We start from the raw sequence: 72,089 nt of genomic DNA, 5'->3' as shown, positions 1-72,089 counted from the left end.
GCAAGGCTCAGACCAGGCTTGTCAAGAGGTTCGGAGCAACATCCATAATGTAAGAGGTCCATGATTAAGGAATTTGTTGCTAGCGCACTCGAGCAGATGTAATTTCGATGGATTGCTCATGTGCTGCCTGCGATATGTAAGTTGTAAGAGAATCTCATACCAGAGAGCAGTGTTGTCAGCAGTAGGAACTGTGTAGCAGTAGAAGCAGTAGTTGCTATCAGTCGTGTGTATGAAGTCGGCTGGGCCAGTCGTGGGGAGCGATGGCGGAGCCTGAGCGATATACTATAAGGTAAAAGCAGCCTCGCGCATAGTAGTATTGTAATATCAAGTCCCATGTAAATGTTTAAAACAAAATCTCTAAATTATAATCTTTTTTATAAAAATTTAGTTTTGACAATCATTCAAGTCAATTTAAAGATTTTACTAATTTCTCCAATCCATAGTCATCCTGATTATTGTAAAGACAAAGCAGTTGTTTCTTTTTATACATGACAAATCTATTGGCCAGCATTGCACTGAGCTGCGCCAGAAAAATTTCTTATAGGAGCAGATATATACGCCTTATCCGGCGACCTTATTGAGGTAAGAATTTTCATTTTTTATTCAGAATGTTCTTTCAGGGCCATGACGCAGCGCTGCTGACATCCAAAATTTGCCAGTTAAAATTCACAGTCAATTATTGAAAGGTTATAAGTGAACCACAATTTTTAATTGAGAGATTAATCACATTTTATTGTTGATAGGTTATGCAATTTACTTTTTTGGGAGGTTACGCTAAATGTCAATGTTATAGTTATATTTTTTACTGTTGGGAGGTTTTGGAACTTGTTTTTACTGTTGGGAGGTTACAGAAATTTTTTGTGGGGAGGTTATACTTGGCGACCCTGCCAGGATCGTATTTTCTTTGTGAATTTCTGAGAAGTAATCATATATCTGCTCTTATTTACATTATTGTTAAATGTAGTTTGCATCTGGCGCAACGCATTTACTAATTTGTCACTCTTTCTTTCAATTCTATCCTAGGCGAATACCGTGACATAATTACCCTCATGGAAGCTTGTCGCATGCAAGCATATCGGTGGATTTTCATCGTGCCTTTGACTGGATCAACCATGATTTCCTTGACTCGACCATGCGATGCATGGCGATACCTCAGGATTTTATTACCGTCCTCATGCGCCTCCTTCGCAGCGCTTCTTCGATGGTGAGAGTCACTAGCAGGGAGGTAGGAACAACTCCTATTTGCAGCTCAGTTCGGCAAGGATGTTCCTTGTCGATGGTGCTGTTTGCAGTAGCGCTCGAACCAATTATGCCGACTCTTAGACGGACTCTTATAAACGTTCGACTCCGTGAGAGTTCCTTCACGTATCTTACATTGCCGACTACTTGATGATACTCGACCGTTCGGAGAACGAAGTAAATAAGGTAGTTACCCTTCTTACTACGTACGGAGTAGCTGCGGGAAGCAGGGTCAACATGAATAAAACCAAGATTATGCACATCGGACGAGGGCTGGACGCTCTGTACAGTCCGCTTACGACGGTGGACATCTTGCGATGCTTAAGTGTATTGTTCAGCCGATCGGTACGGCAATCAGCGGCGTCTCCTCCAGCACGTCCGACTGCACATACGCAACAACTCACTCCGAACCCACGACCTGCTCCAAAGGGTTGAATACACTAATGTTCATATGGCCTCGCGACTGCCGCACCTGGCGCAGGTACTGGCAATGCCACATGGTATTGCTGACAGATAAATGGCGGCCTTTGGACATTATGTCAGCCAAGGGATGTTGTTTAAGAATACGAGACTTTAACTCTCCCGCACCATTCTGGCGGACTTAATCTCACGAATGTGCGGAACAAGGCTCTAGCTCTATACCTGCGAGTGACGCTACGAACATGGAACCAACGGCATCACGCCATCACGTCGGCGATCCTGGACGTGCTTCTTCCCCTGTCCTTTGAACCGCCGGTGGCAGTAGGCACAATATCGCCGTCTTTTTCTCTCGTCACGCTATTCTTTGTTGATTTTAGTTATGTTCAGTTACAGATACCGTCTAAAAGAGTCCCCACTACCCGTGAGATATATCAATACTTGAGGCGCCATCATGGCAGTAATGTTGTCGACCTTAAATACCCAACGCGAGACTGGCGACAGATTTGGCAAGCTGTCCATACGCCTCTCCTCACCACGGCAGCGAGATCGTCATGGTATACATTAATCAACCGCAAGACAGTCAACCGCCAACGATTGTGCGACATTCTGCCTTATATCGTATGTGGCATGCAGGACACTGACGAACATTCTCTGCAGTGCGGTGATGCAAAGGATGTTCGGCGACTGACGCAACGCATCATGGCACTCGTTCGACGCACCGACGAATCCACAATCACGACGAACGCTTTATTTTTTTCCTCACGCTGTCTTTTTCACCTCACAGAAAACAGCGGCAATCCGCTGGACTGGAGGACAGGCATCGCACTACTTGCTCTCGCGAACCTTGATATCAGACATTGACTATAGGCATTATGTACTAGAACAACACGAAATCATACGACGCCATTCTAAATATGAAACGCACTTTTCGATCTTTCTAGGCAGCGAATTTCATAACCCCCGCCCCGAAGCGATGGGGAGTCCCAGGTTTACGTAGTTTCGAGGGATAGGATATTACTTTTTCATATATGATTTTTCTCCTGGTGCCTCTCTCTTATCCTGTCAGGAGACGTGAACACCGTGGCTAGGTCTCCAAGAACGACCCCTGCCCACTCTGCCCCCTGATCTACTATACCTGAAAAAAAAATCTATCGCAGGTGCTTCCTAATTTTTTTCTGTTTTTTTCCCATCGTCATTTTACTTCGTTTCTTCAGATTGTTCAACTATTTACCGTAGAATTTAAATACACTACTGTCCATTAAAATTGCTACACCAAGAAGAAATGCAGATGATAAACGGATATTCATTGGACAAATATATTATACTAGAACTGACACGAGATTACATTTTCACGCAGTTTGGGTGCATAGATCCTGATAAATCAGTACCCAGAACAACTACCTCTGGCCGTAATAACGGCCTTGATAAGACCGGGCATTGAGTCAAACAGAGCTTGGATGGCGTGTACAGGTACAGCTGGCCATGCAACACGATACCACAGGTCATCAAGAGTAGTGACTGGCGTACTGTGACGAGACAGTTGCTAGGCCACCATTCACCAGTCGTTTTCCATTGGTGAGAGATCTGGAGAATGTGCTGGCCAGGGCAGCAGTCGAACATTTTCTGTATCCAGAAAGGCCCGTACTGGACCTGCAACATATGGTCGTGCATTATCCTGCTGAAATGCAGGGTTTCGCAGGGATCGAATGAAGGGTAGAGCCACGGGTCGTAGCACATCTGAAATGTAACGTCCACTGTTCAAAGTGCCGTCAATGCGAACAAGAGGTGACCGAGACGTGGAACCAATGGCACCCCACACCATCACGCCGGGTGATATGCCAGTATCGCGGTGACGAATACACGCATCCAATGTGCTTTCACCGCGATGTCGCCAAACACTGATGCGACCATCAAGATGCTGTAAACAGAATCTGGATTCTTCCGGAAAAATGACGTTTTTCCATTCGTGCACCTAAGTTGGTCGGGTGAGTACACCATCGCAGGCGCTCCTGTCTGTGATGTAGCGTCAAGGGTAACCGCAGCCACGGTCTTCGAGCTGACAGTCCGTGCTGCTGCAAACGTCGTCGAACTGTTCGTGCAGATGGTTATTGTCTTGCATACGTCCCCGTCTGTTGACTCAGGGATCGAGACGTGGCTGCACGATCCCTTACAGCCATGCGCATAAGATGCCTGTCATCTAACTGCTAGTGATACGAGGCCGTTGGGATCCAGCACGGCGTTCCATATTACCCTCCTGAACCCATCGATTCCATATTCTCCTAACAGTCATTGGATTTCGACCAACGCGAGCAGCAATGTTGCGACACGGTAAACCGCAATCGCGATAGGCTACAATCCGACCTTTATCAAAGTCGGAAACGTGATGGTACGCATTTCTCCTCCTTACACGAGGCATCACAGTAACGTTTCACCAGGCAACGCCGGTCAACTGCTGTTTGTGTATGAGAAATCGGTTGGAAACTTTCCTCATGTCAGCACGTTGTAGGTGTCGCCAACGGCGCCAACCTTATGTGAATGCTCTGAAAAGCTGATCATTTGCATATCACAGCATCTTCTTCCTGTCGGTTACATTTCGCGTCTGTAGCACTTCGTCTTCGTGGTGTAGCAATTTTAATGGCCAGTAGTGTACATTCAAGGTTTCGAATCTTAAAATACGTACAAAAAGGTTAGAAAATAAAATATTATTCTCATTATCTGAGCATTTCTCTTAGGTTGTTCGCAGATGATGCTCTAATTTACCGTCTAGTAAGGTCATCCGAAGACCAGTATCAGTTGCAAAGCGATTTAGAAAAGATTGCTGTATGGTGTGGCAGGTGGCAGTTGACGCTAAATAACGAAAAGTGTGAGGTGGTCCACATGAGGTCCAAAAGAAATCCGTTGGAATTCGATTACTCGATAAATAGTACAATTCTCAAGGCTGTCAATTCAACTAAGTACCTGGGTGTTAAAATTACGAACAATTTCAGTTGGGAAGACCACGTAGATAATATTGTGGGGAAGGCGAGCCAAAGGTTGCGTTTCATTGGCAGGACACTTAGAAGATGCAACAAGTCCACTAAAGAGACAGCTTACACTACACTCGTTCGTCCTCTGTTAGAATATTGCTGCGCTGTGTGGGAACCTTACCAGGTGGCATTGACGGAGGACATCGAAAGGGTGCAAAAAAGGGCAGCTCGTTTTGAATTATCACGAAATAGGGGAGAGAGTGTGGCATATATGATACGCGAGTTGGGATGGAAGTCATTAAAGCAAAGACGTTTTTCGTCGCGGCGAGATCTATTTACGAAATTTCAGTCACCAACTTTCTCTTCCGAATGCGAAAATATTTTGTTGAGCCCAACCTACATAGGTAGGAATGATCATCAAAATAAAATAAGAGAAATCAGAGCTCGAACAGAAAGGTTTAGGTGTTCGTTTTACCCCCGCGCGCTGTTGGGGAGTGGAATGTTAGAGAGATAGTATGATTGTGGTTCGATGAACCCTCTGCCAAGCACTTAAATGTGAATTGCAGAGTAATCATGTAGATTCTGATGTAGATTATGTATATGACGCTAACAGACGTTACCCTAGCTGACCGCTGGAATCGCAAGCGTCGCATCAGCTATCAGACGGTAATGGGTTTCCCACCAGTGAGTGTCGCGACTGTATGAATTAGATTGTGTTTGTGATTGTGTCAGTTCGCAACGTTTCGTGGAGCTGTGAGTATCGGCGCGCCAAAATCAAACATGGCAACCCAACAAAAAGTAACTGATAATCTCGAAACGTTTGATGAAGATTTCAAAGCAAAATTCACCAGTGCTCTTTCCTACGCTTTTTCAATTTATAAAGAAAAGGGGATGATCACTGACAATCCTCCTATGTCCTTCAGTCCTACAGTAATATCCATAGGTGAAGCAAATGCAGAGGCAGTTATCGACGTTATGAATACGCATTTCATAGAGCACTACGAAGATTTGATACTTTGCACAGAGTCTGATGAAGAAAATATTTATGAAGAGTACGTGGAACATCTCATTTTCTCTCTCTCTCTCTCTCTCTCTCACACACAGACACACACACACACACACACACACACACACACACACACACACACACACACACGCACACACGTTTATCATATGCAGTCTCTTTTTATCTGTCACAGGTGACTTCTTCATGTAGAGATGAGGATTATACTGCTGAAGATTTCTCCACGAGTTCCTCACGTACATCAGCAACATTGGCTGACAAGAAGAAGGCCGTGGAATTTGCTGACGCTCTTCCGAAATGGAAATTTGCAACATTACAGTCTAGATTTCCAATCCTGAAGAAAAGGGATTATCTTAAAATTTGGAGGAAAGAAGTACAGCGTGGTGGAACCAGACTTGAAAAGTTATCCTTAATTGACTCGGAAACATGGGAAAAAATTCAAAATGCACGACGCTGCTATGAACAGGTGACGTTCAGTAATGGGCAATGACCGCTGCATTCCCATATTTGGCGGACAGTTTTCACTTCCGTGCTTCTAATACTTGGGCAAAATCGTTCAAGAAAAAATATTCGATAAGGCAGCGAAAAATCACGAAATTCGTCAGCAAAACTGATGTCGCAACTTTGGACGAAACAGTGGCAGCAGCAAAGAAGTTTCGTATGCAGATGAGACATTTAATGCCACATTTCAACATCGACTATATAACACCGACCAGACCGGATGCCTCTATGAGTCAACGTACAACAGGTCTCTGGATGTCAAAGGTGGGAAGACTGTTTAGGTGAAGAAACTCAATCTATCGAAGACCACCACTCTTACACAGCACAGTACAGTTTAACTGCTTCAGGCAAACTTTTACCCCTTGTGTTTTTATGTATCGCCAAGTCAAACTTCCAATTAAAAGACTGCAAAGTGCCCCCGAATTGCTCCGACAACAGCGAGAAATATCTACAAGAGAAGGTGCAATTAAAATTCATTCGATCGTGCAGCATCAATTCAGTGCTCCTGAGTTCACTCCCACGATGCAGTACGCTTGGTTCGCATCGAAACTGATAGCGGACAAACCGTCGTTTCAAAACTTGAATGAAGTGTCCTTTCCAATGACGCATGTTTCGGCAAAATGTAACTAGTCAAACAATGCCTTCATAAAATGTGCCTGGTGTAAAAGATATATATGTTTCACATGTTTCTATGATAGATATCACCATAAAAATTGAGAACCTTCTACTGTGATAATGAACAAAAAGTAGCGCACGTAATCACAAGAATCTTTGGAAACTTTATTTTCATTAACACTTTTGCCTAATTATATAAATATACAGAAATAAAAACTTTGAGGTTCGCCGATGACATTGTAATTCTGTCAGAGACAGCAAAGGACCTGGAAGAGCAGCTGAACGGAATGGACAGTGTCTTGAAAGGAGGATATAAGATGAACATCAACAGAAGCAAAACGAGGACAATGAAATGTAGTCGGATTAAATAGGGTGATGCTACGGGAATTAGATTAGGAAATGAGACACTTAAGGTAGTAAATGAGTTTTGCTATTTGAGGAGCAAAATAACTGATGATGGTCGAAGTAGAGAGGATATAAAATGTAGGCTGGCAATGGCAAGGAAAGCGTTTCTGAAGAAGAGAAATTTGTTAAAATCGAGTATCGTTTTAAGTGTCAAGAAGTCGTTTCTGAAAGCATTTGCATGGAGTGTAGCCATGTATGGAAGTGAAACATGGACGATAAATAGTTTAGACAAGAAGAGAATAGAAACTTTCGAAATGTGGCGTCACAGAAGAATGCTGAAGATTAGATGTGTAGATCACGTAACTAATGAGGAGGTATTGAATAGAATTGGAGAGGAGAGAAATTTGAGGCACAACCTGACTAGGAGAAGGGATCGGTTGGGGGGAGGCATATTCTGAGGCATCGAGGGATCACCAACTTAGTATTGGAGGGCAGCGTGGAGCGTAAAAATCGTAGAGGGAGGCCGAGAGATGAATACACAAGCAAATTCAGAAGGATGTAGGTTGCAGTAGGTACTGGGAGATGAAGAAGCTTGCACAGGATAGAGTAGCATGGAGAGCTGCACCAAACTAGTCTCAGGACTGAAGACCACAACAACAATAAACTCCTTGAATGTGTATAATTTCTACGGTAAATAGTTGAACAATCGGAAGAAACAAAGTAAAATAAAGATCAGGAAGCACCTGGGATTGATCGCAGGTCGCCTGTTTCGTACGTAACGCGATTTCCCATTACGCTACGCGGTTAACGAGAAACAAAGCGATGAATAAGCTATACATTGCTATCTGAAAAACTTTCGAGCCCAGTCAGGCGAAATATTTAAGGCACGTGATGTGGAAATCCACCTCCTTCTATACACGCGATTTGGGCGAAATCGGCGTTTCCCGATTGGCGGCTTCCCATTGTGAGATGAACTTGCAGCCCGATGCTTAAATAAAGCGAAAAGGATGAACACTGCCGACCTTGCGAAATTCTCGGGGTGGTCATTTATTAAGGCATGAAACTGCTGGGAAGCACAGAGCTGTAGTGTTATCTGTTGGCTGCTAGCTACACATTTTGGAAGTATTGAGGAACAGGTGTATCCCAAATAGTATTCCAGGGTTTACATGTACTTTTATTTCTGATCTGGAATTTTCTTTTCCTTCCTTCATTGTTGCTTCATCACGCAATTTAAACAGTAGTTGCAATCCTGCCTTCCATCTTCCCAATGAGAACTTCCCTTTACCGATCACCACATATGTTATATCTGTGGCCGTGACAGTGCGTTTAACTTTGATAAAAACTGTGCTTCGTTATCAAGTTTAAGAATTTTTGGTGTTGAGTTTTCCACAGTTATTTCTCTGCTTTCCTCGCTGTACATTACTCGTCTCTCTTTGTACTCGACCTCATTCTTCCTCGATTTCCAACAACATTTCCCATCTTATACAGGGTCAAGTTTTTCTTTGGTTTGTATCTTTTCAAACTAGACATTTTTAATGTTCTGTACCTCATTCGGCAAAAGCAGAATGCTAATAAGATCGTTTTATTGATCGTTTTATTGTCCGTCTCTCTGCGCTGTTGTTACGAACCCTTTCTCTCAGGAAAGGGTAAACGTATTAAGTTGATACTTACTTCATATACTAAGGTCTACGGTTCCTTGGCGGTGTAAAACTCACTCATCAAAACCTCGTTGACCCACAATCATGAAATTTGGCAAGAAGCAAGGTTTCACGGGACAAGTAAAGGAAACAATCCTGAAGTTGTTAATTTGTGATTATATCTGTCGGTTTGCCAATTGTTACCCGAGTGTGAGTCTGTCCGTTTATTAAGACCTCTTTTTATAAAGAATTACAATAGCAAATGGGAAATTACACAAACAATTTGAAGTTACAGCTTTAAGTTACAACATTCTCGAAAGTCCTGGATATCCCGCGACCGATATCCGTCCAGTATCGATATCAGGCAGAAATCGTCGAAATTCTCGATTCCCGGGACGGATGAACTATCTACACACACAATTAAGTTTGTATCGAAATTTTCTTCCTTCCATAACTGAAAATTACTTGGACTTAAAGCGACTGTATTGTTTAGAAGACACACACGTGACGGAGGACAAGCTCGGATATGATGGTATACGTATTAGTTGTTAGAATGAACGTCATTCTGCGCTCTCGCAGTTGCTTGTAAATATGAAAGTCTACATAAATAACCACTGGCCATATACAGCCGAATGATATTTATGCAATTGTAGGCTTCCATTATTTTGTTGGTCTGTGAACGTATAGACTGGGTCTAGTATGTACGTAGAGAGAAACATACGAAGGTAGACCTAAAAACAGTCTGTATGCAATTTATATGCTAAAATATGTGTCAAAGTGTTTGAGACCGAGTTATTTAATTAAATGATTTGTCACCTTAGTATATGAAGGTGTGTATCAGGATTCCAAATCTGTTGAAAGTAGGTATATTATATTGATCTAAATAAAGTACTTGCCGAAATTTATTAAATATCAATAACTTCATTCTTCTGTTTTCCACGATATTAACTTCGGGCATTTTAATTACATAATCTTCCGTACCTGTAAAATTGTTTCCTAGTGATGAAATATTGCGAAATATTTTGACCCTTTCCTTCGAATTAAAACGTTATTAAGGGAATAGACCGTACAGAGCTATGCAGTAACCATTTTCTGCCTGAACGTTCTAGGCGCTTTAGTCCGGAACCGCGGCGCTGTTACGGTCGCAGGTTCGAATCCTGCCTCGGGCATGGATGTGTGTGATGCCTTAGGTTAGTCAGTTTTAAGTAGCTCCAAGTCTAGGCTACTGATGACCTCAGATGTTAAGTCCCATAGTGCTTAGAGCCATTTGAACCACTTGTACCTGAACGTTCTGATATGGAAGCCTCTGTTGTCAGAAGAAACGTACAGTTGCCCGCTAGTATGTAATTTTCTCCGCATTCAGCATACAAGCAAAAACAAATAAAGATTTATGTTATTTTTATCTTTGCATTTTCCAATTTGACTGAGAAGCAAGTTATTAAACACTGGTTTAAGTCGATTAAAGATATAGATCCATTCCATTTGAAACTACATTCCGGTAAAGATTGTTTTTGTCTGCATGAAAAGTCATGAGAACCGCTATGCTTAACGTTGTTGAATAGGAACTGCTGCAATCGCAGCATACGTAGTCACGAAACTAATAAGAAAATTTCTGCACCAGAGAGTAGTGTGTGCAGGGTGCCCCATTTATCTTGACCAACAGAAATGGCTTTTGTGCAGACGCAAATTAAAAAATGTATCAGGCAAATGTTGTTTAGCTACCATGCGGGACATTACTGCATGACTATCTTACTCGCAACTTTGTTCGTTACGATTATATGAACAGTGGTACGTATATTTTTAAAAGGCACCCTGAATTTTTTATTCGGAATCCACTTCCTCAAGATCCGTTCAGAAGGGAGTCACAGTGTACGTTCCACAGAAACATAACGTTGGATAACAGGAGATACTGAGTATAATTGACGAAAGGAAGAAAAAGTACAACTGCAGCAAATGAAGCTGGCTAGAAGGGATACAGAGGTACAAAAGACGTGAGTGACAAAGTGAAAAATGGCTAAGCAGGAATGACTAGAGGACAAATTCCAGGCCTTGGGAGCATACCTAGGGGTAAGATAGATGTTGCCTATAGGAAAACTAAAGACCCATTTACAGGAGAGTAAACTAAAAATCAAGAGCTCAGATGGCAAGCCATTAATAAGCAAAGAACAGAAAGCTGAAAGATCGAATGAACATACGTTAGAGAGTCTGTATAAGGGAAAGAAAATTGATAACAGTTATTATACATTGCTACTCACAGAGAGGATATACAAAAGACGTTCGTAAATGGACAAATCTATGATTTCAGGTTAATGATGAGTAGCTGGAACAATCAGGTTGGCCTGTTTTCCTGAATTATACAACCTAGCGATAATGGTAAATGAAATTTCTAGAATATGTATCACCGCAGACCTAAGCATCTATAAAGAACTGCAGTAGTGTTATTAACAAAGGCTTGTTCAAGGATAACAGTTAGACAAGAAAAACGTGATGGAAAGCAACAATAAGGGGATGCGGTGTTTCTATTGGAACAGATACTTCCGCACTGAAGAAATGAACATAATCCTGAAGTAGATCAAACTTTCGTCGTAGGTGCTACAGGTAGTTCACTTTCAATGAATAGGAACGTATGTTATGTGGACCCAAGTGCCTCAATATGCATGAGAGATAAATGTGACTAGTTAGAAACTTTCTTCTAGAGTATATCTGTGTGTCGGACCTGGAATCGAATATGGCCCACAGCAAGAAGTTTCAAATCAGATCTCACTCTGCTACGGAGTGAAAATGCTTTCTGAAAGTATGATTTGTTTTCTGATTTTGTATGAAGCTCGTCGGGCGCTGTTTCCAATAGAAAATATGGCAAATGTCAGTTTCGTACTGAATGGTAACGCAAACCATTTACTTTGTCTGCTAAACACAATCTAGACGTGGGTCAGATGCATTAAGACAGTGCATTCCTGCGGGGGGGGGGGGGGGGGGGGGACACTGACTCCGAGATATATTCGAGGTGTTTCCGATATAGTGTTGTTCTTTGTATGTTATAAAAAGTGAGTGAAGGGAATATTTATTTGGATGGGTGTACATAACAAATGTTGCTCTCCCGATGAAATAATGAACATCGTTTATGTGCCGTGCTCCAGCTTGTAAGTAGGCTGTTTATGTTTTCTTATTGGCAACGTTACGTAGCGCTCTGTATGAAAATCACTGGCTGTGCTGTGTGCAGTCTGTGGCTAGTTTGCATTGTTGTCTGCCATTGTAGTGTTGGGCAGCTGGATGTGAACAGCGCGTAGCGTTGCGCAGTTGGAGGTGAGCCGCCAGCAGTGGTGGATGTGGGGAGAGAGATGGCGGAGTTTTGAAATTTGTAAGACTGGATGTCATGAACTGCTATGTATATTATGAGTTTTCAACACTATTAAGGTAAATACATTGTTTGTTCTCTATTAAAATCTTTCATTTGATAACTATGCCTATCAGTAGTTAGTGCCTTCCGTAGTTTGAATCTTTTATTTAGCTGGCAGTAGTGGCGCTCGCTGTATTGCAGTAGTTCGAGTAACGAAGATTTTTGTGGGGTAAGTGATTTGTGAAAGGTATAGGTTAATGTTAGTCAGGGCCATTCTTTTGTAGGGATTATTGAAAGTCAGATTGCGTTGCGCTAAAAAAATATTGTGTGTCAGTTTAAACACAGTCGTGTACAATTGTTCTAAGGGGACGTTTCAAGCTATATCGATGTTTTTGGAGGTTAGTATCGATATAGCAGCAGACTAGAATAACTGTGGCTGACGGCAGGCGGCGTTGGATCAGAACAGTTGGCAAAGAAGCAGACTTTCAAGTTTGGCTGCCCAGGGATAGCGAGCACAGTTGGAGCTTGATCGCAGACAGACTGTGAGTGTGAATAGATGCGGTGGCGCGTGGCGGCTGGCGCAAAACAGCGGCAGTAGACGTTCATTCATTCGACTGAGCAGTTCCGACGGAGACAGTTCAGACTACTGGAGCTGTTCTGTCTGTTGTGGCTCTCGAGTTTGAATTAATGGCTAAATTGTATTTAGCAGCCATAGTAAATGGTTTTCGTTACCATTAAGTACGAAACTGACATTTGCCATACTTTCTATTGGAAACGCGCTCCTTATAGCCTACAGCATGAACGGACGGGCTTCATACAAAATCAGAAAACTCCGTTGAACGGACGTTCCGTGGATTCGTTCACGGCTGCATTACTAGCGAGTGACAGGCCTGTGGATTTAGTCATTTTTCTTAACAGGTGTCATTATTGTGTGCGTTGGATACAGAAAATGTGTGTAGTCCTTATTGGCGTTTAAAGATTTATTTAATTGATTTGCAGATATAAAACGCTTGTTAATTGTAGTGAGCGATTATATTGCGTGCATTATGTGTGTGCAGATTTCCAGTAGTTTTGTTTTGCTTCTTTCGTGACGTGTAATTTGTATCATAGGTTTCAGGCAACCACTGCATTAAGTTTCTGAACCATCAAAACTTTGACTGACACAATTTGTACTTAGACCATTGTTTTTAGATATCTTAAACGAATGGTCTTGCTGATTGTATCGTTTCTAAAAAGATGAATATTTTGCCACCGTTTACTATTGTTTGATCTTGTATGTTTAGTGTACTCTTTAGGTAGATTTTATCGTAAATTACTAGCTGATTTGCGTGACTAAACTGTGTGACCCTCGGTGGCTGTGTTTTCATAGGCAGGTGCCATATTGTTATTGTTATTATTATGTGTTAGCTGTCGACAGCATTACTTGATTGCGTTGAGACACGTTTTCGTCCACCATACCTGACTTGTTCACCTAAAATCGTGCCCCTTTCATTTCAAATGTTATGAACTGCAAACAATGCCTCAAATTTCTTCATCTTGTGTTCGCGCTGTTATCTATTAAAATCCTACTGACTGCATCATTAGCAGTACTCTATTACTTTATGGGTGTAACTAATCCTGCTGCTACTTACGATATTGGGTCAATTACATTTCTCAAACTTAAATGTGGCAGTTGGGCGTTGCTGTGAAGAAGGGGTCACTTGAGTGAAAATTGTCTCTGATGTTCCTCTGCTTGGGGTAAACAGTATTATCATCCTTGTTTAGTTTGTGCCTGCAAACATTAAAATTCTGTACTGTTACTTTGAAATAGTGTAATCAGGTACAGCATACTGACAGATTGTGTGTTAGGGCCGGCCGGGGTGACCGAGCGGTTCTAGGCGCTACAGTATAGAACCGTGCGACCGCTACGGTCACAGGTTCGAATCCTGCCTCGGGCATGGATGTGTGTGATGTCCTTAGGTTAGTTAGGTTTAAGTAGTTCTAAGTTCGAAGGGACTGATGCCCTCAGAAGTTAAGTCCCATAGTGCTCAGAGCCATTTGAACCATTTTTTTGTTTTGTTTGTTAGGCCGTTATTGTAAGTGACTGTTATGTACTGCTACCTGTCTGTTGCTTTGATTGCTTGAAGTGACTTGCGTCACGTTTAAAGCTCACTCCTGTTTAGGTTAACATTACGTAAGTAAGTTAAAGATTCGTCTTAACGACCGTTATTTGTCCTGGAAGTTCTTTTTTCGGTTCTGAAACGGACCGCTGGCCGTTATAACAGCTAACCGTTACTTGTGAGACTTGTTTCGAACTTGATCCCCTCTTACTTGATTTACTTATTTTTTTAATTTTTATTTTTGTGATGCCTTTGATGCGGGTCGTGGAGACGTGACAGCAATGGCATAGCTGCGTTATGCCGACTTGTTTTTTGAACTAGCTTGCGTCTGAGAATGATTAGTTGTTGTGGTGCGGTATTTAAAAATTGTTAAAGGTCAGTCAGTCTAGGGACAGAGTTGTATGACTGAGAGTTGGAGAAAAATTGTTTACTAGAATCTGAACCTTAACATTGCAATTAATCTGATATCTAATGAGATTATACGACGGCTATCCATAAAGTACATTACGTTTTGGGATTAAAAATAAATAAAGTATTGGAAATTTTTTTTATTATATACAGATGAAAGCCACACTTAAATACTACTTTTCTACATAGCTGCCATTTAAATTAAGGCACTTATCGTAGCGATGGACGAGCTTGGAAATTCCTTCGTCGTAAAATTCGGCCGCCTGCGCCTTCAACCACGTGGTTACCTCTTCTCGAAGCTGTGCGTCGTCATCAAATCGCTGCATAGCCAACCACTTCTTCATTGCTGGGAATAAGTGGAAGTCGCTCGGTGCCAGGTCGGGACTGTGCTGCGGATGAGGAAACAACTCCCACTTAAAAGATTCGAGAACTTCACGAGTGGCATTTGGCGTGTGGGCCCGGGCGTTGTCGTGAATCAGCAAGATCTTTGAGCCCAACTTTCCCCTGCGCTTGTTTTGTATTGCTCTTCTGAGGTTGTGCAGAGTTTGGCAATACCTTTGAGAGTTTATTGTAGTGCCTCTTTCCCGGAAATCCACAAAAATCACACCTTTTCTGTCCCAAAAGAGGTAACCACGTGGTTGAAGGCGCAGGCGGCCGAATTTTACGACGAAGGAATTTCCAAGCTCGTCAATCGCTACGATAAGTGCCTTAATTTAAATGATAACTATGTATAAAAGTAGTATTTAAGTGTGGCTGTCATCTGTATATAATAAAAAAATTCCAATATTTGATTTATTTTTTATTCCAAAACGTAATGTACTTTGTGGATAGCCCTCGTATAATTGTTTCCAAGATCTCAATAGCGTTGCAGGCTATGTAGTATTTGTTTTAAATTTTCCTTTTTGATTAATCGTGTATTATTTTGGGTTAGTGTTATAATAAAGACTGTTAACAGGTGTTTTTGGATATAATGTGCCAAGCACCCTACCACTCACCTCGCTTCCTATCACATGAGTTTATTTATTCCTTTTCGTAAGGTTTGCAGTAAGGTGTGCATGGGGGCTTCATTAAAAAAAAAAAAGACTAATATTAATGAATAAATGCAACAATTTTATTAGCTGTGTGACCGGTTACGAAGTCTCGAAACCGGTTGGCCCTGACTGTTATTAGCAAGCAATCTGACTGCATGAAATTAAAATAAAGAATGACAAGGAATTTCCATTAACACAACTGATTAATTAAGTCCCCTGCAACTATAAAAGCTACGAAACAACAAAGCGCAAGTGTAACTGTTCTGTGTGTGGCAGTGTGACTCAACGTACATGTATCGGACTCGGTTCTTTCTCAATACGACAAAATATTTTAAACACCATTTACAATGAACTAATTGAAAAACCAGAAATACTATAATTGCACATAGAAACCAGAATTACCAGTCTAATAAGTGAACACGAGCCAGATGCTTGTTGACTGTACCTGTAATCAAGAGGGATTGTTATTAAAGAAAACTGTAATACCTTCTTACCTCATTATATATTGACGAAAATATTCCACAACACCAGCATCATAAATCAAACATCCATCTCCTTTCTCAAATATATTCTGACAATTGCATCTTCTTCCAGCCATACATTACACCAATCGAACAGTACAACATTTCAGTCAACACTCAGATCGTCTACTCTCTCGCCCAACAGAACAACGACTGCTCTCGGCATCCTCTAAACTACTACTGCGCCAGTGGAGGCAGCGGAATAATAACCTTTGGCTCAATCTCTGGCGCTGTGACTCAGTGTAGCCACCTTTCACGTGTTATATTTTGAAATAGAACATTCTTGTCTATTATGTAGCTGATGTATTCAAATCAAGTGTCTACAAATAAATGCAATCAAATATCTACCAATTTTACGTTTGTTTGCGTGGCCATCTTCCGTAGCAGCTGTTAACATCTGTTGCTATATGTTGTCTGTCTTGAGCTAACTGCAATCTGATTACAACGAATTACACCAGACGCGTTTCGCTTGTATTTACAAAGCATCTTCTGTGGTTATTCTCTAAATTGGATAAATACGTTTGTACTTTTTTTGATTGTTTATAGCTAAAAACAGCGTTTTCTTTACAAAGTTGGTCTGCAAGCTACTTACGGTGTTCCTTCACATAATCTACTCCTTCCCCTCTTGATAGCAGTGGTTGGTATCGACAGGCTTCATTTCACATCTGCACTTAGCAGTTTTTGGCATTCTGCGTTATTTCTTGTGCTGCACTATTTAAAATTGACTTTCTTAACTGTTTTTCATTCTTCACTGCCACAGTGTTTATGATTATTCGTCTGTTTTCGTTCACGGTGTGAGTGTTGCCAACCTATGAAACGATTGTGTATGTGTGTGTGTGTGTGTGTGTGTGTGTGTGTGTGTGTGTCAGTGAGAGAGAGAGAGAGATAGAGTTAGAGAGTTGGTGAAATTGTCTCGTATGTAGGTAGAGACGTGAGAGGAGTGTGTGTGGTTTTTTTTTTGTTTTTCAGTGTCGATGAGCGGCAGACACTTCTTCTGACAGGTGAGCTGCAATGGACTGTAACTACGTCTTTTATTACATCAGCGACTGCCACTGAAACTTGAATGATTGGCTCTCACCGGAACTGTGCAGGAACTCTGCCAGTTAAGCCGCAGAGAGGTGCTTATGCTCTGGTGCGCAGTGATACGATACTCAGTACTATTTGTTCCACGTGATGCGCGACATGAAACATAGTTCCCGCAAGGCTAGTGACCTCTGTAGTAGGTCTCTAGAATTTGCTGGTGGCTCCCTCCACCTGGATCTTAGGCCGTGCAGGGTATCTTGCGTTGCTAGAGGGACGTCTAGCTGGCAGCGGTTTCGCCTCGCTGTCACAACACGTTATCTAAGGGACAACATCGTCGTTGGACAGTTCTAAGCAAGTGCAGAAAGACTTTGAAAATATTTTCACTTGGTGTAAATGCAAAACAATAACAACGAGAAAATACCCGATACTACCTGATTACAAGATTAGCGGTGAACCTCTTGAGAAGGTCAGACCCTATAAGTATTTAGGGGCAATACGAGGAAGGGAAATGAGATGATGACCTAAAATCAATATTATGGAAAGCGGTTGGAAGACTCAGATTTGTCTGAAGGTTTTTGGGAAAGGGCAGTGCATCGATGAAGTCGATGAAGGAAATTGCATTCAAGACGGCAGTGCGATCAATTACAAGGTATTGTTTTAAGTGTTGGAAGACCTTTCCGATTCTCTACTCCAAGGGATAGAAAGGGCTTTTTGAGATGCACTAAGAGATGCAATACTGTCCTATTACGCTACTGTTGCACAGCAAATTTAGTTCTCCGGTGCGCATATAACTTTTTAGAGGTATTACTTGGCACGGACGGCAGAAAACCAGAGTCGGCTCATACTGTCTCTCACAATTAATATTTTGAGAACGCAAGGAGCGCTATGTTGGAGAAGGCAGGACCCTTCTCGTAGTACATCGCCACATCGAGCCGAGGCGAGCCTTAATCTAGAAGAGCAAACAACGTTGTATGACATTACGTAGTACGTCATTTTGTGAGCCTTGCACTACAGAGCCATAACATGTAACCTCCACCCTAAGTCATTCCATAACTAAGAACGGACAGGAAGTGCGCAGGCAAGGGGAGTGGGTAATAGCTGAGATACCACGATGGGGACAGTCCGATGGCACCTCCGGATAATGGGGGCAAATACCCCCTTATGATGCAATGACTTTATATCCAGCTTTAAATACGACAGTTTCTGAAAGCTCTGTGTCGTGGTCATCCCGTCTGTATCTCTGATTCTGAAGGAATGAAGATCTTGCTAGTTACGGAATAACCTGACGGACTAATTGTGATGTGCTCTCCGCTGCCGAAAGAAGACTTCGCCTCCAGGACTCCAGCCGGCTGATTACAGTGGGACTTAGCTTGCTATTGCTGCTTGGTCGTTGGCCTGAAGAAGACTTGGGAGAGACTGGGCCTTCCTCTAGTCAAAGGCCATACGGAGCCACTGCAAACTATAGTTCAATTCTTTTATCTTGGCGGCTCGCGCATGCCCGCCCAGACGCTGGAGATTGCTGCGTTGCCAGTTGCACACGACGCACGCGCCAATAGAAGCAGCGCCATAGTATAGCATAGTTCGCAAGCTTACGTGTAGGGGGGAGCGCGCAGTTCATGAAGTAAAGCCACCACGGCCGCATTAACCCTTTCGCTGCTACAAAGACGTGCTCTCTGCATTCCGCGCTGTGCGCGATTTTGTCACTGCACTGCTCGTCTGTGCAGACACATTGTGTTCCGACTGCTTTGACACTCTTTATCATTCGATTCCACAAAAACTATTTGGCTCAAAAATTAGATTTTTACCTATCTTCTTGACTGATACCTTCCCCCCATAAATGACTTAATTTTGTTTCGATGTTCAACGCAGTTATTATGCAGCATTAAATATAGTAAACCTTTGAACGAAATTTTGAAGAGTTTGCAGAGGTAAAAGTCCACAGAGTATACTTTCCGTATGGTCGATTTTAGTTGCCACAATGTTGAGAATGAAATGTGGACAAGATACCTATATATTTCATTTAATTTAAGTACCACATAAGTGTCGTATGTAATATTGAGAAATATTCCACCTTTCGCGACTGTAACAAAAGTTTTACTTACACTGGGCACGTTTGGCTTTATTTTAAAGCACTTCAATCAATCAAAAGGAAGTAGACAAAATACATTAAACAAAACTGTGGACTTACAAAAACATTAGGACTTGAATATACCATCTGTCAGTGAAGTGCTCAGAGCTATGTCAAATATAATTTTGTGTGAGGCACACACAAACAGCATTTATTTGCTAAAACACTGATGAGCCAACACAAACGTTGAATATTGTGCTACCGCAGCACAAAACTACGAAAGGTGACTTGGCAATGAAGGACACAAAATACAGTCCTCTTATGATGCTTCAAAAGAGAGAAACGCGTCTGGTCTAAATAAGTCGCTTATTACAGTTGCAGAAGAGGGATATATTTCAATACCATTGGTAAAACTGCGACTGTGGAACAAAAACAAGAAATAGAACATGAATACCATTGTGTATGTGCCATACCTTTCACCGATGGAAGTATTTTAAAATAAAGCCAAACGCGCTGTGTGTATATAAAACTTTTATTACAGTCGCGGAAGACAGAATATTTCTCAATATTACATACGACACCTATGTGGTACTTAAATTAAATGAGATATTGTTATACAGTAAATATTATATGAAATTTAGGTATCTTGTCCACATTTCATTCTCAACATTGTGGCAACTAAAATCGACCATACGGAAAGTATACGCTATGGACTTTTACCTCTGCAAAATCTTCAAAATTTCGTGCAATGTTTTACTACATTTAATGCTGCACATCAAAACAAAAAGGTATCAGGCAAGAAGACGTGTAAAAATCAAATTTTTTGGCCAAATAGTTTTTGTGAAATCGAATGATAAGTGTGTCAAAGCAGTGGGAACACCATGTGTCTGCACAGGCGAGAAGTGCAGTGATGACAAAATCGCGCACAGCGCGGAATGCGGGGAGCACGTGTCTGCAGCAGCGAAAAAGTTAATGAAGAGGCAAAGCACTAGAAATTTCATTCAAACGAATAAAATTCGTGAAGCAAGGCACTCCAATATTGTTTTTAAATAAAGAAAATATTAAGCACCGCACAAGGTACGAACTCATAACCTTTCACTTCGCAGCCTAACATCTTAACCGTTCCGCTACCTCAGCTCATCAAACAGTGTAACTCCATACGGACTCTTTTCTTTGCTATCGCCTGAATTAGGAGTCTTATTGCTTGTTTGGTTTAATTAATTAATAGAATATGAAGCAATTGGTATAAAGAATGCTTTTTCCAAACTTTCTGTAAAAGAAAGTCTGCTATCAAGACATTGCTTTTGTTCTATTACTTTATTTATGACTGAACGTTTCTAAAACTGAAGACACTCGTCCGTGCTCTGCACTGCTGTCGAGATCTGGCAACGTCGTTCTCTGTTCATTGCCTGACTGTGTTTTGTGACGTCAGATGCGCAGAACGAACCTAAACTCGGCCGCCAAGATATATGACGCGCACTTTAGTGTCTACCAGCTGTTGTGTGTGACACTGGAGTACTGCTTCCCTGGCTGTAGCTCGTACTGCCTTCCTGGCTGTTCGCTATTCGCCGATCCTGGTCCTCGGCTTCCACTTTCAGAACATCTGCTGTCTGTGACATGCCAGCACCTAAGTGCACATACCTCTTTGAGGGCGCTGACTTGGAAACCACACTGTGTCTTCACAGAACATCTGGGCAGGCAGCGCCTTATTCGCTCGCCGCCGCTACCAGCACAGCACAATGATCGTCACGACTCACGGGACAAGGCATCCGGACTTCATCGCGGCGCGTACACTTCCGTGTACGGCCGTCGACTGCACCCCTGAAGACACCTACAAATCTGCACTTTTTACACACCAAACAAATGTTATTCCAGATAACCGCTTTTCCACTGACGCTGTAGGGTACGCGTGCTCAACCAGTCACCGTGGCTATATGAGTCGGTCTTTCAAAACCTCTATGCGAAATCTGTTTAAATTAGCTGTTTTGCGAAACATCAGATTGTTGACAATAAGTGTTTCTTACGATTTTTATAGGTGGTAAATCTGGTAATTAAGGTAGGCAGGACTGGGTAGCGGCTTGCGGCGGCTCGGTTCTTTCCGTCCATTTTACGACGGAACTGCACCTACCTGTGAACATTGTCTCAGCAAACCATCAGTAGGGAAGCCGAGTCGAACCTACTGTACTTCGACGTGAACCAGGCTGCAATTAAAGTCATTAATCTACGTTTCGGGAGAAACACGAAATGAAAGGTTGAAAATTTGGTCCTCAATATATTCTGAAACTTGGGTGAACAAGTATCACTGCCAAGCCCGTGCTAGTCTTAACACAGTCACTCACAATCCCTTTCACTCACGTTGGCAAGTTTACGGTGTTGCATTTCCCGGAAACATAATAGCTACGAAAATACTGATTGTTTTAGATCGACAATGCTCGCCAAATATTAAATCTGTCGGTACCAAATGCAGTCACAGTTTTTAGCCACCGACCTGTTCAATACGCCATGCGGAATATATGTCTTTTCTCGTCACGAAATTCACTTAAGAATTCCAAAATTTCTACACACACATTGGAATATTTATGCCGTCACTTTCCACACTTTCGATGTATGAAACACTGCTAGATCCGGCAACTTATCGTTTCCACCGGAACTACTACTACACACGTCCGAACTGTTTCATGGCTAGGCTCCCACACTTCTCTAGAATACTCTAAGTCTTCTCTACCAGCAGAGAAAGGCGCGCGAAGAATATTGCTTTACGATTGGTCGGTTTACTCAACAGCCAATAGCAATTCAGCATTCTCCCGCGTCAGTCCGTGCTTTTCATCAATAACCAATCGCAAAATAGTAAACCTAACGACTGCACTTTTTACCGACGTAACTATCTAATATTCTGAAGTTTTGCTTATGCATAAAGTTATTTACTATTGTTATTTATATCTGTATTAACTTTCCCTTTACCATAAACTGACTTTACAAATCTATTCTACAAAAATCCCCTTTGTCCATATCTATACTTTTTCGAAATGTTCCTGTGGTGTCCCCGCCAGACACCACACTTGCTAGGTGGTAGCCTTTAAATCGGCCGCGGTCCGTTAGTATATGTCGGACCAGCGTGTCGCCACTGTCAGTAATTGCAGACCGAGCGCCGCCACACGGCAGGTCTAGAGAGTCTTACTAGCACTCGCCCCAGTTGTACAGCCGACTTTGCTAGCGATGGTTCACTGACAAATTACGCTCTCATTTGCTGAGGCGATAGTTAGCATAGCCCTCAGCTACGTCATTTGCTACGACCTAGCAAGGCGCCATTAGCAGTTACTATTGATGCTGTAAAACATGTACCGTCACGAGCGATGTTCACCAATTATGAATTAAAGTTAAGTATTCCAGTAGTTACGTACGTTCTTTGCTACTATAAATTCCTTGTCCTGTTCCAGACCTCACGCCAGCCTGCGAGAGCTTACACGCGTGCCTTTCGGCTTCCTCATAGTGGCTTGGTTGTCTTGCCAAGCCACAACAGTTCCCACACTAAATCCAGCTACATAACTCTTTAAACAATTATCTTCATATTAACCTTAAATCACACGCACGCATCATTCATACTGCTGAAACACATTCATAACATTTTTACATACACAAAAAGACATAATAACACTTTATGAAAATGCTAGAACAGTTTATGAAAAACATTCAGTTACTTTAGTGCACTCTAGTGGACACAATCGAAACTAAAATCACAGTCCCCTATCCAATATTGTCCTCTATCGGCTGATACATAAACTACGTGTGCGTCCAGTCTTGCGTCACCATCTGTCACTATCCATCCACTCCAGGTGAGACAAATGATGGTAACTTAATAATACAACCATAAAATAAAACAAAAGGGCCAGTGACAGACGGTTCTCCAGGAATCGGCCTCTGAGTAGGTCACACCAAAAACACTTTCGCAAGCGAAAAGAAATGCAGCCAAGAGCTGCATTCAGATCACAAGATGGTAATTCGGACTAGTGGCAGTCTAACGAGCGACTAATGATAATCTTGGTGAGACTACCTGACATGCAACAAAACAAATGCAAGATGTAAAATTACGCCAAAGCGGAACCGGCGGTCTGGGCTCCGGCAGCAGAATACTGTGCTTAGAGCGCCCAGCACTAGAGGGAAATACTACCACTAAGGTAGAAGGACGCCACCCAACCTACAATCAAGAAGCTGTCAAATTTACACGCCTCACCGGACAGCGGAGGCAAGGCGAGAAAATGTACACTACCAAAAATGGCTCTGAGCACTATGGGACTCAACTGCTGAGGTCATTAGTCCCCTAGAACTAAGAACTAGTTAAACCTAACTAACCTAAAGACATCACAAACATCCATGCCCAAGGCAGGATTCGAACCTGCGACCGTAGCGGTCTTGCGGTTCCAGACTGCAGCGCCTTTAACCGCACGGCCACTTCGGCCGCCTGTACACTACCGTTACATACACTAACCACCAGGTCAGGTAACTGGGGCGTTAGCGGCCACAACACAGAAAAATACCGCTGGTTGAACTTAATGTAAGAAGCTGAAAATAGGTAATTAGATGCTCAGGAAGGCTAATCAGATCCGCCTTCCCCAGGTACTCCACTCGCTGCTTATCGCCTCGGCGACACTACGAGTAGCAACACGAACCCAAGTCATGTGAGAATCGCGAGGTTTCACAATGGTGGAGGTTTCTCTACGCGAATTGCAATGCACTCAACTTAAACATGCAGGATCCGGTTTCGACGAGGTCATGCACCCTCGTGACCACTGCCCTTCGGACCGGCAGTCCATACAAGCCGCCAGCGGTCCCAGCGTGTTGTCGCTCTGCGCGGACCTCGGTGCTCCTGCATCCACACTCACACCACACGGAACAAGATCGAGGCGCCCCAAAGATACGGCAACAAAACTACATATCGATAAGCGCCGCTGCTGCCACTAGCGGACAGGCAACACTTACGAAACCGAGCGGCGCCAGTGGACACGAGAAGAAGACAAAGAACACAACCATGCCAAATAAACGATACGGTCTGGCAGAAACCTACACACGGCACCAACCCCAGCCACAGCACGGCTCAGGTGGTAAATCTGAAAGCGCTATTTCTGCCACTTTCACTCCATCTGCATTTCACCGCCCTTAATGCTCGCGCCAAGCAGCAATCTTTATTCCTCCACGCTGAGGTTATTAAGCGCGAACTGTAACTTGGCCCATTGTGAGCGTCGGTTGCAGTGTGCTGGGAGAACACTCAGGGTTTGTTGCGTTCCGGGGAGGAGGGGGTGCAACGATGCACATCACACCGACAGCAGAGCTCAGTGACAATGCAGTCAGTGCAGGTGAACAGGTAGTCTGCAAAGTTTGCGATGAACATTTCCAAACCACTAAAGCGCGAAGTCTCCCGCACGCTGCTGTGTGCTAACAATCAGAACTATGGACTCCACGAACCTAGTTATAGTTCTTAGTTCTCGCTTAGTAGTGTGTTTCTGAAAAATGAGTGCAGCTAAACCTAAGAAAAAATTTGCACGATAATTGGAAAGAAAAGGGTTTTTTTTTTTTTTTTTTTTTTTTTTTTTTTTTTTTTTTTTTTTTTTTTTTTTTTTTTTTTACAAAACATAAAGATAGGTGTATACGTTTATACGTTTGATATTGATATGTGATGCTACCTCAGCCATACTCAAAATGATAAATTTTGAACTCCAGTTCAGAACAGTTCACGAAGACATCGAATCGGAAGCAGCTGTTGGTGTGGGCTGAGAAGGAAGAAACTTTCTAATCTTAAAACTAATTTACAATGACAGCTGTCATTTTAATTAAGCACATACAAAAAAGTCTTTCATCAAACATAGCATAATTACTTGTATCAGAAGTACCGTTGCAGCTACTGAGTCCTTGTTTCCCATATTTAAAAACAAATCACAGATCATATCTGTTGTGACTTGGCAAGACAGCCAAACCACTAGGAGATAGCCGAAAGGCACGCGTTTAAGCTCACGCAGGCGGGCGTGAGGTCTGGAACAGTTAAAGGAATTGAGTCTAGTAAAAAAAGTACGGACCTTCTGAAATATTTAACTTTAATCCATTATTGGTGAACATCGGTCTGACGGTACATGCATCACAAGATAAATAGCAAATGATAATGGCGCCTTGCTAGGTCGTAGCAAATGACGTAGCTGAAGGCTATGCTAACTATCGTCTCGGCAAATGAGAGCGTAATTTGTCAGTGAACCATCGCTAGCAAAGTCGGCTGTACAACTGGGGCGAGTGCTAGGAAGTCTCTCTAGACCTGCCGTGTGGTGGCGCTCGGTCTGCAATCACTGACAGTGGCGACACGCGGGTCCGACGTATACTACCGGACCGCGGCCGATTTAAAGGCTACCACCTAGCAAGTGTGGTGTCTGGCGGTGACACCACAACATCAACCATCAGGAACATGCCTCTGTCAAGGCATACTAAACAGGAAAAGTGGAATTAATGGCGGAAAATGTGAAAGACCACCTGATAACATATGTGCAAACCTCTATGCATTTCTCATTGCAGTTACGTGTCCGCGGCTCGTGGTCTTGCGATAGCGTTCTCGCTTCCCGCGTGGGGGTCCCGGGTTCGAATCCCAGCGGGGTCAGGGATATTTTCTGCCTCGAGATGGCTGGGTGTTGTGTGTCTTTCATTATCATTTGACCCTCCTTCCCTCGCAAGTCGCCGAAGTGTGGTCTCCCGGCCACCAATGCCATACGCTCATTATTGCAGTTACGTGAGTTAGTAGGTGGAATCTTTCACCTCAAGTTACGATTTTTGTAAGACTGATATTTTCGGACTTCATTGTAAAGGACTTGCTTGCGATTTTCGCCTTTAAAAGCACCACACTAGGAGAATATTTTTACAATGAGTTCAATCTTTCATTTTAGATTATGACTTTCCAATTAGAAAATTTGCATCTATTACTGCTGATGGAGCGTCTTGTATGGTAGTCGCACACAAAGGATTTGTTACCTTGTGTGCGAACGACGAATTTTTCCTGCCTTTGTACTGTGCATCAGCAGGTCTTTTTGATGATGATGATGATGATGATGATGATGATTAGTGTTTTAGGGCGCACAACAACGAGGTTATCAGCGCCCGTTCCCAAAAGAAATATTGATGAGTGCAGCCAAGATCTGTTAAACAAGGATCAATTCAGGGCCGATCTTTGCGAGAATTGTAAATGTTCAAATTTCAAGATTGGACACAGCACATCAAAACAGGTAGATAAAACTAAAAATAAAATAGCAGTACAAAACAGGTAAAAATAATTAACGGTGGCTAAGTGACCACTTACAAATAATGGGTGACCAAACCACTTTACAGCACATTAAGATCTCAATCCCAATATTTTGGGAAGAAGTCCAGACATCACACAAAAACGTAAAACTCTAGCGACACTCGCCTCATTAATAGTTAAAATAGAGGGCAGGTCTGGTGGGAAACTGAAATCTTCCCTCAAATCCCCGCATATAAAACACACTCAGTTAAAAGATGTCGTATCGACAGCTGTGTCCCACATGTCTGACACGTTGGTGGCTCCTCACGACGTAACAGAAAACCATGTGTCAACGGACAATATTCTATTCTAAGCCGCGTGAGGGCTACTTCCTCAGCGCGTCGTTGTCGGAAGGAGGTGAGCTACGGTCGGACAGAATCCTTCACCGCTCGCAACATATTATCCCTCACCTCCAGCCACTGAGTCTCCCAACAACGCATGACCTTCCGAGTCACGAATGACGGGGGACGGACCAGCGAGCAGGAGGTGGGATGCAGCAAGCCTCCTTGGCAGCCGCGTCTGCAAGTTCATTTCCAGGAATTACTATGTGCTCTGGAACCCAGCAGAAAATTACATCCTTACCCTGCTTTTGCAAGAGCAGGTTTGCGTCCTGCACTCCTTGCACCATCCGATCTGCTGGGTACATCTGTTCAAGAGCGTGTAGAGCACTTTGGGAATCGGAGCAGATGATGAATTTCGTGCCATGATGTCGTCGTACATGCTCTAATGCTTGCAGAATGGCAAACAGTTCTGCATAGTAAACTGAGAACTGCTCTGGGAGCCCTAACCTATGGACAGTATCGGGAAACACAGGAGAGCAGGCCATAAAATCCCCTTGTTTGGACCCACATATTTTGAAAATGACATATGCTGCGAATATTGTCACAAAAACTGAGAATTCAGTTCGCTCACAATCACTACAGAAAAGAAAGTTTTATTAGAAGAATTGGAGCAGTAGTATGGGGACCTGCAATTATACATCAAAGATCGATGGTGGAGTAGAGGTATGGTTCTAAACAGATTTAGGAAATTTCCACAAGCAATAAAATCTTTTGTATTTGAATAAGAGGAAGATTCCTCACTACTGCGTAATTTGAAGAGATTTTTAGGTCTGGCATTTGTAACTAATATGACTTAAACAAAGAACTTCAAGGAAAAAAACAAACCATCATGTCCTCTACAAAGTGGTTCACACAAAAGTTTGACCTTCTGTGTAGCACAGTTACAGAAATTAAATGTGAAACTCTTTCCTCAAATACAGTCAGAACTATCGGATTAACAAATATCATTGAATCAAACAGCTGCAGAGAGTATACGGCCGACGAGACAGCATGGAAGACAGGTTTTTAGAAAACCAATTTTCTGATTTCACGGAAATGAAACCTGGTCTAGCTTTCACAGTTACACCTTTCCAAAAAAGGAAGTGGAAGATATATGAGGTAAAATGAGTGCCTTTTCCTCTTGTAGTGAGACTGAACTTGAAGAGGAAATAATTAGAAGTGTCATTTCCTTAAAGTCAGAATACAATGAAGATAACGTTTGGAAATTAGTGATTTTAAAAACCTGCCCTAACATTATAAAAGTGATATCGTACGTCAAATCATTTTTTGGACCAGTTTATCTCTGTGAGGCAACGATGAACATAATGAAATCCAAGTGTAGAAATAAAGCGGGTGATCTCAGTTTTTCAGACTGTAAGGTTGGCTCTAACAAATTACTCACCAGGTTATAATAAACTCGCTAACGACAGTCAAAGCCAAGTATCTCACTCAACATTTTTAATATTTATGATAGTGTATAATTTAACTGTTTTCGCAGGTGTAGTATCTTAAGAAGTGAGTAGTAGGCTTGCAACTTTGATAGAGAGAAAATTACCATCTGTGCATTTAGTGTAATTAAAGTGACTGATTTTCGCTACAATGTTTTTTATGCTCAAACATTTATGAATTTTTAAGTCAGTAGATTGCTAAATAGATAAACTGAATGTAGTAGATCTCAAGCCCAAAAAGACTGAGCATCGCTACTTTAGAGTGTCATTCACACTAGCTCCTGAACTCGGCCTCCAACACCAGAAGCATCACCACCTAACCTGTAGAACTTCCACACACACTAAAACTCCCACCATGAGGAAAGACAGTTACACTATTGTCGATAAATACTGGACTTGATAACTACCATAAAATACATAGAAGTGACCATCCAGAGCGACCAGAATGGGATAACCACATAAAAAAAAGGTAGGAAAAGCAGATGCCTGACTGAGATTACTTAGGAGAATCTTAAGGAAATGTAATTCATCCACAAAAGAAATGGCTTTCAAAACACTGGGTATTGACTATTGTTAACCAGACTGGGATTCTTACCTTGTAAAATTAAGTGGGAGAGCGAGCGAGAGAGAGAGACAGAGAGAGAGAGAGATGCGAGGGGGGAGGAGGAGCGAGCGAGCAAGAGAGATAGAGACAGAGAGAGAGAAAGAGAGAGACAGAGAGAGCGAACCAGCGAGCAAGAGAGAGAGAAATAGACAGATAGAGCGAGCAAGCTAAGACAGAGAGATAAAGAGCGACAGAGAGAGAGATATCGAAAGAGAGAGAGAGAGCGAGCGAGAGACAGAGAGAGAGAGAGAGAGAGAGAGAGAGAGAGAGAGAGAGAGAGGGAGGGAGAGAGAGAGAGAGAGAGAGAGAGAGAGAGAGAGAGAGAGGAGGGAGAGAGAGAGAGAGAGAGAGAGAGATAGAAAGAAAGAAAGAGAGAGAGAGGGAGGGAGAGGAAGAGGGAGGGAGAGAGAGAGAGAGAGAGAGAGAGGGAGGGAGGGAGCGAGAGAGCGAGCGAGAGAGCAAGAGAGTGAGCGAGCTAGCATGAAAGAGAGAGAGAGAGAGAGAGTGAGCGAGCAAAGAGAGAGAGAGAGAGAGAGAGAGAGAAGATCAAATGAAGGGCGTCGCGCACTATCATGGGAGCGTTTGCTAGGAGCGATAGTTTCACAGACATGTTGAGCGAACTTCAGTGGCACACGCTACAAGAGAGGCGTTGTGAATTATTGTTGAAATGTTGAACGCGTCCGTTCCAAGTAGAGTCGTGTGACATATTACTTCCACCCACATACGTCCCGTGAATTCATCACGACGAGAAAGTCAGAGAAATTAGATGTCATACGGGGTTTACTGGCAATCATTCCTTCCATCTGCTATTCGTGAATGCAACAGGAGAGGTGGAGGAGGACGTGTGACGGGGAGGAGGGGAGGGGGTGGGGGACGAAACATACTACTATCGGAAGCACCCTCCGCCACACACCTTCAACTGGCTTGCGGAGTATGCTTGTAGATGCAGATGTAGATGTGTGAACTATTATTATTTGGCGTGAAATATTCGTTCATAAAGTTTATAAAAGTATTTTTGATATACCACATATCCCAATACCTGTAATGTATTTGTTAGCTTCACATTCCAAACTTACCTCGCAGAAATGATATTACTCGAACGTGCATCACACCTCTACAGTGAGCTTTGTGTTCCAGCGCAACAGCGAGTTAGTGTTATTACTCTTGTAACTGGTAAATTCAGGTAATAGAGGACGAACAATTTTGTAGAATCATTCATAAGAAAGCAGATGGTACGCTTTATCGATGTAGAATGTTCTTGACATCGGCTCTGTAGCACAGAATGTGTTCCAAGAGCAAATCATCTGAAGTAATGAAGCAGTAGAAACTACAATCGCGCAAACCTATCTCAGTATTAATTTGGCACGTGCGTAGTACACCTCTAAATTAACTCGTTCGCCTCTCATAAACTGTATAAGTTACTGTTTGTGAGAGTTAGTTACGTGTTCGATCTACAAATGTTAGTACATACTCAAGTCTCGTTAATACAAACTATAACGAGATAAAAAGATGGCTATTGAAGAAACCAGGTCGAGTTTACAGTGTAATGGGAAAATCGTTGCTTATCGTTACTGCTGCTTAAATTATGTGTTGGAAAGACAACGAATGAAACTGAAGTTGATAATAGTGATAAAACTACGTGGAGTATGGGTATCAGTACCTAGACTGGTAAACGTTATTTGGCATTATCCCTGATAGTAAGAAAGATTTGGAAAAAATTTTAATGGTATTGACTTGCAGCTTAGCTCATAATTTGGGCCGAGGATGGAAAATAAAATGGCAAAAGCAGTAGCACGAAGAAGGCTGATATTCAGGAAAGCGTAAAAAGGTCACTAGAAAAGAAAAATAGTATTACATTCTCAAATATTTGAAATAAAACTATTAATTTTACAGAACTCTACAGCCAAATGTGAGTCTTAGACGCTGAGCGTAGAATATATGCTGAGCTCACACATAATGAGGTACTTCGAATAAGATGACCTCCACCATGCCAAACAGCATGGATGTAGAGAACATTGATCAAATAGAAACCAACTTGCGCTTTTCTCACATGTCATCCATAGACCTGTGGATCAAGGAAGTCAAGCAGATGCACTAGTTATTGGCTTCCTAAAAGCATTTGACTCACTACTACATCAACGTCTGTTATATAAAGTATCACCATATGGGGTAACAAACGATGTCTGTGAATGGATTGAGAATTTATTGGAAGGGAGGACACAGTATGTTATCTTGGACTGCGAGTCACTGACGGATGTAAAAGTATCTTCAGGCGTGCCTCAGGAAAGTGTTCTGGGTCCCTCTCTATTAATGCTGTATATCAATGATTTGGTCGAGAATATTAATAATAACATCAGAATTTTCGCAGATGATGCAGTTATCTGTAACGAAGTAAGTCTGTAAAAAGCTACATAAATAGTAACATAATGATATGATTTGAAAATGGTACAAAGATTTGAAGCTTGATTTAATTATTCAGAAAAGTAAAACTGAATTCTTCACAAAATGCAGAAAAGGTATCCTATGATTCCTACATCTGTGAGTCACAATTGAAACCAGGCAAATCATGCTAACTTTTTGGGGTAACAGTTAGTGGAGGAGATGAAATCGATTGGTTGGTTAGGCTCAGTAATAGCTAATGAAGGAGGTAGACTTCGCTTCGTAGATGTACTGAGAAAATGTTATAAGTCTACAATGTCTAAGGCCACATTTGAATTTTTTTGTGTGGGGATATTTAAAAGTTTGGTACATTCCAGCCCTGCTGATAGCACCTATGAACTCTGGAACGCATTGTGGATGGTTTTCAATGCATTTGGAATATATCTGGGATTTCTGAACGTAATCAGGTGCTGAAGTTTACCTTCACATGATCGGTGACCATGTACAGCATTTGTTGATATGTATTAGTCCTCGAATGCATATCCGGTCTTTGGATCCTCAGGGATTATGTTATAAAGTTTTGATTTACTCGGTCCTAATAGATCGTATTGACGGTTGCACATACAATATTCAAGGAGTCTGTATAAAGAAGGGCAGCACAAATGATGACGGGATTGTTCGAATCATGGGAGAGCGTCACTTGAACTATCAGATACTCGAAGATAGGCGCCAACTGTCCCGCGAAAGCCTACTTAGCAATAATGAGAATTTTGAACATCAATTAATGAAACTGTTTTGAAGATATGGACAGATGGAAACTTTGTGAAACGCATCTTGAGATGTTGACTCGTTCATGAATGAATGTTGAGACTGCAACCGCAATGTATTGCCTTGTACTAACTACCAAGACAAGCAATGTAAGAAAGTTCTAATTCGTGCCATATGACCTCCTTCTTATAACAGGAAGTAAGAACCGTATCGGCTGGTAGACTCCGGAGGGAACGTTCAGTCATCTAACCGGAAACGGATTTCTTCAGCCGCGCACATAATCTACGCGTGGTCGGAGTGTTGTGTCTGAAGTGTATCCATAGAGTGTTGGTGACCGTAATAGACCTAAGTATAATGTAATACAGATAAATGCGAGAACTGTATCACAATCATCTTAAAATAAACGCCTCATACATGAAGATTGCTGGCGACAGTAATTTACAGAAGAATGGAAAACAAAATCTATGATTTGTTACACGACCACCAGGAAACATAAGGGCATCAGAGAGGCAGTTCAAAATGTCCAAATGTGTGTTAAATCTTACGGGACTTAACTGCTAATGTCATCAGTCCCTGAGCTTACACACTACTTAAACTAAATTACCCTAAGGACAAACACACACACACCCATGCCCGAGAGAGGACTCAAACCTCCGCCGGGACCAGCCGCACAGTCCATGACTGCAGCGCCTAAGACCGCTCGGCTAATCCCGCGCGGCCAGAGAGGCGTTCTGACGTTGGGATTGATAGTGGAAACACGGCTCAAGGAAAGTCATGACAGTTTCATAGTATTTGTCGAACTGGATAAAGTGTTCGATAATGTTAAATGGTGCAAGATGTTCGAAATTCTCGGAAATATTGGTAAATATTATATGTGTACAAGAACCAAAAAGGAACAACAAGAATGGAAGATCAAGAACAAAGTATTCGCATAAAAAACGACGTTGGGAAGGAAAGCAGTCTTTCATCCTACTTCTCAATCTATACATCTAGGAAGCAATGACGAAATTAGAAGAAAGGTTCGGACTTCAGTTATAATTCAGGGATGAGATTTGCAGATAACATTGTTGTCCTCAGTGAAAGCGAGAATGAATTACAGGACGTACTGAGCATAGGATAAACCGAAGAAAGAACAAACCGAAGAAAGACGAACATAATCAGGAGTAGTAGAAATGAGATATGTGATATACTTAACATCAAAATTAAGTGGACCATGTGAATGAATTCTGTTACCTCGGAAGAAAAATAATCTCTGACGGATGAAGCAAAGAGGACATAAAAAGCGGACCAGCACAGACAGAGGCTGCGATCCGATGCAAAAGAATCCTACTAGTATCAAACTTCGGCCTTGACTTGAGGGAGAGATTTGTGAGGTTATACGTTTGGAGCAGACCGCCGTCTGGAAGTGAATCGTGGAATACCGAAAGAAAAGAGAATCGAAGCGTTTTGAGATATCATGCTATAGGAGGATGCAAGAAATTAGGTGGACTGATAACAGATGAGTAGGTTCTCTGCAGAACCGGCGAGCAGAGAAACTGGTGGAAAACAATGAAAAGAAGAAGGGAGAGAATATTAGGGCACGTGTCAAGACACAAGGCAATAACTTCAGTGACAGCAGAGGGACTTGTAGAAGGTAAAAAGTACAGAGTAAGGCAGAAACTGAAATATATTCAGTTAATAATTTAGGACGATAGCTTCCAGAGCTAGTGGTTGGCACAAGAGTTGAATTCATGGTGGGCCGCATCAAATAAGTCATAAGACTGATGACAAGAAAAATTGTGGTGTCATGTTTGTGTTGTATGATGATGTGAGCAAGGAGAGGGTGTCACTTGTAGCTTGTTACTCTCTAGTAACACTAAGAGATTCATCTGCGGCTGGATTCCCGTCAACTGTGTCACATGACCTCACGCCATGAGATGTGCAGAGAGGTTTGGAACTGACTCCAAGACGGCCGCGCAGAGTCTGTTGACGGCGAACTTAGGGGCCTCTGTTACAGAGGTGAGTTTTGTCACTGAAAATGAGCCGTTCATGGGAAATATAATTTGATGACTTAGATAGCAGACCCATGATGGCTTAGATTACACAGATTAGGTAGCAGCAAGTGAATGCTGGAATAACTATCCTCTGTCCAATGTACTGTTGTCGAACATGGGAACTAAAGGAAGCGCCAAAACAACAGGACGGGGCGGGGGAACGAAGACATCGTGTTGAGGTCTTCCTGACAGCTGTGGAGATTTTGCTGCAGATTTGTTTCTTTGTATTCTCTCCGTTTAGAGTGACCAACAAAAAGGGGAACCACAATTATCTAGCGTCGATATCTCAGCCTTAAGCCGAGATTAAAGTGACTGTTTCCTTGAGGCAGACTTAAAAATACAAATCGCCATAAGAAGAAGAAGTGATAGTGTCAGGCACAGTAACTTCCACAATACACAGCACAGTGGTTTGTGTTGTGTAGATATAGACATCTATCGCCTATCCTACGAGTCTGCAGATATTACAAGGGAATCAAGCTGTGGTGCTGTTTTTCCGACTTACTACGATATGTGGTTACACATTTATCATTTGTTCATGGTAGTGAAACAGTAATTTGAGACATAATTGTATTGTGTGAATTTCCAATACAGCGTCAAGGTTTTACATGGAATATTTTGAATCAAACTCTGAAAAATCAATGCACAACTTCCTCTTATTACTAGTACAGCTGCTCTTTTCAGTTGACTTTGCACCGGCCCTTAAATAGGAAAGCAACAATTAATAAATTCTTCTGCCGGGACCATCCGGCCGCCGTGTCATCCTCAGAGGAGGGTGCGGATAGGAGGGGCGTGGGGTCAGAACACCGCTCTCCCGGCCGATATTATGGTATTCTTGACCGAAGCCATTACTATTCGGTGGAGTACCTCCTCAATTGGCATGACGAGGCTGAGTGCAACCCGAAAAATGGCAACATCGAATGGCGGCTGGATGGTCACCCATCCAACTGCCGGCCACGCCCAACAGCGCTTAACTTCGGTGATCTCACGAGAACAGGTGTATCCATTGCGGGAAGGCCGTTGCCATTAATGTTAAAAGTTCCGTTTAATTAAATAGTCTAAAAACCATAAGTGTAACTGTAAGTTTAACATGTTCAAGAGCACGTTTTCTTCTACTTTTAGGAAACGTCTACAAAATTTCATAAAATATTTCTTTCAGCAGTATTTTCTGAAACACCCGAATTCCAGTTATAGTATTTAGATTGCTTTCATTTACAGAAGTTTCAGTTGTAATGTAATGTCACTTCATACAGAGGACTGTCTTTAAAATCATATTGAAAGCTGTTAACAACTAAAATGCTTACGTTTTGATTAACTAACTTTGACATATTACAGTGTTTTCCAGAAGTATCTATTCGATGAATCTGCGTATTTTATACACAATCTACACTTAAAAATCAGTTTTTGTCTTCATGTATTTAAAATTATCGATCTGACTGAATATAAATACTCCTACACCAAATTTAAGTTTCGAATTTCACATAGTTTAGAAACCTTGCATGTCAAATGATATAACTAACTTTGTTATCTGTGTGCCATTCAACTAATTTAAACGTTGTTACATAAGGACTGATAAATGTGGAAGAAATAAAGATAATAGTAAATGAATGACCACACAATAAAATTATTGTGTATGAGGTAGTACACCAATGTTGTATATCGATTATTCCTTTATAACATTGCTATCATAAACGTCCTCAATTGAAAGCAAAATGTGATTTCTGTTACATTACAAATGCGTCGCACAAAGGCCTGTGTAAAGCCTGCCAGTACAGCCCGTGTTATGTCCTCAGAGAAGAAAAATAGTGTCAAACTTCAGAGACATTCTCAGCGAACGAACTGCCGTAGACAGCGTCCGGCAGTGGCCCAAGAATTAAACTTCCGAAAAGAAAATGTTCCCAAATGATATTGCCGGTTGACTGCTTTTGCCTTGAAGGACGCTTTTAATGTAAGGTCCTGTATTTTACGCCTGAGAAACGTCCAATTCTTTTTGTTCACCACCAACATAATCTGAATTTTGTTGTTTTATCTTCAGGACTTCACAACCAGTGAAACAATGTCAGCAGCTGGGAATGTTCCACAATGATGCCACTCTGATATATCTTCGTACTTTTGAACTTCCTGTCAGATTATAACTGTGTGTCGGACCGAGACACGATCTCGGGAGCTTTGCCTTTAGCGGGCAAGTACTTTCCCGACTGAGCTATCCAAGCACGAATGACGTCTTTTTCTTACAACTCAGTCGCTGGAGCACTTTCCCGCGAACAGCAAAGATTCCGATTTCGAATCACGGTCCGACATACAGTTCTAATCTGCCAGGAACTTTCATATCCACGCACACTCCACTGCAGAGTGAAAATTGGAGTTTGGATCTTCACATTTTCCTTCAGTAATTTTTCATAACCATGTAGAATCCAAACTAAGATCATTAAATAACGTTTCGAACAATATGCCTGCAATTTAGGTGTCCAGTATTTTATATCTGTGTCGCGATACTCAGCTCATTGTGAGTCGCAACAAAACGACATGATTGTTCAGTTACTTTAGAAACAAGTCTCGCTAGTTTTGAGTAATAAAATTCAAAACGTGTTCGACATAACTGTGAAATATGAATGTGTGTGTAGATGAATAATACGGAAAATGAAGAGCCTCAACACAATTAATTCCTTTAAGAATTACTTGTAAACTGAACGAGTGCGTAAAACATTCTACAGGGTTTCCCCAGCTACCCGAGAAAGTTTTTTTAGCTCTGCTGCAGCTACATGTCGTCGTTTCCGAAGTCAAATGCGGCGAATTCGCTATGCAGCGCACGAATTCCTAACAACGAACCGCGGGCGGTACGGGGAAGGTAAGGCAATGCGCGCAGTCCCTCTGTGAAATATTTATCCGGGTTTCAGGACTACTGCAGCGAACATGGCGCCGACAGAACTTTGCTCGTTTCTGCTCCACAATATCAGGCAGCTGGCGTAAATTCGAAGCCCATATTTTCCACAGGAATTCTTTATGAAGCTAAATACGGTGAAACTAAAAATTAAATTCTTTACAATGATAGAAACGAAGTGTTTCACTTCATTTTGTTAACGTGTTCATATGTTAGTGTGTACAATTGGTATGCCAGAGCCTTTCAGACAACAGGAAATTGTAAAGAACAGTATCTAAAATACATTTTTGAGTTTGTTATATTTGTAGACAGTCAACCTCATTAGAAACGCTGCAAATCTTGTACTTTACAAACACTTGTAGAATATTTTCTGAACTACGTACAAGAGCGATTCACTAATGTTTCTTGAACAGCAGCAGTGCCCGTTCTTGAATCAACCATACCTTATTGATTGTTAACAAATATTTTACAGCTCAATGTGCTATCGAAATGAAAACGTTGCTCTTGGTTATGTCATATTTTCCATTCTACAGCTATATTCGGCGAGTTAATATGAACACTGTTGCAGAGAGTATTTATTATTGAACGATACAGTATGTTTCCTACTACTTTCATTTAATGATGAAGAATTAGAAGAACAATTGCATGTGTGTCGTTGTGCAAGCCACTATTAGCCTAATTTTCACTGCTCGATAGATAAGAAGTACTTTGAAGATTTTTCTACTTTGAACACCTATTCTTCAAGTTTTTTTAAAAAGATTCTGGCCAGGTGATTTAATTGGAGAATGTACGCCTTGTGGCATAGGATTTGGGTCGAGAGAAGTTTAGCCGGAGAGTGTGGAAGCATAGGCTTGTAATTAATATTTCCTTTATTTCACAACATATGTTTTACAACACACGGATATTAAATCTTCGCACTCAATTTCAGTTTTAAAAATACTAGTTAGAAGAATCTAATGCGACAAGAGATCAAAACAGTGTGCAAACCCAAAAGAAATGCAATAAGCTTAGGTCACAAGGAGCAACAGAACTTATGGTAAAATACCTCTATATACACTACTGGCCATTAAAATTGCTACAACAAGAAGAAATGCAGATGATAAGCGGGTATTCATTGGGCAAATATATTATACTAGAACTGACATGTGATTACAGTTACATCCAATTTGGGTGCATAGATCCTGAGTAATCAGTACCCAGCACAACCACCTCTGGCCGTAATAACGGCCTTGATACGCCTGGGTATTGAGTCAAACACAGCTTGGGTGGCGTGTACAGGTATAGCTGCCCATGCAGCTTCAACACGATACCACAGTTCATCAAGAATAGTGACTGGCGTATTGTGACGAGCCAGTTGCTCGGCCACCATTGGCCAGACGTTTAAGTTGGTGAGAGATCTGGAGAATGTGCTGGCCAGGGCAGCAGTCGAACATTTTCTGTATCCAGAAAGGCCCGTACAGGACCTGCAACATGCGCCAACCTTGTGTGAATGCTCTGAAAAGCTAATCATTTGTATATCAAGATGCGACCATTATGATGCTGTAAACAGAACCTGGATTCATCCGAAAAAATGAAATGTCGTGTGACGAGGGCCTCCCGTCGGGTAGACCGTTCGCCTTGTGGCAAGTCTTTCGATTTGACGCCACTTCGGCGACTTGCGCGTCGATGGGGCCGAAAAAATGACGTTTTGCCATTCGTGCACCCAGGTTCGTCGTTGAGTACACCATCGCAGGCGCTCCTGTCTGTGATGCAGCGTCAAGGGTAACCGCAGCCAAGGTCTCCCAGCTGATAGTCCATGCTGCTGCAAACGTCGTCGAACTATTCGTGCAGATGGTTGTTCTCTTGCAAACTTCCCCATTTGTTGACTCAGGGATCGAGACGTGACTGCACGATCCGTTACAGCCATGCCGATAAGATGCCTGTCATCTCGACTGCTAGTGATACGAGGCCGTTAGGATCAAGCACGGCGTTCCGTATTACCCTCCTGAACCCACCGATTCCATATTCTGCTAATAGTCATTGGATCTCGACCAACGCGAGCAGCAATGTCGCGGTATGATAAACCGCAATCGAGATAGGCTACAATCCGACATTTATCAAAGTCGGAAACGTGATGGTACGCATTTCCCCTCCTTACACGATGCATCACAACAACGTTTCACCACGCAACGCCGGTCAACTGCTGTTTGTCTATGAGAAATCGGTTGGAAACTTTCCTCATGTCAGCACCTTGTGTGAATGTTCTGAAAAGCTAATCATTTGCATATCACAGCATCTTCTTCCTGTCGGTTAAATGGGGCGGAAATCAGTAGGTGTGATGGACATTTACAGTCAAACGAAAGATCCGTAAGACACGTCTTCACTGGTCATTGCGGCTCAGTTCGAAGCATTCGGATAATTCTTTCGTGGTGCGTAGTTTTTTTGCAGAGAGAAAATAATTTTGCTTGTGTCAAGAAAGCCTGTACAAGATAACTAAAAACAAAACAAAAATGCTATTTATTTCTGACTGATTAACCAAATAGAAAAAAACTAGCATCTGCCCACTAATAGCTTTACAGGAACTCCAGAAAATCAAGCAGGACCAGCCGCTTATTCACTATAATTAACTAGGATCTACTACTACCTAAAGCTAGCCCTACACGCGACACAACCACACAGAACTGCAACTGCTGTATGAGAAAACACAGATAAGCGAAAGACACAATAGTAGAAACTTCTGATCAGCAAAAGACGCATAGCTTATTGCTAGTACACACACCATTCCACCACGACAATGCCGTACAAAACACTTGACAACAGTTTTGTCACAAGCAGATTCCTCAGGTCCTTACCGTTCTTTCAAACAACAACAAACTAAAGCGAGTTGGCTTCACCTAACCTGGCACCAATCGCTGAACTATAGTCTAGTCGACCTAACTCTGACAACTACTACATCTTGCCAATAGCAAATATTGCCCACCAAAAGAGCACGTAACTTTGTGCTGTGCACTGTCTTCCCATAACCAACTTCTCCACCGTTCCTCCTCGCTGTCTGTGAATTGCCGTATTCTCCTGGTCACCAACGAAAGAAAGTACCGTACATTAACCCTGCTCAACGAAGTTTGCAATACTACTGGCCACGCCTCGTGTGACCGTTCCAGTACGTTCTGCTGTTTCCACAGTGTCTCGGTGCTCTTCTCCACATGGTTTGTCTCACTTGGTAGCTGCATATGAACTCCATTCTCTGCGTACACTCGTAGGATGACTATGGACAGACGTATGGTCAAGCTTTCTGATGTAAGACAAGTCTGGCCGGTGCGCCAACAAGACTCCGACGTCACTCTTTTTATTACAACGTTTCACACAAAAAGCAGCCGTAAGTCTATCAGTCTGGCCCGAATGATTTTCGCGTCCTGTACAGTCACTGACCCACAGCTATGCGCGGACTACCGCATCAAATAGTTGAGTGGCCTTCTTAAAAAGAAGTGCTCGCCATAATGTCTCACGATGTTCACGAAACACGCCACGCGGAGTCTGAAGCACGACAAGAAAGATAACACGCAAATAACTTCCGAACTAAAGTTATTTAAAACGTCCAAACTTTCACTAAAACGTTTCATACTGTAGTCACTTCATAAATACGATACGAGGTCATGGACTATCTTCACGGATAAGGGTTAAAATAGTTTAAGTCACCTCATTCCCTTTGTCGTTAATTAATGTGTAGAGGACTTTTGGAAGCAGACATACTAACACTAGGTATACACATAGCAGTAGTGAAGAGAAGACGTGCAGAATAAAGGATTAGCTTGAAACCCACCTACGAAGGGAAGACGTCGGGTTTCGTAGGAACCGATCCTGTGTAGATCAGATTAACACCCTGCGAAACAAATCCAAACGTTGTGTTACTCTGGTGGGATGCCGATAAGGTGGAGTGGTAAGGTGCTCAGCACATTAAATGCAAGGAACATAATTTAACACATTATTATTAAAACAATTAAATTACACGCGACGCAAAATAGTACAGCGTTAATCAAGATGGAAAATTTAAAACAATACTATCAGCCTGTATCAATACCGAAATCTCGACAGCAACTATTATGTAGCTCATTAGCAAACCGTTAATTACAACGTTAATGTTCAAATTCAAGAAAGAATTTTTCCCCAGGATTCACGGTCATACAACTTTGTCTCTAGACTGATTGACCCTTAACAAATTTTAAATCATTAATGATTTTCAGGTACAAATTAACGCATAAAAGACAAGTGGCATTATTCAGCTGCCACGGCTCCATGGCCCGCATCAAGGCCATAATAGTAATAAAATAAAATAAATTGACATAATTCAGTTAAGAGGTAATCATGTTCTAGACAATTCTCACAAGTAACGGTTAAGTGACATAACGGCCAGCGGCCCTTTTCAGAACCGGTAGAAACAATTTCCAGGACAAATGACCAGCGATAAGACAAATTTTGAATTTACTTAGGTAATAAACCTAAACAGGATTGAGCTTAAAGCATGGCGCAAGTTACTTCAAGCAATCAATGCAATAGACGGGTAGCAGTACGTATCAGTCACTTACAATAAAGGCCTAACGGCTTTTATATAAGGAGGTAAACAGTGAATCAACATCGTGTATTAACAGTAGAATAGTAGTGAGTGAACAGTAGTGAGTTTTAATTTATGTAGGCACTAACTAAACGAACATCATGACACTGGTTACCTCAGACAAAGAGATATCAAAGGCAACTTTCAATCACGTAACCCATTATTGACAGTAACGGCCAATTGCCAGTTTTAAGTTTGAGAGAAGTGACTCAGATCTTATGTAACAACAAGATTGGTTACAGACATAAAGTAACATATTAGTGCTAATGACGCGGTCGATAAGATTTCAATAAATTAGCGCGTCAACATGAGACGTTATTTACTATCCATAGCCTTTGAAATGAAAGTGGCGCAATAACACGTGGACAACTCAGGTGGAGGAAAACGTGCCTCAATGCTCCCGTAACGGCTTCCGTATCAAACGCATTTAATAATAATGGTGTGGCGGCGGCCTATGAAAACACAGCCCCAGAGGGTCACACAGCTTAGTCGCATAAATCATCCAATAATTTACCTTAAAACCTAAGGACTACTCTAAACATTCCCTTGCGGAGTTGGGGCGGGTTAGAGCAATCTGTGGTTCGGGTTGTTCAGCAATCCCCCTCTCAATCAGCCAAACGTTAATAGCTGCCTCTGTCATGTTTGTCGGATTTGGTGTTAACGAATTTATTGCTTAAGGTGTAAAGGCCTAATTCCTAAAATATGTTTTTATCTTGCCTATCATCTTGAGAGGTGGTATATGTGTGATGTAGAGCATGTTGGTACATTTTATGTAAGGTTGCATTTCATGGATTTTATTTAAATGGTCTTTTTTGTACATAAAGTTGCCACCCTTCCACCGTAAGAGTTCTTTTAAAAACAAGTTGCACTTTCGGTGGCAAATAATTTTTAATGTGAGTGTTTTGTACCATTTCCATCCCTCTCACGGGGTGCACAGTTTATCTGTTTGCGTGAGTTGTTAAAATTTTCAGTTTAAAGTAATCTGGTGTGTTGCAGATTTGCACCAGTGCAGTCTTTCAGAGGTTGTTGTGAGCGGTCGTGACTACGGCCGTGTTAAAAGGGAGCCGCGAGGTTCTCAGCCCGAAAGCTCATACTATAAAAAAAAAGAAAATGTTATTTCTGGCTCTGAATAAATTGTAACTTGATATCGACACGGTGCTTTCTGATTATAATTTTAAATCTGTTTTTAAAAAAGAGGCTTTTAGGAATAAAATTTCCATTTATTAAAAAAAAGAATTTTAGTTTGTGTCATCAGTTACTCATTGGCAACTACTTCCACGCTCACATAGTGTGATTAAATGTGTTAATGTTTTTGATGAATCGCTAGTAAATAAAGTAAATTCTTAAGAAAAGGTTTTGAAAGTAAATTCACTGTTCAATATGCATACAATATAACCAATCACTACAATTACGAGCATATTATAGCAGCAAAACAATTTAATAAATTCTGGAACGCTAGTCTAAATTGACCCAAGGTGGCTTCTCTAAATTGCTCTATCAATTGTTCCAAATTAGGTTTATAAAACCAAAGCTCCTCCAACACAATAACAGCAGCAGAATAATTAATTTTATTTCCATAAAATGTTACTGCCAAATCGTCGATTCGTTGCTGCGAAGTAGGAACAAGGAAGGCGAGGCGAAGGTCGTCTGGATAGTTCCTCATATGGTCCCAGTTTCCATAAAAAAATTCCAACGCAGACATTAGCTGTAAATAATAAACTTTATTTAGAAAGTAACTGTACCTTTCCTTTTACAGAAGGTCATATACACTCTGTTGCGAACTACAAATGTAACATATTTAACCTCACTCTGTACAACATCATTCTTTGCAGGTTCATCACCAGCTATTTCCAACCCGATATAAAAAGGATTAACACCTTGGAAAAGTTTGTTCTTACATTTACAAAGATTTTCTAAATCAGGCCATCCCTTTACTTTACTAATATCAGCACTTGTCTCTGGCTTGCAACACGTAACAAATTTAAAACGATTACGTCTACTATATTCCCTCCAAGGAACACCTGCAGATTTATCAGGCCTTAAACTAAATGGACCTAACTTATTACTACATGCTAAACGTACTTTCTCCAATGCACCCTGATCTTCAAATATTTTTTTGTTAGCTCTGTCATCAAGTGTTAATCGCTCTACCCTAACATTAATTCTATAGACATACGTTACAATCTTGTTAATAATTACAGAGTCATATTTATTTGCAAAGAACTTAAATTCATCAGTAATGTCATAGTGTTTCAGAGTAGTAAAATTATGGGTATTTTCGTCGTATTTCTCAGTGGCTCCCATTTTTCCGTATTCAAAACGAAAACCATCTGATTGTGTATATTCTGTACGCCACTTGCACATTCGACCGAAATACGGCCTAGTCAGAATGTTCCGACGGCGTATCCAACGCCTCGGTCGTGCACGGCGAAACCGGGTCATGATCTTCCTCCGACGAAATGGATATAACTTCCCGCTCGACCTCCACGTCCGACGTGTCCGACGCCATTTCCTCCTTAACATTTAAACAATGAATTATATGGCAGTCGGCATGTATAACTTTAAGGCGAGATATCAAAGCTTCATCGCCAATATTAAAGTCATTAGACACAAATATGACAAGTCCGGTATGTTTTATAACCATTCCCGGCTTATTCTTAACATTGACCGTCACAGGTCGTCCTTCTACGATACGTTTCAAAATAGACGCATATGGACGCCAACGAAGCCAATCAAATTCCTCGAATACTATAACATTATGTAAACGAGGATCATATCCCCCAAAACCAAATTCCGAACACAACGGAAGATGCACATGTTGCTTACGGGATACTATCTTTTCAACAAGCGTGGATTTGCCAATATTTGTGTCTCCATACAAATACAGTTGTTTCTTACGAACCATTTTGGACCGAAAGGCCTCATTGTACCACCGGACCATGCGGCCCGCCCAACCATTATACTTTAGGTGACACTCGGAAAGGGCGCGTACAATGCACTTCTTCGCCTGAAATGATTCAAAGTATTTCTCTATAAATCTAATACGCGACCAATTGTTGACAAGAAATGAATCGGTATAATCAATATATTGCGTACTGTATTCAGTGTTCACAGTAATGACACCTGGTCGACAAAATGATGCATGGTTAGAGACGGACTACATCCATAGGCCCGTCATTCACGAGACAGTGCTATCGTGAACGAATCCACGACGCATTCGCTCGAGAGATCTTAGTTCAAACTTGAGAGCTACGACACGCCGCGCAATTCCCAGTCTGGACTGTAACTCAGCTGTCCTCGCTCACAGCGTACTTGAGATCCAGCTCCAGCTTCCCACACTCGGCCCGCTCATCCAAATTTAAAATCTCCTCTTCCGCCAACTGTCCTGACCTCTCGCTGCCGGCCATCCGCGACGGATATTCCAGCCAGACACTATGTCGATACTAACATCCAATGACAGACGTGTAGCATATATGAGCAGTCTATAACTAGTGTTTACAGACTTTGAAAAGGCGTATGATTCAGTATCAAGAAGCATATGGAAAACCGTGCCAAACTGTGATATACCGGTCAATATCGTCAAAATAATGTAGCAAATGTATAATGGATACTCCAAAGCAATCCACCAAGGGAAACTGATCTCACAAATTAGCGTGAAGTCAGCGACCAAAGAGAGATGAGTTCTCTTTCCATCTTTCTTCTTAATTTTGGTGGATGAAGAGATGATAAAAACAAATGAAGGCAGAAAAATGGGAATATGCTGGAGGGTCACATACCAACTAGAGGATTTTGCCTACGTGTATGTGTCCTCTCTGAAAATTCTGCCACGTGAATGACAAACTGAAAGATCTCCACAAAGAGGTGGGAAGCATCGGGCTAAATATAAATTTGGGGCAGGCCAAATCCCTGTGCCAAATGCGGCTGTCAGTAGGAAGTTCCAAATAAATGGTAGGAATATATAGATTTTTGAGGACTTAATATGCCTCCTAAACATTGAGACTATCAGTGGAGGGGCGGGGGAGGATGTCTCTAGTAGGATCACGAAAGCAAATGCACAGTTCGTTCACCTGCTTTCCTTCTGGAAATGCAAAAATTGGGATGCCAAAGAGCACGGTCAAATCATTGCCGCTGTACAGGGCTGAAACCCGGAATGTTACAAAATTGCCAAGAAAATACAAAATTTTAGGAACTGGTGCTTACCAAGAATCCTAGCAGTACTTTTCCCGAATGTAATATCGAGTGAAGAACTGTGAAAATGTACCAAAGAGATGCCTGTGGATATACAGATAAAGGTAAGGAAGTGGAAGCGAGTTGGACACATACTGTGCAAAAATCAGGTGGTAGTGGAGAGACGGGGCGCTTACTGGAATGTGCAGAAGACCGAGGATAGCGTGGGAGAGCACAGTGGAAAGAGATGAAACGTAAGAAGGAAGAACGTGGGGAGAAGTCAAGGCAACGGCACAGAACAGGGCCCGTTAATGATACTCCGTCGAAGTCCTATGTTCCAATGACTGAAACGACGCGTTATAACCAACCAGTCAAAGTAATCAGACACTTGGCGCTATTTTATAAATGGGAGTGTGAGTCTCTATAGTTACGGGAATGGAGGATAGAGTTAATGGTATAATATACGAGGGTCGTCCACTAAGTAACTTACGTTTCTATTTCTATCCGCGCCAGCGCTACGACCGCAGTTCCGAGCATGTGCGGCATTTACTCTGACTCAAGAGAAGACATGTGCGCCATTATTAGATCGCTGCTGCCGACGTGTGCTTTGTGGTGCTTCTTTATAATGTCAGCCGTAATTGAAAGTGCCTCCGCGTGTGAAATCAGATCTGTGATTCGTTTTCTAAATGCAAAGAAAGTTGAACCAAAGGAAATTCATCGGCAAATCTGCAAGGTTTACGGACAAAATGCTATGAGTGATTCAATGGTTAGAAGATGGGTCAGACTGTTCAATGAAGGACGTGATCAAGTGCACGATGAAGAACTAAGTGGACGCCCGTCTGTGTTTACTGATGAACTGGTTCACACAATTGAAGAGAAGATTAAGCACAACCGTAAGTTTACACTTAGTGCCCTTGCTATGGAAGATCCGCAAATCTCACGAACACTAATACATGAAATTGTTATTGAAAAACTGAAATTTCGAAAACTTGGCTCACGTGTGGTACCCAAAATTCTTACCGAACAACAAAAAGACAACGGATGGGCAGTGCACTTCAGTTTTTGACACGTTGCAGTGAAGAAGGCGATGGTTTTCTTTCTCGGATAGTCACTGGGGTTGAAACTTGGGTATTGTACGACACCCCTAAAACAAAACGGCAGTCATTGGAATGGAAGCACACTTCATCCCCAACGAAGGTTAAGCCTAAGTAAATCTTGCCACCTCGAAAAGACATGCGCACCGTTTTTTGCGACGGAAAAGGCATTTTGCTGATTGATTTCTTACCACGATGCCAAACAATCAATGCACATGGTTACTGCGAGACCATTAAGAAATTGCGCTGCGAAATACAGAACAAGCGCCGAGGATTACCGTCAAAAGGTGTTGTTTTTTTCCACGATAATTGTAGTGTCGGCAGACTTGTCAACACTACGCACACTAATTGAAAGAGGCGGCCACGATGCACGCGCTAACTCACGCAGGCGGGCGTTAGGTCTGAAACAGGATACGTAATGAATGCTATAAAGAAAAGTACGTAGCTGCTGGAATACTTAACTTTAATCCATCATTTGTATATAGCGTTCTTGATGATACAAGTGAGACTCTCTCTAGATAAATGCAATATAATGCTAATGGCGCCTTGCTAGGTCGTTGCCATGGACTTAGCTGAAGGCTATTCTATCTCTCGGCAAATGAGAGAAAGGTTTCGTCAGTGTAGTCGCTAGCAAAGTCGTCCGTACAACTGGGGCGAGTGCTAGTCCGTCTCTCGAGACCTGCCGTGTGGTGGCGCTCGGTCTGCGATCACTGACAGTGGCGACACGCGGGTCCGCCATGTACTAATGGACCGCGGCCGATTTAAAGCTACCACCTAGCAAGTGTGGTGGCTGGCGGTGACACCACAATAATTCCCGATCTTACAGGGCGAATGAGACCCAAAAACTCTTACGGGAATTTCACTGGGACGCGTTTAATCGTCCTCCGTACAGCCCGGACCTCGCTCCTAGCGACTTTCATCTCTTCTTACCCCTAAAAACTGTCCTTTATTATCAACACTTCAACGGTTGAATACACAGGCGGCAACCTCCTATGAAGGAGGCATACAAAAACTTGTGCCACGCTACGACAAGCTATTCAGAAAAGTAGTTTAACAGTTGTAGATTTTTGTACAGTAAATATTTTTTCAATGTCTGTACGCGTTTGTTTTATGTTACGAAAAGGAACTTGCTTTGTGGACATACCTCGTAATTAAAATACAAACCATAGAGAACCCGTTGGTTGTTTGATTCACAAAATAAAAATAGAACTTACAGAGCATAACGTGCACATGCGTGGGCTACAGTAAGCGTACTTACCTACGACATACAACTTTAGGAGCGGAGCGTGAGTGGACTGATACAGTAAAACAAACACAAATAAAATAATGTTAAGTACGCTAAATTTACTCTAACAAGGGGAGGCCGCCAATTGTGAAATTCAGATTCGATTCATACTGCGCATAATAAAAGTTCATGGCCAGGGGTGTAATGTGGCAAAGCACCAAGATGCACTTCTCAGCCGTTGTCGAGAAAATCGACAGTTAAAAGAAACCGTTGCGGTGAAATACTCTCTACGATTAATAATTCTCTGCAGCCTCGTGGCGCAGCGGTAAGCGCTCAGGTTCGTGATCCGAAGGACGCCGGATTGAATCTCGCGCTATGCAACTTTTTTTTTTAGTATTTGTTTTTTATAATTCATTAATGAATTGCTTATGCATGTTGGTGAAGGCGGATCGCTCTCCAATTGTACTGCCTCCATTTTTCCGTCGTTTTTTTTTTAACAGGGTGTACCAAAGCTCTCCCGTCCGCAATGATTTTCGACAATGTTACAAGTTGCGCTAGGGACCGCATCTACCTTCTTTCGAAGTTAGCAGGCAACTACGCTGTTATGCGGCGGCTCGTTTCGGCCCATTCAACATCTGTCATTCGAGTGTAACGAGCGAGTAACGGAGTTTATATTTCATACCTGCCACAGCAAATTTGTGTTCGTGGGCTCTCTATTCTAATTCGAACGTTTGACTTACGCTAGACGTATTCGTTTCGGAATATCGTTTCTACGTCTTCCGTTAACTATACGTGGTTAACATTATGAAGACAATTAATAACATTTGTGAAATACAACTTTGTTTGCGGAAAACACATAATGATGTTCGAAGTCGCCAGTTTTTCCACGACAAACGACTTTCAGCAACTTATTATATGCATAATTGTTGCAACTGATTGCCGGGAATTATATATATATATATATATATATATATATATATATATATATATATATATTTGAATTATAAAAAACAAATACTAAAAAAAAAAAGTTGCATAGTGCGAGATTCGATCCGGCGACCTTCGGGTCACGAACCCGAGCGCTTACCGCTGCGCCACGAGGCTGCAGAGAATTATTAATCGTAGAGAGTATTTCACCGCAACGGTTTCTTTTAACTGTCGATTTTCTCGACAACGGCTGAGAAGTGCATCTTGGTGCTTTGCCACATTACACCTCTGGCCATGAGCTTTTATTATGCGCAGTATGAATCGAATCTGAATTTCACAATTGGCGGCCTCCCCTTGTAAGACAAAAAAAGACGCATGACGGGCAATTATCCGAATGGGACGTAAATTGGCAGGTGTACTGTACATGTATAGACAAACAAATGACTACAATTTCAGAAAAATAGGACGACTCATTCAAGAGAGAAAGCTTCACAAATTGAGCAAATCAATAAAGCGCTAGTCCACCTCTGGCCCTGGCCCTAACGACGAGTGGCCGAGCGGTTCTAGGCGCTACAGTCTGGAACCGCGCGACCGCTACGGTCCCAGGTTCGAATCCTGCCTCGGGCATTTATGTGTGTAATGTCCTTAGGTTAGTTAGGTTTAAGTAGTTCTAAGCTCTAGGGGACTGATGACCTCAGAACTTAAGTCCGACAGCGCTCAGAGCCATTTGAACTATTTGAACCCTAATGAAGACAGTAATTCGGCTTGACAACGATTGATTGCGTTGTTGGATGACTCTCTGAGGGATATCGTGCTGAATTCTGACAAACTGGGGCGTTATATCATCAAAACCCAGAGCTGGTTGGGCGACCCTACAGATAATCCTTCAAACGTTCTCAGTAGGAGGCGAGATCCGGCGACCTTGCTGACCAGGGTGGGGTTTGGTAAGCACGAAGACGAGCAGTAGAAACTCTCGCTGTGTACAGGAGGGCATTATCTTGCTGCAATTTAAGACCAGGGTAATTTGTCATGAAGGGAGTAAAAACTGGGCACGCCGGCCGAAGTTGCCGTGCGGTTAAAGGCGCTGCAGTCTGGAACCGCAAGACCGCTACAGTCGCAGGTTCGAATCCTGCCTCGGGCATGGATGTTTGTGATGTCCTTAGGTTAGTTAGGTTTAACTAGTTCTAAGTTCTAGGGGACTAATGACCTCAGCAGTTGAGTCCCATAGTGCTCAGAGCCATTTGAACCATTTGAAACTGGGCACGTAATATCATCGATGTGCCGCCGTGCTGTAAGAGTACAGCGGATGATAAGCAATGGGATCCTGTTATGAACGGATATGGCACTTCAGACCATCGCTCCGGGTTGTCGGGCCCTATCGAGGGCTACACTCTCGTTGGTATCCCACTGCTGTCAGGGGTGCCTCCAGACACGTCTTCACTCGTCATCGGGGCTCAGTTTAGGGCGGGACTCATCACTGAAGATAATTCTACTCCAGTTAATGAGATCCCAGACCGAAAACGTGTCTAGAGACGCTACAGATAGGGGTGGTATGCCAACCTGACTATCGGCTGCCGTATGGTCCGACAGCCAGGAGTCTTGTTTGGGGTGCGATTATTATTATTATTATTATTTTGTGTCTTTCATAGCAAGTAATTCCGGTGTAGTGTAACGACGCGTATGACTCAAAGATTTTTCTTTGAAATGTGACCATGTGCAGACTTCTTCACCTACGTCGTTTACAAAACACTTCAAAAAATTATTTAGTTTCTTTTAAAGTCCTCTGTAGCAGATTCTTGAATGAAACTGTAATTAGAACACCTTCAGTTGAGTCGTTTGTGCAAAATTACGTCACTCAGTCCAGCTGGTTTGCGCAGACTTTTGAAATTTAGATGTCGTCTGTTTCTTCTTGGAAATTATATTCTTGCAAGTTATCTTATGTTTCCCATATTAAAATCAGACTGTGAAACCTTTAAGATTCAAAAAATCGAAATCTAACTCTTCTGGAAATTAATATCTTGGAAAAATTCAGTAATAATTCTTCCTCAATATAACTCTTCGTAAATAATTCTCGAACACGTATTTAAGCTTTAGAGCATACACTGTTTTATTGTCTTCGTATGTGCTACATACAGATGTGAACATCAGACTCGACAAAACGGAACCGAACAAGAAACAACATGAAATAAACATTCTGTGACGTCATTACAATGGAAAATTACAAATTTTTATTTATTTGAATGTTGGAGGTTCGACGCAACAACCAGGTCACAGGATCTTCTGATGCTCTTTGGCCGTTGACCTGCGACGTCTAGTGGCCAGCAATTTTCTTTCTCAATAATTCAAGAACAGTCTTAATCGCATTTATTATTGTTATTATACCGCCAACCGGTTTCAACCCGACGTAGGGGTCATCTTCTGGGCGTTTACACCATTGGTCGACTGCTGGTGGTGTCACTCCTGTCTACATAACGGCAAGACGCTATAGTTTCCTGCCGTTATGTAGACAGGAGTGACACCACCAGCAGTCGACCAATGGTGTAAAAGCCCAGAAGATGACCCCTACGTCGGGTTGAAACCGGTTGGCGGTATTATAAGAATAATAAATGCGATTAAGACTGTTCTTGAATTATTTATTAAATATACTAATCGCTGCTTCTCTCCACAACCATATTGTCCAAAAATTTTCTTTCTGGTTCCGGCAGTGAAGATGCTGTTTCCGCGAGTTGCGATGCTCTCTTCAAACATGAAACATACAAAACAAAAATACAAAACTTTAAATATTTTACAAACAACAAAATATCACGAATACATAAACAAAACACTAAATTAAACTTATATTGACTTGCAAACTGAGCTGATCCTTGTGGATGGGTGACGCTTTAATTTCGCATCCCATTACACCAGGCTTACATTTCAGCAAGACAATGAACGCCCGCCCACGGTGAGAGTGTCTACTCCTTGTCTTCACGCTTGCCAAACCTTACCTTGGCCAGCAAGCTCGCCGGATCGCTACCCAATTGAGAATGTTTGTAGCGTTATGGATAGGGTCTTCTAACCAGCTCGGGAGTTTGGAGATCTAACGCGCCAGTTGGGCAGAATTTGATACGATATCCTTCACGGGGACATCCAACAATCTATCAACCAATTCCAAGCAGAATAACCGCTTCCGTAAGCGCCAGATGTGGGCCAATATGTTATTTATTTGCTCAGCTTCTGAAGCTCTTTCTCTTGAATGAATCATCCAATTTTTCTCAAATTGGATCATTTGTTCGTCTGTACAGGTACGTCACATCTACTGATTTCCATCTCATTCTGATAATTCCCTCATCATGTGATTTTTGTCCCTTTTTTATGTTGAGTGTGTATAAAACGGAACATTGTGTAGTATTGTTTTGTATGTAAACCGGGGACCTAGAAACGACGGAGAGGCTCCGTCCCCGCTGCAGCCGCAGTGGCCCACAACCCCACGACGACTACCGCAGTCCACTGCACCCCTCCGCCGCCACACACCGAACCCATGGTTATTGTGCGGTTCGGCTCCCGGTGAACCCCCCCCCCCCCCCCCCCCAGGGTACGTCTCACACCAGACGAGTGTAACCCCTATGTTTGCGTGGTAGAGTAATGGTGGTGTACGCGTACGTGCAGAACTTGTTTGCGCATAGTGTAACTGAGGCGGAATAAGGGGAACCACCCCGCATTTGCCGAGGCCGATGCAAAACCGCCTAAAAACCATTCGCAGACTGGCCGGTTCACCGGACCTCGTGTCGGGAACCAGGCGCTCCTTCCCGCTCGGAAAGCCGTGCGTTAGACCGCACGGCCAACCGAGAGGGCCAAACGGAGCATACTATTACAGTAAAATATTTAAGCATGAAATATTTTACATTATCGGACTTAAGAGTCAAAATCATAACTGGAAGTTCATGTATTTTTTTCGCTCGGGAGGCAATGGATCCATCACATTCAATGCAGATGCACAATTACTTCCGGCCTCTGGCAGGAAGCTATAACTAGCGAGGATAATGGATATGGACAGAGACTGCGGGTAGATGCCGCTAGGAGGGAGTGTGGTTCGACTAAGAGGCGTGCTGAGATAGTGTCTGCCTCTACTGTGCAGACTATGTCCGGACGGCGCAATGGTTAACGTAACTGCCTAGTAGGCAGGAGATCCCAGGTTCGAATCGAGGTCCGGCACGCATTTTCGCTTGTCGCCGCTGGTATGGCACAAACTCCTAATGCAGCTAATATCAATAATCCCTTTCCTTCCATTTCCCCGCCCCTGTCCTCCTTCAGTATTACAAGTTACAATTACATTCGCTTACAAATGTGAAGGGAATATTGAACGATGGAAGCGACACCCCATCGCTGACTGGTCAGAGATAAAGGTCAGTGGAAAGATATGTTCTTTGTATTATAACGATGAAAATTACGTATTATAATATACAAATGGCACTGAATTAACGAAACTGATAATGGCTCATCTTCGTGACTCGGTATTGGAGTAACAGCTTTATTAGCCATCGAACATTTTCATACGCTGCGTGTAGATGCAGACCGGTGGCGACATAGTCGGCCTCCCCGCTGGTTGAGAGGGGGTGTCTGGCTCTCGCGGCTTACACCGAAACGCAGCTGCCCAATCAGGCGGGCTTTCAGCGCCGGCGCCACAAAGAGCTGCAGACAGCGCGAATCTCTGAGATGCTCGCCGCGTTGCGACGCCGCAGGATTCGCAGACTCCTGCTACGCGGCTGGGTTACGTGGCGGCCGCCGTGCGGGTAGACCGCTCGCAGGCGCGCGACTTCCTGCACAAATCTCGTCACGGACGGCGGAGGAAACGCCGCCCGCGAATAGCTCTCCAGCTCTGATCGATCGCTACAACCCCTCGCCCCTTTTCCTGCACAACAGAACCACGTTCCTTGCATCCTTCTGCACTCCCTTCCTGGCACCAAAATTCTATATCCGACCCAGTAACGTTGTTGTTGCGTGGAAAGAAGGACGGGAAACTAAAGGGTCGGCAAGGATCGACTTGTGGCAGCGTTGCCAGTTCCACAGTCTGACATACACAGTCACGACATTCAGTGCTGTAAAAGTTGCTACTATTAGATACTTTGTAAGCCTGCCACTCCTTTGAAACTGAACTTGAGTGCTCATATGCGATTATGAACATTATTTATACCCTAAAATATACCTTCAGGCACTGTATATTACCCATTCATAACGCATTCCGGCCCCAGTGTTTAAGCTCCGGAGCAAAATTCATGCAAAGCACAACGAAAGGAAGCGGGAAGACGGGGCAGGGGGAGACCAGTGGGGGGCGGGGCAGGAGCTACTCGGAAGTAACAGAGTTTTGAATTATATAATCGACTGCAAACATCATACTACGCTGTCTCAAAGCGTGTTAAAATTTGGTCTCGTTGGCTCTATTTGTGCAGGACAGATGTATTTGTTATCTCTCGCATATACTACGTATCTGAATGGAGAGTTTGTGTCGTAGAACTACAGTTGTAAAATTACAGTAGGTTACCGTAGACTCTCGTAAGTAAGCGTAAATTTCGGTAGTTGTCATAGCAGCTTTCGTCAGTTAAGGTCGGACCCACATTACCTGTATGTTAGGCGTATTGCATAACTATCAGACGTTCCACGTAACAAGTGCTTTCTTTGCATATGCGATCAGTGTTTTACTACAGTTCCCTAAAAACCGGAATCGGTGAACTGTCTGTAAACTGAATAAAGATATATATAGGGTCAGGTAACCTCCAAAAAATTTTTGTTCTACATAGTTATCCTCCTGTCTATTACTCAAAAAGAAACGGTATTAGTAGCAAAATTGAAATTGTCAATGTTTAATTCAGATTTTATTCGAAAATTCTTGATCGTAAAACAAAACAGATTAATCACATAGCGATAGAGAAAGCGATTTTCTCAACAAAAAGGTAAAATTAAAAACAGATAAACAAAAATATGTCAAACATCGTCTCAATACTGCATCGAACGTATATAACACATGTTTCTGTTATTCGTAAGCAACTTTCGCATTTACCAATAATTGGAGGAAACTCTTGGCATTAGTCATTCTGTTGAGAACAAAAAAAACAACATTTTTTTATGTTGGTGCATGTAAACTGCACAGTGCAGAAGTTACATGACCAACTACTTTTTTTATTACTTATAAAGTGCAATTTATATTGTGCAAGGATGTGAAATACACAATGGATTAACACTGAATTATGTGCAGTTCTAATTACGAGGGCGAGTCAAATAAAAACTTTAATTTGTAATAACAAATCGAAATTTCGCGCCGTTATCCTGTAAGTTGGTAAGCGTGCTACAGGCAGCGTGCAGAATGGCCTGTAGGTGGCAGCATAGTGCAGATGCACACATACCGACGCAGTATCAGTGTAAAGATGGCCGCCCCAGTTGCGACTTGCACCAGGAAGAACAGCGTTCTGTTATTCGGTTTTTGCGTAGTGAAGGTGTGAAACCTATTGAAATTCATCGACGAATAAAGGTTCAGTACGGCGATGCATATTTATCACAGCAGCAAGTCTACAAATGGAGTAGGAAGTTCGCAAAAGGTGTGACTTCAGTGGAAGATACTCCTCGTCCAGGTCAGGCACAACGAGTGATGACTCCACAGAACATTGCAGCAGTTGAAGCCGTAGTGAAGGAAAACCGCCGAGTGACACTGAATGACATTGCAGCATGTTTACAGATTAGTCATGGGTAAGCACACCACATTGTGCATGATGTGCTCCTATTTCACAGAGTGTCTGCAAGATTGGTGTCACGGTAACTGACTCCTGAAATGAGAGAACGACGTGTTGATGCTTGTGAAGAACTTCTTCGGCGCTTTGAACGAGAAGGTGATGGCTTCCTTGCAAGAATCGTTACTGGGGACAAAACCTGGGTTCACTCCCACCAACCGGAAACGAAGAGAGCGAGCAAGGCATGGCGCCATTCCTCATCACCAAAACCAAAGAAGTTTCGAACAGAACCATCAGCAGGGAAGGTTATGCTGACTCTCTTTTGGGACGAAAAAGGCGTCATTTTGGAGCATTACATGCCTAGAGGGACCACTGTCACCAGCGCATCATACACAGATCTCCTAAAAAATCATCTGCTGCCTGCAATCAAATCAAAATGACGTGGATTGCTGTCAGCAGGTGTCCTTTTGCAACATGACAATGCAAGGCCCCACAACGCCCGTAAAACAGTTGCAACAATCACAGATCAGCATTTTGAGTTTCTTCCTCATCCACCATACTCACCAGACCTTCCCCAAGTGATTTCCATATGTTTGGCCCACGCAGAGACGCAATGGGAGGAAAGAAGTTCCGTTCTGATGAAGAGGTACGCCACGCGGTGCATGAGTGTTTGCGCGGACTAGCTAAAGAATTTTTTTCTAAAGGAATTTATGCACTTTGTAAGCGCATTTTTCTAGTGTATCAGAACTCCACATAGAAGCAATATCTTATGATTATATGGGCTCTGTCGCCATATATCTTGAAGTACTCCATTTTCCACACGTTATCTAAGTTCTTACAGAATATAACTGTAAGCGCTGCTAACGTAAATATTGTAAGTAATTTGAGTAAATTGATAATAAGTGAAAGTACCACGTTTTGTATGAAGCAAACCTTCTTCGAACATGGAGTTAAGTTATTTGTGAAGAAATTTGTGAACAAAGGAAAAAATGTAACATAGTGAATTCGTGAAGACGAAACGTATGATAAATCCTGTATAATGAATGAATAGCCAAGGTATACAAAGTTAATCGTCTAGGGTAAATACGACCATTTGATCAGAAGAGTTAACACTCTTCTAAACATCACACTTTAACAATACCTAATAATAATTCAAGAATTTCTTGAAAATGAGTATGTGAGTGAGAGAATCTACAAAGCACTTGAATTTATGGGTGGTTAATTCAAACGGATACCGATCACCATGCGTTTTGATGAGATCAAAAGCGACAAGTAAGGTATAACGTTTTTCACAAGTCCTAATGGAAAATACAATGCGAAAATGATACGATTTCACATAACCTCACCAAAATTGTGATTTACAGTAACGTGAATACAGTCCTAATGCTGACAGCTTGTCACAATCTTAACACCATAGCGAAAGTCCGCTCTCTGAAGCGCCCGTATCAAATACGCAAGACAAAAATCTCCATTACTACAGCTCGACATGCTGGCCTCGAAGCGATTGCTTTGTGGTTAGAACTGTATGAGATGTCCAACCAAAAAGTACGCGCCCAGCACTCTGATAGTCAGGCACCAGTCAAAGCCTTAGCATGTCTACAAGAGAAGCCGGCCTGTTCCTGTTTGCAGAGACGTACCACTCCAGTAGACAGAGTAGACCCTTCACAGATCGTCTGTGACTTGACAAATGACTTACCTGTAGCGCGCAATTTATGAAAGACGCTTGCAACACAGCGGGTGCGTTTGCACTTGGAGCAACACTAGCGCACCTAGCGGCGAGGAAGCCTGCTATCTACTAACGTCATATTCGCCTTAAGAATTGGATTCATTATTAAATTTTTCCGAGTAATTTAGGAAATAGTGGATACATTTTTGCGTCCCAAGCAGTAGTAAACAAAGAAAAAAGTCAAAGTAAATGTAAACAGATCAAAACCTTCTGAATGAAATGACATTCGCTAACAGGGTCGCCAGTTTCTAGTAGACTCGGAGATCAATGCTACACACCAATTTCAATTACGTTATAATTTGTTTCATTAAGAGAATGAGATAATTATTGAAGTTATTAAAAAAATAACTTATGCCCTCTTATGAATACATACAGTGCAATGCATTAGGCATGACAAAACATGCAAAAAACATTAATTGAACAACCATATTTTACTCATTTGTGCTTCGCATTTGACCCAGCTGACTAAAATTGCACTGTCTTATTTTATCATGCAATGGAACTCTCTTAAAGATATGTTCATGTTTACAGCAATTAGTAGTTCACTTTTAATCACATCTACTGAACATATTTTTCTACTGACTACCCACGTGATAAGACATTAAAGAGACAATATGCTCAACATATGCATTTGATCCAGGAATGCTCAACACAAAAGATACAAGTTTTTGCAATTCTATTAATTTGTATTGTCTTCTATAATTAGTAAACACTGACAACCACTTGTTTAAGGCGTCTACTGTACTCTCCAAAAAACTGGCAGGAATGTTCCCAACAAGACAAAACTCTTCGCAGAGTTCCTCCAGATCTGTTATTTCAGTTAATTGGAACGATGTCACTGCAGCTTCCAGGGAAGAAAAATCTATGCTTCTGTTTAAACCCAAAAATTTGAGGTTTGCTGCAACATTTTCCTCCGAAAAATGGTAAGGTTTTTTAACGTAGTTTAATGCTTCTTGATAGAACTGCATAAATATTCTCTCCAGTTTGGTTCTTTCTGAAGAAGAGAAGCTTGTATGGCATTCGTAGCTGCATATACAAAGAACTTTCCTTCGCTCCATTTTTCTCTTCAGTAAACACACTTCGTCATAAGTTTCAACCACAGAAATGGTGTCTCTTTCTAAGACCTTGATGCACTTAACAAAAATCTTAGCTACATTATTAAAGAATAGTAAATGGACTTCTAGCAAAAAGCCTTAAAATCCTCTTCTGGATCAAAATACTTGTTCAGAACTGTGGAATACTCGTCACCCAGTGATTTGAAGTAGCTTTTGAAGGCAGGGCAGTTGTGTATTGCTCTGCCTACTTCTTGTTCTAAAGAAGCCCAGCGAGTTGTAACGTGTTTCAATATCTCCATCGATACAACATCGAAAAGTTCAAAATGTGTTTAAGGTCTTTGCGGCACTTCGCTGATATGGAAAAATGATTATGCATTTTCAGAATAGCATTTTCTATGTCTATATCAAGGCAGTCAGTTGCATGCCTCAATATGAGGTGAAAAATTTGACTTTCAAATTTCTGCAATGTCGTCATGAAGCAGCCTAAAAACAGAATTGTACTTAACGTAATTGAAATTAGTGTTGTCTACAGTATAGGAAACAATTTTGTTTAAAGGCAGGCTATTTTCATTGACTAATGACACATTCGTGAACTGAACTTGCAGTTTCATAGGCACCTTCATAAAAGCCCTGTGACTTGTATTGTACGCCACTTTTAACTGCAAAGTATCTGACACAGTCAGGAAACATTTCACGATTACCTTTATTGCTGATATATGTTGCAAGTGAAAAGAAACAGTTTTTAGAAACAAGTGTGGTCATAACATCTTTTAGAGACTTTGGAGCCAACATGTCTTGCACCAAACTCTCTTCCGTCATTCTTCCACACGAAATACTGTCAGCAAAACTGAAATCCGTAAAAATCTCCAAAAATATGTGATGCCAGGTTACTCGAACAATCCATGCTGCCTTAAGTGTGTTTATGGTTGGGTTGTTTGGGGGAAGAGACCAGACAGCGAGATCATCGGTCTCACAGGATTAGGGAAGGACGGAGAAGGAAGTCGACTGCGCCCTTTCAAAGGAACCATCCCGGCATTTGCCTGGAGCGATTTAGGGAAATCACGGAAAACCTAAATCAGGATGGGTGGACGTGGCATTGAACCGTCTTCCTCCCGAACGCGAGTCCAGTGTGCTAGCCAGTGCGCCACCTCGCTCGGTAAGTGTGTTTATGTTTTACAGTGTGAAAGACACTAGATATCTCTGCTGCAGCCGTGTTATCTTGATGTGTTTTAGAAGTCACTTGATTAGAAAAATACGAATCCAGACTTTTTGTTTTATTTTATGGTCATGTATTTCCTTTAGGGGTTTCAGTTCTAGAAACTTGCTTAAGATCTGACTCACCGCAAAGAGACAGAGAATTCACTCGCACAGATGCAACATCGTGCTTTGCTGCATGTCCCACAACAGGCTTCACCGACGTGTGTGACGATTTCCAGCTATTTTGACACGACATTACTCGTTTAGCTGTCTTCGTAGAACTTGCACTGACAGATTTTTCATCAGATCGACATCTTAACACTGGCGACGAGCTTTGATAACTTTACAATTTACGTCGATTTAATCTCAAACAGTATGAACAGTGACGTTGGAAGTTGAAATGTAAGACCTACGAAAGTACGCGGCGGAAGACGAGGTAAACAATCCAGTGTGCTCAGCTTCACCAGCAAAGGCGAGACATCACGAGATTTCCTTCTTCTAACGGTCCAACGAAAAAAAAGGAGCTACTTTGAACTTCAAGGGTTTAGATACAAAAAAAAGGACAAAAACTCGTTTTTATGGGACAACTGTTCATAACACGGGACGCAGTATTTTTCACCTCAGTTACGGGATGTCCCGTACAATACGGGACAGGTGCAACCCTATACGCTAAATATCGTAATGAATATATAGTATCTTGCTCATAGGCATATATAGAGTGTTTCACAATTTCTATTACAGGCGTTTGGGGGATGTAGAGAGGAGACAGTAGAAAAAATTTTCATTAGGTATATGTGCCCAGAAACGTACTGTTTGCATATAAAGCAGGATTTAAGATCAGATCACTTTCATATTTCCCACATTACGGTATGGTACGTAATGGTAGAAATGCACTACGTATGTATCGAGAACGTTTACCGGATCGCCTCAGTGCAACACATACCATTTTCGTGCGATTACAACAACGGCTACGACAAACTTGTACGTTCGCAACAAGAAGAGCTGAGTGTGGTGATCCACGGAGTCGCATCAGGGTTTGTGGAAGCATACGCCGTAGGTGTACGTTGTGCACAACAACGGTAAGGTCTCCACGTCGAGCAACTCCTGGAGAGCCCAGAGGTGAGATCTCATCGTAACCTCCGAGTGTGTACCATGAAGCTGGAAATTTCAAACTTGTTTTACATTCAATAGATACGTTTCAGGACTTAGCTTCCTTATCGAATCTTATATCTGCAACGCTTAGAAGCTTGCAACAGGAACTGTGAAACACCCCTTACACGCTCTGCAGTCATTAGCGTGTCCGTTGCTAAAAATACATCTTTCGTCTTATTATTCTTTGCAGTATTAGCTTCTTACAATCAAAGGTAAAAATACGATTCAAACTTTGTTGTAGTACTTAGCTTACAGCACAGCTAACATCAATATAAAGGTGTCCATAAACGTTTACCCTAATTTCAGGATTAAATATTAATTGTATTTATGATGGTAAGGTTTGTTTTTTGTTACAGGTCTACTAGCGAACGCATGATGTTTCTATACCCCTGTGTCTCGAAGCTTCCTGGCAGATTAAAACTGTGTGCCGGTCCGAGTCTCGAACTCGGGACCTTTGCATTTCGCGGGTAAGTGCTCTACCATCTGAGCTACCCGACTCAAGCCCCTTCCTCATAGCCTTGCTTCTGCCAGTACCTCGTCTCCTACCTTCCAAATTTTGCAGAAGCTCTCCTGCGAACCTCGCAGAACTAGCACTCCTGAAAGAAAAGGTATTTCGGAGACATGGCTTAGCCACAGCCTGGGGGATGTTTCCAGAATGAGAGGAGACGAGGTACTGGCAGAAGTAAGGCTGTGAGGACGGAGCGTGAGTCGTGCTTGAGTAGCTCAGTTGGCAGAGCACTTGCCTGCGAAAGGCAGAGGTCCCGAGTTCGAGTCTCGGTCGGGCACACAGTTTTGATCTGCCGGGAAGTTGCATATCAGCGCAGAGTGAAAATCTCATTCTCACCTGTGTCTCATTCTCACTTGTGTCTCATTCTCACCTGTGTCTCATTCTCACCTGTGTCTCATTCTCACCTGTGTCTCATTCAACAGTTCCGCCACAAGGAGCGCTGTGTGAGCTATATGGAAAAAAAGGCTGCCCCCTAGGAGAATGTTCAACGTGTTGTGCGGCCAGCAGAAACCAAGTCACCAATTACTGGGCCGCGTGGGGTAGCCGCCACGGTATGCGCGGCTCCCCTCGTCGAAGGTTCGAGTCCTCCCTGGAGCAAGGCTGTGTGTGTTGTCCTTAGCGTAAGTTAGTTAGATCAAGTACAAGTAGTGTGTAAGCCTAGCGACCGATGACCTCAGCAATTTGGTCCCGTAGGAACTTTCCACCACCGATTACTTTGTACCGAAAGTTTGTGTCCCATTATGGAAAGAAAGCGCTTGATGTCAAGTTAATCTGAACAAGGGCGGAAGCGGGGTTCAGAAATGGACAGGAAGCAGCAGACCATCTGTTTCGGAAGGGACTGTGCAGGCAGTGCAACACGCTTTCAGAAGGTCGCCACACAAGTCGATTAGACAAGCTTCGCGGAAGCTTCAGGTGCCAGAGAGTACAGTGCATAAAGTGGTTCGCAAACGTTTTAAATTGTGTGTGTACAAGGTTCAAATTGTCCAAGCATTACAATCAAATGATCACCGAAAATATGAGCGGTCTGCGATGGTCATGCTGAACCGTTTGGATGAGGACAACAATTTCTTCAAGCGTGTGTGATTTCCGACGAGGCTACATTTCATGTTTGTGATTAAGTCAACAGTCATAAAGTCTGGTTCTGGGGATGAGAAAATCCTTATGTCGTACGAGAATACATTCGGCACAGTCCAAAACTTAACGTGTGGTGTTGGTTAATGTGTGATCGAGTGGCTGGTCCATTTTTCTCCTTGAAAACGATGTGAGTGAATATGTTTACCATGACACGCTGGTAAATTATGCTGCTCCCACAACCTTACAGGAGATGCAAGACACTATCATCTTTCAGCAAGATGTATGCCCCCCCCCCCCCCACCTCATTGGTCTCTAGAAGTCCGCGATTTTCTTCATGAAACGTTCCCCATCATGCAGACTGGCAGGGAGGGTCCAGTTCCATGGCCCCCAAGGTCTCCTGATATTACCTCCACAGATTTTTTTCTTTGAGAATATATATAAAAGTATAAACAAAACAGCAGTTCCTGGTATTATGACACTGCAACAACGCTTCAGTGATGCCAATGGCAGAATCACATCTAAAACTAGAAAATCAATACAGGCTTAATATTTTGCGTGGTACCAGAAATGATTTAAATGTCTATTGCCTGTATTATGATTATGTAGGATTCAAAACTTGATGAGTATAGGCATTGTCGTGTAATGCATGTTCCATTTACTATATCCAATAAAGAGTTACACTGTTTTGTTTGCTTTATGGACACCCTTCAAATATTTCACAAGCTGCTGCATAGTCGTGGATTGAAACAGTGGTTCAGGAATGTGCAATGAATTTCTTTTATTTCCGTGGATGATCGCAAAACTTTTGGTCCTTGACTACCGGTTTCGATCAGCAATGATCATATGCACCAATAGATAGAATAACTAGGAAAAGAAGCGAAAAGAGTGGAAAAAAAGATTAAAGTAAGTAATAAGCGAAATATGTTGGGGTGGCCGTCAGAATGCAGCATAGGCCAGAAGCTGGCGGGACTTAACCACTATAGGGGCACATGTACCCTGCAACACGCCGTTCCAAGAAAAGTGTAGAGGTGGGGGGAGGGGGGGGTGGGGGGGCGGCAGTTGCAGGAAGTGTTGGGGAGTGAGTACCAGGTCACCAGCATTGTGAAGCCTGGTGCAGGGTTGCCTCAGGTGACTGAGAGCATAGGGGAGCTTCGTAGGAATTTTACGAAGGAGGATAAGGTAGTGATGGTGGGTGGAGCAGGGAATAGTCTTGATACGGACGGGAAATATAATGTAGATGGTGACCTAGCAAAGATAGCTACTCAAATTGGTGGCACTAAATTGGTGGCATTTCGTGCAACTGTTTCAGCGCCATGACCGGCCTCATCTTAATGTGGCTGTTAGGCGCGTGTATGGGGCCGGAGAAGCCAATTATGACACAGGACATGGGTCACGTTGCAGTGCTGCCAATTGACTATCAGTAGACCAGGTTTCAATATGCATGGCCTGCAACTCAACAGGCATATGAAGGGGAGGCTGGCACAGCTTATAGGTGACAGTGTAGTGGGTGGTGGTGGGATCACTCATGGAAAAATTACTGTAGTAGTTGGTGTTACAGCTGCACCTTTTTTAGATTGAAGGCAGCCGATAGGTATACTCGCTTAAAGGAAGTCCCTGTAACTAAAGTGAGATAAAGTTAGTGAGCTGCTTATAGATGTTGACTCTGAAATTCTTGGTATATCGTAGCACCATTTAATTAATTTGACAATTCAGAGGCTTCCTTTACCAGGATACAGATTAGCTGGCTCTTTTTCAGGGAGTTCTTTGCGGAGAGGGGCAGTGGCCATGTACGTAAAAAACAGTAGTCCATTTGAGTTCGTAGACGTATAATGGCTCTGCACTGAACTGATATATCAATGTTGTATAGGGGCATTAAAATTTGGTGAAATTAAACTTCTAATTGTTACTGTTTATAGGTGCCAAAACTCTTACTCCAGAGAATTTCTGCTCAAGTTAGAAGTACCAAAGTACCAAAAATTAGTTATATGTGGTGACATCAATCTTAATATTGTTTGTGATTGTGCAAGAAAACGGATGATGAACGACCAGTGTGGCCGAGCGATTCTAGGCGCTTCAGTCTGGAACCGCACGACCGCTATGGTCGCAGGTTCGAATCCTGCCTCCGTCATGGATGTGTGTGATGTCCTTAGGTTAGTTAGGTTTACATAGTTCTAAGTCTAGGGGACTGATGACCTCAGATGTTAAGTCCCATAGTGCTCAGAGCCATTTGAACATTTTGAACGGATGATGGTAGATCTCCTAAATTCATATGATCTGATGCAGACTTGGTTTTTCCTGCTAGGGTGCAGGGGAAAAGTAGCACAGCCATAGACAATATTTTTATTCATTCTTCATTATTAGATGCAAATTCTGTTAGTAAAAGGGTGAATGGCCTTTCAAACCATGATGCACAAATTTTAACACTAAAGGGCTTTTGTACTCAAACAAATGTCACATATAATTTCAAATTAGGTAGGAAAGCTAATCCAACGGCAATGGAGAGTTTTCTAAACCTTGTCAAGGAACAAGAGTAGCAGGATGTTTATAGTGCCGATAACATAGATGACAAGTATAATGTTTTCGTTAACACATTTCTCATGCTCTTTGAGAGCACGTTCTTATTGGGGTACCAGCAGTAAAAGGCCGCGTGGGTGGCTGACTAGTGGGATAAGGATATCATGTAGAACAAAGCGGGAATTATATCAAAATGTTAGAGGTAGTCACAAACAGCTTACAGTAGCCCATTTCAAACGGCACTGTAAGATGCTTAAAAATGTTGTTAGGGAGGCAAAGAGTATGTGGTACGCAAATAAAATAGCTAAATCGCAGGATAAAATTAAAACCATATGGTCAGTTGTGAAGGAAATGTCTGGTCAGCAGCACAAGATCGGTGATATAAAGTCAGTTCGTAGTAAAAATATTTCTGTTGCTGATAAACGAGATATATGTGCAGTATTTAACAATCATTTTCTAAGAATTGTTGGTGAATTAAATAACTCTCTTGGCAAATGCCTTTCCAAGATTTTTGTTTGAAATACTCCTCTGTGATACAGACTGGAGGCACACTGAGTCAATAACTAAATCATTGAAGACCAAGGACTCTCTTGGATATGATGGAGTAGCCAGCAGAATATTAAAGTACTTTGGTGCAAATGTTAGCCCTGTCTTTAGCCATATTTGTAATTTTTCCTTTAGGAATGGTCAGTTTCCTGAACGATTAAACTACTCAGTAGTAAAGCCACTTCATAAAAAGGGAGAAAGGGATAATGCAAATTATTTTAGACCAATTTCTGTGCCATCAGTGTTTGCCAAAGTTATTGAAAAGAGAGTGTGTGTAAGGATAATTGACCATTTTACATCACACGATTTGCTATCAAATGTAGAGTTCAGCTTTAGAAGTCGTTTAACAACTGAATATTCTCTTATCTCTTTGAGTTACTGCATGGTTTAAACAAAAGGTTTCGAACGCTAGGCATATTTTTTTGATTTAACTGAGGTGTTTGATTGTGTTGATCACACAAAATTGCTCCAGAAGTTGGACCATTACAGAATATGGGGAGTAGTTCACAATTGGTTCACCTCTTACTTCCCCAACAGACAGCAAAAGGTCATTAGCCACCGTGTTAAGAATGGCTGTGGCGTTGGGTCTGAGTGGAGTACACTCAAATGGGTGAGGAGGGGGAGGGTGTGCCCCAGGGATCAATGTTGCAGCCACTCCTTTTCCGTACTTATATAAACGATATTCCCTCCAGTATTAGGGATAACTCAAAAGTATATCTGTTTGCTGATGAGACTAGCTTGGTAGTAAAGGATGTTGTGTGCAACATTGCCTCGGTTTCAAATAATACAGTTCATGAGATAAGATCATGACTTGTAGAAAATAGTCTAACGCTGAATCACAGTAAGAATCAGTTTTTACAGTCACTAGCACAGAATACAACAAAACCTGATTTTTTTATTTCAGAGAATGGACATATAATTAGTGAAACTGAACAGTTCAAATATCTAGGCGCTCAGATAGATAGTAAACAGTCGTGAAAAGCCCACGTTCAGGATCTTGTTCAAACACATAATACTGCCATTTTCACTATTCGAACGGTATCTGAAGTGAGTGATAGTACGACTCGAAAATTAGTCTACTTTGCTTATTTTAATTAGCTTGTGCCGTATGATATTACATTTTGGGGGAACTCTTCCCATTCTAAACGGATATTTTTGGCTCAGAAACAGGCAGTTTGGTCAATAAGTGGTATAAGTTCGCGAGCCTCTTGTCGACCCCTGTTCAAGAGTCTGGGTATTTTGATATATATATTCTTTACTGTCATTTATTGTTAACAATATCAGCTTACTCCCAAAAATACGCTGCTGTCACTCAGTTAATACGCGGCAGAATTCAAAAATGCATTTGATCGGACTTCCTTACCCTTGTGCAGAAAGGTGTGCAGTATACTGCTGCATCCATTTTCAATAAGCTACTTCAAGAATTCAAAAATCTTAGCAGTAATCCACGCGCTTTCAAATCGAAACTAATTTTCTTAAACTAATGGCTTCACTTCTTTGGGTTCATAAACATTTTATTTTTATCTGTTATTACTTTTACGTTGTAATTTCAGGCACTGATACATTCCACGACCTTGGAGATTTGGTCCTCAATTTGGTCCTACCGAACTTGACGTGTAAATAAATAAATAAAAATAATATTTCAGTCATTTAATAAGGTTATCATGTTAATGAAATGTATTGCATACACAGAGAAGGAACAGTCAAATGCCAGAGTAATACAAACGACGTAAGAAAATAGAGCAAATATATGGGAGGCATTCAATAATAAACATTTTCCCCAGCACTAGCCGCCTAGGCTGCTGGGTAGTAGTTGTTGCTTGTTGCTGGTTTCAATATGGCAGAGAGTGGTAGGGGCCACTCTCCTACACTTTGCGTCTGCACTTGTTTGTCTGTGCAGTCTTCTCGTGTCCTAGACACTTTATATAGTGTGTTATCTGCATCATCGAGTCTTTCATCCGTCTGTTACCTGCGTCATAGTCAATTCCATCCGTCTGTTATCTGCATCATAGAGTCTTTCATCCGTGTATTGTCTGGGTCGTCGACTCTTTCTACCACGTGTGATGCTGCCATAACCGCCGCCTATTCCATCCCTTCATCACCGCCACCTCAGCACACCTGGCGTAGCTGCTTTCATCTTTCTCACATCGGAGACATTCTCATCGTTTGAAAGTCCACCACTATTCGTAACAGCCTATTCCATCCCTTCATCACCGCCACCTCCGCGCACCTGGCGTAGCTGCTTTCATCTTTCTCACATCGGAGACATTCTCATCGTTTGAAAGTCCACCACTGTTCGTAACAGCCTATTCCATCCCTTCATCACCGCCACCTCAGCACACCTGGCGTAGCTGCTTTCATCTTTCTCACATCGGAGACATTCTCATCGTTTGAAAGTCCACCACTGTTCGTAACAGCCTATTCCATCCCTTCATCACCGCCACCTCAGCAAACCTGGCGTAGCTGCTTTCATCTTTCTCACGTCGGAGACATTCTCATCGTTTGAATGTCCACCACTGTTCGTAACAGCCTATTCCATCCCTTCATCACCGCCACCTCAGCACACCTGGCGTAGCTGCTTTCATCTTTCTCACATCGGAGACATTCTCATCGTTTGAAAGTCCACCACTGTTCGTAACAGCCTATTCCATCCCTTCATCACCGCCACCTCAGCACACCTGGCGTAGCTGCTTTCATCTTTCTCACATCGGAGACATTCTCATCGTTTGAAAGTCCACCACTGTTCGTAACAGCCTATTCCATCCCTTCATCACCGCCACCTCAGCACGCCTGACGTAGCTGCTTTCATCTTTCTCACATCGGAGACATTCTCATCATTTGAAAGTCCACCACTGTTCGTAACAGCCTATTCCATCCCTTCATCACCGCCACCTCAGCACACCTGGCGTAGCTACTTTCATCTTTCTCACATCGGAGTCATTCTCATCGTTTGAAAGTCCACCACTGTTCGTAACAGCCTATTCCATCCCTTCATCGACGCCTCCTCAGCACACCTGGCGTAGCTGCTTTCATCTTTCTCACATCGGAGACATTCTCATCGTTTGAAAGTCCACCACTGTTCGTAACAGCCTATTCCATCCCTTCATCACCGCCACCTCAGCACACCTGGCGTAGCTGCTTTCATCTTTCTCACATCGGAGACATTCTCATCGTTTGAAAGTCCACCACTGTTCGTAACAGCCTATTCCATCCCTTCATCACCGCCAGCTCCGCGCACCTGGCGTAGCTGCTTTCATCTTTCTCACATCGGAGACATTCTCATCGTTTGAAAGTCCACCACTGTTCGTAACAGCCTATTCCATCCCTTCATCACCGCCACCTCAGCACACCTGGCGTAGCTGCTTTCATCTTTCTCACATCGGAGACATTCTCATCGTTTGAAAGTCCACCACTGTTCGTAACAGCCTATTCCATCCCTTCATCACCGCCACCTCAGCAAACTTGGCGTAGTGCTTTCATCTTTCTCACATCGGAGACATTCTCATCGTTTGAAAGTCCACCACTGTTCGTAACAGCCTATTCCATCCCTTCATCACCGCCACCTCAGCACACCTGGCGTAGCTGCTTTCATCTTTCTCACATCGGAGACATTCTCATCGTTTGAAAGTCCACCACTGTTCGTAACAGCCTATTCCATCCCTTCATCACCGCCACCTCAGCACACCTGGCGTAGCTGCTTTCATCTTTCTCACATCGGAGACATTCTCATCGTTTGAAAGTCCACCACTGTTCGTAACAGCCTATTCCATCCCTTCATCACCGCCTCCTCAACACACCTGGCGTAGCTGCTTTCATCTTTCTCACATCGGAGACATTCTCATCATTTGAAAGTCCACCACTGTTCGTAACAGCCTATTCCATCCCTTCATCACCGCCACCTCAGCACACCTGGCGTAGCTGCTTTCATCTTTCTCACATCGGAGACATTCTCATCGTTTGAAAGTCCACCACTGTTCGTAACAGCCTATTCCATCCCTTCATCACCGCCACCTCAGCACACCTCGCGTAGCTGCTTTTATCTTTCTCACATTGGAGACATTCTCATCGTTTGAAAGTCCACCACTGTTCGTAACAGCCTATTCCATCCCTTCATCACCGCCACCTCAGCACACCTGGCGTAGCTGCTTTCATCTTTCTCACATCGGAGACATTCTCATCGTTTGAAGGTCCACCACTGTTCGTAACTGCCTATTCCATCCCTTCATCACCGCCACCTCAGCACACCTGGCGTAGCTGCTTTCATCTTTCTCACATCGGAGACATTCTCATCGTTTGGAAGTCCACCACTGTTCGTAACAGCCTATTCCATCCCTTCATCACCGCCACCTCAGCACACCTGGCGTAGCTGCTTTCATCTTTCTCACATCGGAGACATTCTCATCGTTTCAAAGTCCACCACTGTTCCTAACAGCCTATTCCATCCCTTCATCACCGCCACCTCAGCACACCTGGCGTAGCTGCTTTCATCTTTCTCACATCGGAGACATTCTCATCATTTGAAAGTCCACCACTGTTCGTAACAGCCTATTCCATCCCTTCATCACCGCCACCTCAGCACACCTGGCGTAGCTGCTTTCATCTTTCTCACATCGGAGACATTCCCATCGTTTGAAGGTCCACCACTGTTCGTAACTGCCTATTCCATCCCTTCATCACCGCCACCTCAGCACACCTGGCGTAGCTGCTTTCATCTTTCTCACATCGGAGGCATTCTCATCGTTTGAAAGTCCACCACTGTTCGTAAGAGCCTATTCCATCCCTTCATCACCGCCACCTCAGCACACCTGGCGTAGCTGCTTTCATCTTTCTCACATCGGAGACATTCTCATCGTTTGAAAGTCCACCACTGTTCGTAACAGTCTATTCCATCCCTTCATCACCGCCACCTCAGCACACCTGGCGTAGCTGCTTTCATCTTTCTCACATCGCAGACATTCTCATCGTTTGAAAGTCCACCACTGTTCGTAACAGCCTATTCCATCCCTTCATCACCGCCACCTCAGCACACCTGGCGTAACTGCTTTCATCTTTCTCAAATCGGAGACATTCTCATCGTTTGAATGTCCACCACTGTTCGTAACAGCCTATTCCATCCCTTCATCACCGCCACCTCAGCACGCCTGACGTAGCTGCTCTCATCTTTCTCACATCGGAGACATTCTCATCATTTGAAAGTCCACCACTGTTCGTAACAGCCTATTCCATCCCTTCATCACCGCCACCTCAGCACACCTGGCGTATCTACTTTCATCTTTCTCACATCGGAGACATTCTCATCGTTTGAAAGTCCACCACTGTTCGTAACAGCCTATTCCATCCCTTCATCACCGCCACCTCAGCACACCTGGCGTAGCTGCTTTCATCTTTCTCACATCGGAGACATTCTCATCGTTTGAAAGTCCACCACTGTTCGTAACAGCCTATTCCATCCCTTCATCACCGCCACCTCAGCACACCTGACGTAGCTGCTTTCATCTTTCTCACATCGGAAACATTCTCATCGTTTGAAAGTCCACCACTGTTCGTAACAGCCTATTCCATTCCTTCATCACCGCCACCTCAGCACACCTGGCGTAGCTGCTTTCATCTTTCTCACATCGGAGACATTCTCATCGTTTGAAAGTCCACCACTGTTCGTAACAACCTATTCCATCCCTTCATCACCGCCACCTCAGCACACCTGACGTAGCTGCTTTCATCTTTCTCACATCGGAGACATTCTCATCGTTTGAAAGTCCACCACTGTTCGTAACAGCCTATTCCATCCCTTCATCACCGCCACCTCAGCACACCTGGCGTAGCTGCTTTCATCTTTCTCACATCGGAGACATTCTCATCGTTTGAAAGTCCACCACTGTTCGTAACAGCCTATTCCATCCCTTCATCACCGCCACCTCAGCACACCTGGCGTAGCTGCTTTCATCTTTCTCACATCGGAGACATTCTCATCGTTTGAAAGTCCACCACTGTTCGTAACAGCCTATTCCATCCCTTCATCACCGCCACCTCAGCACACCTGGCGTAGCTGCTTTCATCTTTCTCACATCGGAGACATTCTCATCGTTTGAAAGTCCACCACTGTTCCTAACAGCCTATTCCATCCCTTCATCACCGCCACCTCAGCACACCTCGCGTAGCTGCTTTTATCTTTCTCACATTGGAGACATTCTCATCGTTTGAAAGTCCACCACTGTTCGTAACAGCCTATTCCATCCCTTCATCACCGCCACCTCAGCACACCTGGCGTAGCTGCTTTCATCTTTCTCACATCGGAGACATTCTCATCGTTTGAAAGTCCACCACTGTTCATAACAGCCTATTCCATCCCTTCATCACCGCCACCACAGGACACCTGGCGTAGCTGCTTTCATCTTTCTCACATCGGAGTCATTCTCATCGTTTGAAAGTCCACCACTGTTCGTAACAGCCTCTTCCATCCCTTCATCACCGCCACCTCAGCACGCCTGACGCAGCTGCTTTCATCTTTCTCACATCGGAGACATTCTCATCGTTTGAGAGTCACCACTGTTCGTAACAGCCTATTCCATCCCTTCATCACCGCCACCTCAGCACACCTGGCGTAGCTGCTTTCATCTTTCTCACATCGGAGACATTCTCATC

Source organism: Schistocerca americana, chromosome 5 (assembly GCF_021461395.2).
Source record: "Schistocerca americana isolate TAMUIC-IGC-003095 chromosome 5, iqSchAmer2.1, whole genome shotgun sequence".
Classification (NCBI taxonomy): domain Eukaryota; kingdom Metazoa; phylum Arthropoda; class Insecta; order Orthoptera; family Acrididae; genus Schistocerca; species Schistocerca americana.
The sequence above is the reverse complement of the archived record's forward strand: the minus strand, read 5'-3'. Positions refer to the sequence as shown.